The 72,089-nt window shown below is 46.6% G+C and overlaps 2 protein-coding genes across 2 annotated transcripts; one reads left to right on the top strand and one right to left on the bottom strand.

Moving 5' to 3' along the window:
* The first annotated feature begins 18,838 nt into the window (after positions 1 to 18,838).
* On the top strand, positions 18,839 to 48,757 carry LOC126540731 (survival motor neuron protein-like). The gene is made up of 8 exons (XM_050187578.3): positions 18,839 to 19,045; positions 19,156 to 19,230; positions 19,316 to 19,429; positions 20,105 to 20,311; positions 22,849 to 22,941; positions 29,591 to 29,671; positions 38,647 to 38,766; positions 48,510 to 48,757. The coding sequence occupies exons 1-8, from the start codon at positions 19,004 to 19,006 to the stop codon at positions 48,573 to 48,575; spliced, it is 798 nt and encodes a 265-aa protein (XP_050043535.1). The 5' UTR covers positions 18,839 to 19,003; the 3' UTR covers positions 48,576 to 48,757.
* An 18,205-nt stretch (positions 48,758 to 66,962) lies between these two features.
* LOC126540722 (neprilysin-1-like) lies at positions 66,963 to 69,032 on the bottom strand. Its single transcript, XM_050187568.3, has one exon. The coding sequence runs from the start codon at positions 69,007 to 69,009 to the stop codon at positions 67,336 to 67,338; it is 1,674 nt and encodes a 557-aa protein (XP_050043525.2). The 5' UTR covers positions 69,010 to 69,032; the 3' UTR covers positions 66,963 to 67,335.
* Between the last annotated feature and the right edge of the window lie 3,057 nt (positions 69,033 to 72,089).

The raw sequence follows: 72,089 nt of genomic DNA, 5'->3' as shown, positions 1-72,089 counted from the left end.
GAGCTCTGCGAATCCATCGACGGACAAATGCGCAACGGCAAATCCTGGGGTATGCTGAAGCACCTTCTCGATGAAAGCGGCTCGAAGTCCAATCAAAGGCATACGTTGGCCCGGGCCCTTCACGAAGCCACCAGGTCTAACACGGTCGATGAACTCGTCGCAAAACTCATAGAGAAGTACTTGCCTGTCCGTCGCGACGGAGATCCGTCGACCCAACTCCTGGACTACCGAGGCCCTCCACGCCCCGAGCTGGATGAAGACTTCTCCATTGCCGAGGTCAGACAGGCCATCTTCGCGCTCAACCGCAAGTCTGCGCCGGGTCCGGACGGAGTCACCAACAGAATGTTGAGAAACCTCGACGACACGTCGATTGTCTTTCTGACCGACAAGATAAACGAGTCCTGGAAGAGCGGCATTGTACCTGCAGAATGGAAGACGGCCTGCACGGTGCTCATTCCCAAGCCCGGCAAGGCCCCGAACATCGAAAACTTGAGGCCGATTTCTCTGACCTCCTGCGTCGGCAAGGTCATGGAGCGCGTCGTCCTCAACAGGCTTAACGGGTACCTCGAAGACAACGAGGTTTACACGTACAACATGATCGGCTTCCGCGCCGGACTCTCAACTAAGGATGCCATGAAACTAATCAAGCATCAGATTGTGGATGGCCGTTCCAGAGACGTCAAGGCTCTGCTGGGTCTGGACCTCGAGAAGGCTTTCGACAACGTGCTCCACACCTTCATCGTCAAGACCATTTCAGACCTGGGTCTCGGTTCCAGATTCCACAACTACGTCAGCTCTTTTCTGACTGACAGGAAGGCCAAGCTTCGCATTGGAGACTTCCGCTCCGAAGATGTACCCCTCGGAGGGCGGGGCACTCCTCAGGGCGCCGTCATCTCCCCTACATTGTTTAACATCTGTATGATTGGTCTTTCCGAGAGGTTGGCGCGCGTCGAGAACGTCAAGCACACCATTTACGCCGATGACATCACCATATGGTGCTCCCGCGGCTGCGAGGGCAGAGTCGAAGAAGCCATGCAGGAGGCGATTGATGTGATCGAGGAGTATCTCCGCCCCACCGGACTTCGATGCTCCCCCGCCAAGTCGGAGCTGCTACTTTACAGAAAAGAGAAGGGAGGCAGACCCAAAGATTGGAAGCCAGTCTCTGAAAGCAGCATCAGACTTCGCACTTGTGACGGGGGGGTGATACCCAGGGTCGACGTTATTCGGGTCCTGGGCATGTTTGTCGAATACAACGGCGGAAACGGAACTGCTCTCCGCAAGATTATCGCCAAGACGGACAACGCTTTCCGCCTCGTTCGCAGAATCGCAAACCGGCATCGAGGCATGAAGGAAAGCAATCTTCTCAGGCTGATCAATGCCTTCGTACTCTGCCACCTCACGTACACGATTTCTATGCACAACTGGCTCAGAGTGGAGCGAGACAAGCTCAACGTTCTTATCCGCAAAATAGTCAAGAGGGCTCTCGGGCTACCCATCAGGACCCATACCGAGGATCTCTTGAAGCTGGGGGTACATAACACCGCCGAGGAGATTGCCGAAGCCCAAGAACGCGCGCAACTCACTCGCCTGGGCACCACAGCAGCAGGTAAACGCATCCTCGAAGAGCTGGGTTACCACCCTGCGGGATTCCCGATGGTCAGTACCCCGATCCCTAGGTGCATTCGAGACAAGTTCGAAGTCGCCCCTGTGCCCCGAAACGTCCACCCCGTCCACAACGAGGGCAGACGCAAGGCCAGAGCAGCCGCCATCCTCAAACAGATCAAGCGACACGACATTAGCGCAAGCTTCGTCGACGCTGCGGAGTACAGTGACGGGAAGACCTTTGCGGTCGTTGTGGTCGACTCGGGCGGCAACATTTCCAATAGCGCCTCAATTCGCACTTCAGACCCCGGAGTCGCCGAGCAAGTCGCCATCGCCCTCGCCCTGCTAGACGGTCGTGGCTCCGAAATTTATAGTGATTCCAAAACGGCAGTTAGGGCTTTTCAAAAGGGTTGCATCGCCAAGGAAGCTGTTCGTCTTCTTAGCGGCTCGAGTCCACATGCTCTCACAAACCATTCAATTCACTGGTTTCCCGCTCACGTAGGATCGGTCGAGGGTGCTCCCCCGAACCTCAATGAGTCTGCCCACGAGGCTGCGCGTGACCTCACCGACCGCGCTTCCTCTATAAGGAGCACTGACTCCCCTCCTCTCTACGGTCACAGGGACGCTCCCGCTACTCACAATGAGATTATTAAATATTTCTACATGTCCAGAAGGGTCTTTCCACCCCCTCACCCCAAGTTGAATAGGGCGCAAGCCGTTTCACTTAGGCTCCTACAGACCAGCACATATCCGTGTCTGTCCGCTCTCCACGAGGCTTACCCCGACGTGTATCGCGACGACGCCTGCCCGTCCTGCGGCCAGACCTCCACTCTACCTCACATGCTCTGGGAGTGCGGGTCGACATACCCAAAGTTCATCAAGGAGGAGTGGGACTCGCTTTTGCGTAGCCCCGCTCTAGAAAAGCAAATCCTGGCCGTCCGGCGTGCCCGCGACCGGGCCGGTGGGCTAGACCTGCCGGTCCCGACGTGGGACTAGCCGGGTGCGCGACGAGTTCGCGTCCTCGCCGGACCTACAATAAAGTTTATTCACTCACTCACTCACTCAATGAACACGATGGGACCAGAGTGGGCATTCAGCAAGGAGCGTTGCATGAGCTTCAGAGAAGTGAAGAAATCTTCAACAGATAATTTTATATGTTGGCATGAGAAGTGAAGCCGTTGGCAACAGAAGCAGCCGAGCGCAGAGAAATTAGCAAATTGAAAAAAAAATATTAAAAAAACATGGGACGAAAGCGTGCATTGAGCGAGGAGCATTTCGTGCGTTACATATGTGACCGGTATTCCACCAATCGTGGGATACCGGTGGTGGAAATCAAAAGCCATCATGGCAGTACTGAAGGGAACCGGCTATAGTGCACTACTCTAGCCACGGCCTCCTCAAAGGCGAATGCTCCTTGTTTCACTACGATAGCAATTATAGTGGACACTCCAAGCTAATTTTCACCGTGGTCGTCGGCGTTACTGTGGGGCTCCGTATGTATTTAGTGTTATTTATGATATGTGCTCATTCATGCCTTATGTACGGGTTCACATGTTGCACTGTTCCATCACTAAAGTTGCTCACAGCAGGTCTTACTTTCCTGACTAAATTATTCCTCGGAATTTTGAGAACGCCAGCCCGCAAGCAAATTTCTTGAAACATATATAACATCCACAGCGCATGCCTTTTGTCTTAAATCTTCTTCGACTATTATTAAATGTGGTAAACAACTTCAGTACTCAAACATGAAAGTGGTGTGATTTAACTGGCGCGCCTTTTCTGCAGGCAGCGTATACCGGTGCTCGTGCGAGGCCATCACAGGCGCTACAGAGGACACGTTAATAAAGCTTTTAAGGGGGCCACAAATTTTGGCGCACCCGCGTATGTCGGGTCCGAGTTAGTCGGACCCGCGTATAGTTGGATTATTGTCCGAGAAGTTCAAGCGCAACGCTATACCTTGCTGTCACAGTCGGTGCATCGCCCTTGCGTGAAACTCAGCTTATTCTCTACCGGGAAATATATGTATATATATATATATATATATTTCGCCACCCAAGCACGCGACGCTGCGTGCTTGGGTGGCGAAATGGCCTGCGTTTAGTGGCTGTTCCTATGGCGATAGTTCATCGGCCTGGTCATGTACACGGCCGCCTCGGGGCTTCTACGCAAACGGCGTTGCTGGATGACGCCATCAGATTTCACCACTGCAGCCATAAAAACTCGCAGCTGGCCTACACAACGCGGAGATGCAAAACACGACGTGCGAAACAAAAATTACATTACTGGCTAAAAAAAAATGAACGAAGACGCGCAATGAAGACAGAGGACACTTTCGCGTTAAAAACTGACTATGCAGTGTTACGTTTCGCCTACAACGCGCGGTAATGCCGGCGCGGATGCAACGGACGCCGGGGCTTTGTTCAAAGCGGCGGACATTTTGGCCCGTCCGACGCCGCCGCAACGCCTACCCGCCAAGCGTGTCCAGGCGTGTTTCAGTGCCACGTGTCTTCGTGTGTGCGTGTGTGTGTGTGTGCCCTCGCTTGTCAAAGCGCGGCAGCCGGGGAGCGGAGTTCCCCGAATGAGGAGCCTGGACGTCTCTCGGCTCAACTGTTCGCGCCGTCGTGTGGGTGAGGGTTGGCGATGCGTCACTACACTCGGTTCAGCAGGTCTCTCGGCTCGACAGTTCGCGCCGTCGTGGGGTCATGCTCCGCCGTCCCGTGACCTTCATCCCGTGACCTTCATCCCGTGACCTTCTCTTTTGGACCGCGACGCCGAGGGTATAAGAGCAGCTGCCCCCGGACGCCAGGAGAGAGGCTCCGATTTGTACTGTTGAGTTACGTGCTCTCCCGTCTCTCCACTCCGGTCGACCTGACCGGCCGCTCTTTTGCTATGTTAGAATAAACAAGTTGTTCTGTTACCAGTCTTCTCATGCTTTGCCGGGACCTTCAGATGCTTCCAGTGCCCCAGGCCGCCAGGCCAACGCTACCCTTGGGGCTTGCGACCCATTGGCAATAACGGGCGTCAGCACCGAGACCCCAACAACTCGTGCCAGCGGTGCGATACCAACATCTGGTTGCCAGCGGTGAGATCGCGACAACGGAGGCCAGCAGCGAAGAGATGCGGTTGACTGTATGCTGAGCAGCACAACGACCATCCGGGAGCAGTGCAACGAGCCCTGTGTGACGACTGGTTGCCTGCAGCGGAACGACTGCGCTGAAGTCTTAGCTGCGAGGTTTGGTGAGTGCGGGACTTTCTTCTTCTGAGTTTTGCCAGGCTTTTGTTAGTGTTAGAAACAGAGCTGGTAATTGGGGTTGTCGTTGCTGCCGGGTTAGTTGCGGCAAGACAATAGTAGGCAGTAGAGAAAGCAGCATTCAGAGCAGCCATGGATTTGAAGTCGTTGCGCAAACCGAAATTGCTGGAGCTTGCGAGAGAGTTGGGTCTGGATGTCTCAGACAAACTCAGAAAACCAGAACTGCTAAGGGCTATTCTTGAGTTAGAAGCTGAGGATGACGAGCTGTCGGAATGCCTTGAGACCATTGAGGAGAGGGAGGAGCAAAAAGAGAAACAGGAGCGCGAACTTAAAGAACAAAAAGAGAAACAGGAGCGCGAACTTAAAGAACAAAAAGAGAAAGATGAGCGCGAACGTAAAGAGCAACAAGAGAAAGAAAGAGAGCGCGACTGTCAACACGCTTTGGAAATGAAGCGTCTCGAGTTAGAGATGGAACGCGCTCGTAATGGAAGTCAGGCACACGGTGCAGGAGAACGAGTATTGTTCAAAATGACTGACCTGATGCGGCCGTTTAAGCTTGGAGAGGACATTGGTTTGTTCCTGGTTAACTTTGAGCGAACGTGCGAGAAGCAGGGGTTCTCTCGGGAAACGTGGCCACAGCGCTTGCTCACTTTGCTACCCGGCGAGGCGGCCGACGTAGTCGCTCGCTTGGAGAGAGAGGAGGCAGAGGATTTCGACAAAGTGAAATCGAGTCTGCTAAAAAAGTACCGGCTGTCAGCGGAGGCGTTCCGTCGGAAGTTTCGGGAAAATGAGAAAGGCAAAAGTGAGTCATATACAGAGTTTGCCTACAGGCTTATGTCAAACATGCAGGAGTGGCTCAAAGAAGAGAAAGCGTTTGGGGACCACGAGAAAGTTCTGCAGTGTTTCGGGCTAGAACAGTTTTATAGTCGGTTACCTGAGAACGTGCGGTACTGGGTCTTGGATAGGCCAGACGTTAGTACGGTGGCTAGAGCCGCTGAGTTAGCCGAGGAGTTTGTGACGCGTCGGGCTCGCGGAGCTAAGGACGGTCAAAAGGGTGAATTTGGCTCCAAGTTTGAGAGGCCGAAGTTCACACCCATGAGAGCAAAGGGGGATACACGTAGTGCGGATGCGAGTGAAAGCAGTCCGACCGAACGTAAGGAGACGGCGACAACCGAAGCCGAACGCAGAAAGCGGTTCGAGACGAGGCAAGCGCGCGTTTGTTATACGTGCCAGAAGCCGGGTCACTTTTCGGCGCAGTGTCCAGAAACAAAAACACAAGTCGTGTTTTTGTCTATATGCAGCACTGACGAGAACATGAAGCTTCTCGAGCCTTACATGCGAGACCTCCTCGTGAACGGGAAAGAGTGCCGAGTGCTTCGCGATTCCGCAGCTACAATGGATGTAGTTCACCCCTCTTACGTAGAACCCGATATGTTCACGGGCGAGTGCGCATGGATCAAGCAGGCAGTGGAAGCTCATAGCGTGTGTCTGCCGGTAGCAAAAGTGCTTATTGAAGGACCTTTCGGAGCACTTGAGACGGAGGCCGCAGTGTCATCTATGCTGCCCCCCCAGTACCCGTACCTATTTTCGAACAGGTCCGATCACCTCCTGCGCGAGAAGGGGCTTTTGTTTGGTGAGGCTAGCGTTCAGGCCTCAACCAGATCGAAGGTTCGGGAGCTCGCTGCAAAGGCGGTAGTTGCGGGGCCGACGTTGTTGAACGATGAAAAAGGGTCAGAGGCGCAGCAAGCTGGTATTCAGGGCACGCCCGAACGGGATAAAATTGAGCCTGTAGCGTTAAAGGCACCAGATACTGGAGAGGAAATTCCCGATGCGGGAAAGTTAGAAGAGCTTCCGGTCGAGCTTCCGGGACTAGGCTCAGTGACGAACAGGAAAGACACCGATCAAGTCATTAGTGACTTAATAAGTAAGGCATCGCTGTCGCCTGAGCAGAAAACAGAACTACACCAGCTCTTACAAGAGTTTCAAGGTCTGTTCTCTGAGAGGCCTGGTAGGACTTCTGTCCTTACTCATGACATAGAACTTACCTCCCCAGAGCCAGTACGATCCAAGGCGTACCGGGTGTCACCCCGCCAGAGCGATATTATGGAGGCTGAGGTAAAGAAAATGCTACAGCTCGGTGTTATTGAAGCGGGTGAGAGTGATTATACCTCCCCTTTGATTTTAGTTGAGGTACCGGGCAAGGAACCTCGTCCTTGCGTCGACTACCGCAGGCTTAATTCCATCACTAAGGATCAAATTTATCCGATCCCTAACATCGAGGAGCGCCTTGAGAGAGTGAGTAGCGCTCAGTTTATTTCCACCCTAGATCTTGTCAGGGGTTATTGGCAGGTTCCACTTACAGAAGAGGCTAGTAGGTATGCGGCGTTCATTTCACCAATGGGGACATTCCGTCCTAAAGTTTTGAGTTTTGGTTTGAAGAACGCGCCATACTGCTTTTCAAGCCTCATGGATAAAGTGTTGCGGGGACAGCAAGAATTCGCTTTACCGTATCTAGACGACGTAGCGATATTCTCCGCATCCTGGCCTGAGCATATGGCGCACTTGCGGGCAGTGCTAACCCGCCTGCGCGATGCGGGCTTGACAGTCAAGGCTCCCAAGTGCCAGTTAGCACAGGCCGAGGTTGTCTACCTCGGACACGTGATTGGTCGGGGTCGTCGCTGCCCCTCTGAAATAAAGGTGGCCGCTGTGCGAGACTTCCCGCAACCGCGCACGAAGACCGATATTCGGTCGTTCTTAGGTGTCGCCGGCTACTATCAGAGGTACATCCCCAGGTACTCTGATATCGCGGCTCCCTTGACGGATGCTCTAAGAAAGACAGAGCCGCAAACAGTCGTCTGGGATGAGACGAAGGAAAGAGCTTTTAGCGCCCTAAAGAGCGCCCTAACAAGCCAGCCTGTGCTACGATCGCCCGACTACACAAAAGGGTTCGTTGTTCAGTGTGATGCTAGTGAGCGAGGCATGGGCGTTGTACTGTGCCAACGGGAAAATGGAGAAGTAGAACACCCCGTCCTGTATGCTAGTCGTAAGCTGACCAGTCGTGAGCAGGCGTATAGCGCCACCGAGAAAGAGTGTGCGTGTATCGTGTGGGCCGTTCAGAAATTGTCATGTTACCTAGCCGGCTCGAGGTTTATCATTGAAACGGATCACTGCCCTCTCCAATGGCTGCAGACCATCTCTCCCAAAAATGGCCGCCTCCTGCGCTGGAGCCTCGCTTTGCAACAATATTCCTTTGAGGTGCGTTACAAAAAGGGGAGTCTCAACGGTAACGCCGATGGCTTAAGTCGAAGCCCCTAACGTGGGAATCAGCCTCAAAATTGCTTGTTACTGATGTTTTTCTTCCTGAGGCAGGATTTTTAACCTATTGCTTTTGTGTAGTGTTTCAAAGTGATGATGTGCTTTCTAGTGCAATTTTTCGATTTGTGGACGCGTTCTGAGTGCTGCTAAATTACTGTAAGGAACTAGGCAGCAGTAAAAAAGGGGAAAGAGCCTGGCAGGGCTTAGTGAGGGTTGTGCCGTGCTTGCTGACTGAGCGGTTGACTTTTGGCGTGGTTCTAACGCTTGCCGGAAACGAGAACAAAAATGTCAACTCTCCCGAAGTCACTTTGCAGTGTCCTGTGTGCACCTGAACGTGAGAACGAGGCCTTCTCTGTGCGCTGCGCTCAAGAAACGCCCAAGGACGCCCAACTTCGGTTATGAGCATCATCGAGCGACATCCCTCCGGACAACGGATGCAGTCCCCTGACCATCGGGATCTCCTTCCCCCGGCGGGGCGGTCTGTTACGTTTCGCCTACAACGCGCGGTAATGCCGGCGCGGATGCAACGGACGCCGGGGCTTTGTTCAAAACGGCGGACATTTTGGCCCGTCCGACGCCGCCGCAACGCCTACCCGCCAAGCGTGTCCAGGCGTGTTTCAGTGCCACGTGTCTTCGTGTGTGCGTGTGTGTGTGTGTGCCCTCGCTTGTCAAAGCGCGGCAGCCGGGGAGCGGAGTTCCCCGAATGAGGAGCCTGGACGTCTCTCGGCTCAACTGTTCGCGCCGTCGTGTGGGTGAGGGTTGGCGATGCGTCACTACACTCGGTTCAGCAGGTCTCTCGGCTCGACAGTTCGCGCCGTCGTGGGGTCATGCTCCGCCGTCCCGTGACCTTCATCCCGTGACCTTCATCCCGTGACCTTCTCTTTTGGACCGCGACGCCGAGGGTATAAGAGCAGCTGCCCCCGGACGCCAGGAGAGAGGCTCCGATTTGTACTGTTGAGTTACGTGCTCTCCCGTCTCTCCACTCCGGTCGACCTGACCGGCCGCTCTTTTGCTATGTTAGAATAAACAAGTTGTTCTGTTACCAGTCTTCTCATGCTTTGCCGGGACCTTCAGATGCTTCCAGTGCCCCAGGCCGCCAGGCCAACGCTACCCTTGGGGCTTGCGACCCATTGGCAATAACGGGCGTCAGCACCGAGACCCCAACAACTCGTGCCAGCGGTGCGATTCCTACAGCAGGTTTTATCAAGCGTAAGTGCTTTACAGTCTGGGCGTTCAGTTTCTTCCAGACGAGGGAGTGGGAACAGAAACTTTGCACCTACAATACAAATGAATGTAGGATTACATTATCGTAGTCAGTAAGAACTGACATTACCTGCTATTTAACATCCTATACGTAATGTTCCTCGTTTACCTTGCAGGAGTCACTTGAAATGAGCAAGCCTTTCTATGCCTACCCAACGAGAAATTTGTCCTTTCGTCACGTAAGAGGAATGCAGTGGCTCATACCTACGTAAGCAGTGGCTCATATACCCCCTTAAGCAAACAAAAATGCAATGTTTCGTACCCACGTACGTAAGGCAGATGCTACAAGCGCTCAGCAAAGCGAAGCGAACAGTGCATATATTCATTGATATAACCAATACAACGCACAGAAAAGCATACGTTTCAATAAAGAACAAGCTCAAAACAAGCATCCCAACCATCAATAAAGCATTGCGTACCCCTTCAGCAATCGCAGTGGCAGTGGTTGCAAGAGCTTCGCTGGACATCCGTGATAAGGACCGATAAGAATTGATAAGTATCGGATCATGTTCGATTAGGTTGATAACGAACGATGAGGGTTGACAGGGGTTTACGCTGGTCGAATCAAGTTTCATAACACTGATAATGACACCGGACTGCGGGGAGATGAGCAAGTGGCACAATGCTTACGCATACTTAGACAATTCCCAGAGAAGTTTCTGCGTTAATTTTTTTACCCAAATGAAACAGGCGGAAGTTTCATTTATGTGAACATGCAGGAACTCGCCCAGTTCACCCTGTTCAAGTAATGACGTAATATGGCATATAGCATCCTGACCATTTCAGTCACGGCATCCACATCTGTAGACGCGACCTATTTTTGCCATTTCTGTGCAGTGGTAGTCACGAATAGAGCACAAACATTAAGCTTAGGGTAACTTGAACACCCTGCTAACCTAAATTACTCCCATTTTACTTCTGAGTGATATGTATCGTTACAGAGTACCGCTTTGGTGAAGGCACTACCGTGTTCTACGTGACGTTTGACGTGGGGCATGTCGGTAGAAACCTGGAAATGTGTTTTTTTCTTTCTTTAAATATTTGCCGTGAATAAATAAATTGTACATATAATCCAAGCGGGGGATTCAATCCTTTTTATGAAGAAACGTAGCATGACTGGCTTTATAATATTCAACTATTTAGTTACTCTTTAATTATGATGATTAATCAGAAAATGCACAAAGAGTCATTCTACCACCTTGATTTGCTTTCAGTGGAGTCTCAAGCACCTTGACATAAAATTATGTTTCACACAAGCATCAACAGTCGATCATGATTCGTGACTGAAGGGGCTAAAGTCGTTTACTGGGCTATGCAGCACGAAAATGAGGGCACGATGACGACATTTATTTGATTGACATCTGTGTAAAAGGAACGCTGATAATTGCTCCCGCGTTGAAAGCTGCGCTGCCAGTGACTGCGTTTCACTTGGCTTTGAATTAGCACGCATAGCAATACGAGTATGCGAATTAACCCAAAAGCTTGAAATTTTCCAGCTCTTATACTCAGTTATTCTACTCTATCTATGCTAAATCTTATCTCCGCATTTTCATATAGCTTCCCCGTGAGAACGATGTAAAATGTCGTTCAACCGTGAGCAGGGTACGCGGAATCACCAGTGACTCTCGCGTAAGTTGTGTAAAACATAGCAGCTATACAGAAAGCCACGAAGTTGTGCAAGCGTCAGCTTAAACTGGAACAGCTTGGGAAGTCCGTCGGTGCAAAAAAAAAAAAAAAAATAAGTTAGGTCTAGACCTATTCTTCGCAGCAAGAGAGAGAGAGAGATAACAACTTTAGTGAAAATGCCTGCAGAGTCGGTTAGGCTCCCTCCACGCAGGGAGGACAAGCTTTTACCGCGACGCGGCCACTACGTCAGTCTCGTGCATTGTGCTCCTCGAGGTCTTGGTTCCTCGCAACTTCCGCGGGTCCGAGAGGGCCGCCGCCCCCTTTCCTGGGGGTGCTGCCCCCTTCTCCTCGGTTTCGCGTGGTCGCTGCCTCTCTAGAGCTGCCGAGACCTGCTGGACGCAGCAAACAGAAAAAAAAAATAGCTGTATGTTTAAGTCGCGGAGCCATGCTACGAGACGAAACTAGGCAAAATGATAAACATACCAAATTTTCTTCAAAATTTGTTGAAAACACACTTAAGTTGGGACAAAAGTAAAATAACGAATAAAGATGGCGCTACCATCCCTATCATCCACTGCTGTTTTCTTTTATTAATTTCTAGAGCGCCGGCCCCCGCATTGTCAACTGCTCGAAAAATAATGGCCTGCAAGGCATTACCGTGACAAAATTTCGCTCGCTTCGTAGTGCTCCTTCGAAAACACTACGGCACCTTCACTTTGGCCCTTCGGAGATGGAGTCACAAAGTTCGACGGCAGTGGACTCTCGCACACTGACTGCGCCGTCCTCACTGTCGTTCATCATTGGCTCCTTAGTTTTGGCAGGCTCGGTGTCTGTCCCCGCTCCCGAGACGGGGCAAACTGCGACGACGCAGAGACCGGCGAAGCTGGCTTCTCGGTCTCGGTAGACGCCACGATCGACCAGTTCTGCGTGACTTCGGCCATCGCCTCACTGCCGTCCTTCGCACGATAGCGCCCATTTAAAGTCGGCTCCGAGCTCAGAACCGTGGTAGCCGAGACGTCTGGAGTGGCGCCGTTCGGCGACGGCTGGCCCACTTCCGCTGAAACGTTGTCGCGCCCCTTTACTTCCAGAGTCGCGTGTCCTTGCGGCCCGGACACGTCCGGCTCGGCCGGCGTCCCGTTACCCGGGAGAGCGCTGGCCGTCGAAACGGCGGCAGGTTGCAGCGTCCCAGCACGTGCTTGTACAGAAGCGCTGGCGAAAAAGCGAGTCCGCGAGCGCCGCCTTCGGGTTACCCTGACGAGTCTCCACCGGTCGTTCCGGTCGAGGATGTGCGGCGCATCCTGCGTGATGCGCTCCTGTCCCTGCCGTCCCGACGTCGTTCCTTCAGGCGGCGCGGGACGCGTGGGCTGCTGGAAGAGGCTCCGGTAGGCGGCGGGAAACACGATGGCGGCCGCAGCCCTGCCGCTATGGTCGGCCCCCGGGACGGAATAGCTCGGTTCCAACAACCTGTTCTTCTGGGCGAGCACGCAGACAGCCGCGGCCGTTACGAGACCGACGGCGAACGCGCAGACACACACCGCGGAGACCAGAGTGCGGCGACCGCCTTGCAGAAGCTGGTCGGAGAGCTTGCGGGGCAGCAGGGACGTTAGGGAATCGACCGCTTCGGCAGCCATGGTCTTCTTCTTTACAGTGTCGAGCTCGCACTGCGTTAGCACGTGAGGGATGCGCGCGGCCGATCGAGAGACGAATCCTATCGTATCAGAACTGCTGCGGAATCGTCGAAGTCGACGAAGAAGAGAAACGTCGAGAAGCGACAAACTTGAAGCGAAACGATGATGAAGAGGAGCGGTCATGATGAGGCGAATGGGAGGTTGTGTTGACCGGCTTCCGATGCAGAGTCACGTCCCTAAACGCGTACCGTTATTTATTTATTTATAAAATGCTGCGGACAAGAAGTCCAAACAGGGTGAGCGGAACACACAAGATTATTTACACACAAGAATAGGAGGAAACAAGTGTGTAACACCTTTTTCACACACATTCTTTGGTCATAAGGTCATTAAGCAAAATTTAAACAACTTCGATATAATACAACTATAACTAATGCACGAAATAACATTATTTACACAAATGGAATGCAGGTCACGTGCTCTGGCGATATGCTTCAGTTAGTTTATCCCAGTCAGCTATTATTTGTGGAAAAGAAGAGTACCGAAATGTGTCAGTCCTTGCGACTGACACGTTATCGGTCAGGACTCCCGACTTTTAACCTTTGCTTCTTTGTAATGAAGAAGAAACCATTTATCATTTTCTTTTTTCATGCTATGGCCCCACCTCCTTGGGTAAAATTTCACTTGAATTCCCTTTCCGTCAACTTGCATTCTCAATTAATAGTCTAATTGGAGCTGTCCACTTTTGCCGCAGTCACAGGGCAATTTGCAATGCACTCTATGAGTTTACAGAAGAATCAAGCCAGTTATTTTGCTAGCGATTCTATTTCTCCACTGAGATTTTCTCACGTGTTCCTTTAACTACTATTTAAGCACGAGGTCGCAGGATCAGATCCCGGCCATGGCGGCCGCATTTCGATGGGGGCGAAATGCGAGAACACCCTTGTACTTAGTATGGTATGGTATAGTATTCCTTATGCGATGGCGCACACCCACTGTGGGGGATTGTCCAAGATTTGGATGAAATTAGGCAATCTTTATTAAATACTAAAATTGGTAAAGCTAGCTGGAGGAAATGAATAAAAATAAAATGTCTAAGAATTCAAGACAATCTCTTTGTAGCAATTATAAATTCCTCCACGGTTGAGCAAATATCCCTGTGGCACTTTCCAAGAGAAGAGGCTCCTAGAGAAAGGATATTTATAATTGAAAAGCTTAAACCAAGCTTTGTAAATCTTGATTCTAGAATATTTTTTTCTTAAAGAAGTAAAACGGCGGCAGAATATGAAAAAAATAATCTATTGTTTCATCTTCTCCACAGACTGGGCACAGAGGGGAGGGTACCAGACCAGCCCTGTGACGATAGAAGTTTAATTTTGGTATTCGACAACGTAATCGGGTAAAGATGACTTCAGTTTTTCTAGTGTGAAAGGAATTTTTGGGCCAAGGGAATAGGAGGTGTCGATATTCTGAAAAATTAGCTACAGCTGGGTTCAAGAAGTGTTGAATAATTGTATATCTCCTTAATCTAGTAGTCGTCAGGTAAGCTATTGTAGGAAGTAATGGTAATACAGGGCCACTGAGGGCCGCTCTCGCGATACTGTCAGCCATTTTGTTCATGACTAATCCTTTATGTCCAGGCACCCAAAGGAATCTAATTAAATTTATCTGGGCAGGCACTAGAAAATGAAATGTACGTAAAAGGTTAGTGACACCATTTGCTGTGAGCGAGGAACATAAGGATAAAGAATATGTTATTATTACTACCGCCGATATTGACGAATTTAGTTTGCGTAAGGCTAGAACTACAGCTAAAAATTCAGCCAAAAATGCGGAAAGGAAGTCCGGAATCCTGATTGCAAATGACCAGTCTAGAGCGGGAGAGAAAATGCCAATTCCAGATTTTTCTTCACACTGTGAGGCGCCTGTCGCAATGACCGTACATTGACCGCACCGTACCGTACAATGACCGTACATAAACTCAATAAATGGTCCTGTAATAAGCCGTTTAATATATTATAAGAGAGAAGTTTTGCATTATTTTGGTAGATGTCATCATATATAATTTGTAGGTTCTCTCGCACATCACAAATAGGTGGTACCTGAAAGAGACGTATATTTAAGGGATTTATCAATGTTTGTACGAAGACCACCTGTGGTGTATAAAAACGATACCAGTGTACTCCGAAGAAAAGTGCAGGCTGGGAGATGAATATGTATTTCAATCTTGTTATAGGGGATTCATACAATTTTAAGACTGTTTGCACCGTCAGTAAACGAAATCTACGCAATATTGAGGGCAACCTGACTTCTTGGTCTAACACATTTCGGTAATCCGCAACACAGTCGTAGGGCTTCCCGCTCAAGTAGAACAAGGGGACGTAATTTATAAGCTGGAGCACCAGAAAATAAAACACATCCAAATTCTAAAATGGGCCGCACATACATTTTGTATATCATTAAAAGTGGACCTCTCCGCATTCCGGACCGACTGTTGCACAACTTACGTAGAATACCAACTGCTCGCACTCCTTCTTTAACTATATGATCAATATGGCCGAGCCAGCTGAGGGAACCGTCATATACTACACCTAAGTATTTCACCGACTCCACTTGAGGTATAGTCTCGAGGCGATAGGATATCGATGTGTTAACGGGATTGTTAAGAGGGAAAACCAATATCGAGCATTTTCTAACGTTAAGTGAAAGGCGAATTTTGCTTAACCAGGTTTCTATGGGGTTGAGGTAGTTCTGTAGTCGATAATATAGAGAGTGAATATCACTGTCTGATGCGAAGAAAGCAATGTCATCCGCGTATACGTATGTTTGTACATCTTGATGAAGAGGAATGGAACACATCAGAATATTAAATAGTAATGGTGAAGTGACAGCTCCTTGAGAAACACCTCGTGATTGATTATATATACTCGAGGAAACGCCTCTCAGACAGCAGTAAAATGTTCTTCCATTTAAAAATTCACCAATCCAGTTTGAAAAAATAATTTGGAATCTCTAGATTTCGCAATATATCTAATAAAATTAAGTGTTCTACACTGTCGTAGGCTTTGGAAATGTCTAATGTCACAAGAGCACCTATTTGCCTCTGTCGCCGTGCTAATTTTATTCCACTTTCTAAGTCCACGTGAGCATACCAAATTGAATATGATGGTCGGAATCCAATTTGGCAGGGGCTAAGCAAGTCTTTGTTCTGTATAAATTTAATCTTACGGGCACATAGAATTCTTTCAATTAATTTAACCAAATTTGAAGTTAGCGCAATTGGCCTAATGTTGTCTATTGTATATCCTTCCCCATGATTTTAAAGAATAGGGATGATTTTAACAATTTTCCACGCGGACGGAATCCATGGGAACCGAATTGAGTAATTTACAATAGCTAAAAGGTCATCAGAAGCTTCCTTAAATAAAATTCTGATCATAGTAGATGTTACCCCATCCACGCCGGGAGGTGAATGTGGAAGTCGCTCCACGATTTCAGCCAATTCTAACATGGAGATTTCTGTAAAATCATCTGATGCCCTTCGTAAGCGAGAACAACTTGGCAAGACAGAAGAAAATCTAATTTCTAATCCCTTCGCGATTTCTTCTAGTGATTGTTTCATTTCATCGCTACTTAAGATTATAGAGTCAATATTAATTTAACGAGGAAGAAATTTTCTACCGCGGAGAAAACGGAACAATGCACGCTTATTTTTCTGGATGTCCGCTCAACTTCAGGAACTTGTATCAAGCCAGGAACAACTGATTTTATGTTACCTGGTGCACCATGACAACGAAATAATAAAAAAAAAACGAACATGTCCCCATAAGTGCATCACTATGCACGTAGATTACGTGTTCAGTTCGCTCAAGGACAGACGTGTGATACTGTATACAGGGTATACAGAGAGAACGGCGCATGATCACATGATCCCTAACGTGTCCCTTATTTTTCGAAAATAAGTTTGTGTAACGTCCACAGTTTACTCAATTTGGAGGCTTTGGAACCGCGGAAAGCGTTCACATAATACTTTCGAGCATGTGTTTAAGAAATTTTCTGCCGTAGATTCAATTTATTCCACAGGTATTTTACTTCACGCACAATAATTTGCCATTGTTTTCCTCACATCTTGGTGAGATCACATCTTGGTGTTTAGTTATGTCAGGATTGCGGGCCAAATTTTGCGCCTCCTGTAAAACACTGATAACGCTCCGGAGCGTTTGCATAAGTAATTTATTACAAAAGCCGCAGTAAACCCGTCCACACTGAACTTTTCGTATACACCACCCATCACCTGGTTCTTTCACAAGACGCAAAGTGCCTCGCTTAGTTCAGTGAGGACACCGGACGAACATTGTCTAACGCACAGACATGGGAGTGTCCAAGAATTATATGCAACGCTCGTAATTAGGCCAGTAGCGCAAAAATTTTGCAACCCATTGCACTAAAGATGCCCTCCATTATACTCAAGATAAAGGTGTAACTCAAGAGTTCTCTCGACACATTGGGAAACGTAGCTGACAATGGCAGCTTGACACTTGTGAACATTTGCCTAAAATTGTTTTGCCAAAGTCGCATTTGATCTACGCGCATATAACTTCGCATACAGATTTGGCATAAAGGTCCACAAATTTTTGCTAAGGTTGATCTTAGAGGCATATGTAGTACTACACAAGCCACTAAGACCAACCTGCTGCCATGACATAGCTAGTTATGTCATGGAAGCGGGCTAAATTGCGCGCCGCTCGTAAAAACGCACTTTAGCCCTCCGCAGCACTCGAATGCATGCGCAATTCATTTAAAAATGTCGCAATTAACCAACATATTTTCGAACTTTGCGTGCAAATTAGTCATAACATGCCCCTTATTAAACATAAACAAGGTACCACGTCTAGTTAACCGAGGAGCCCGGAGAAACGAATTCCTAACCTCGCATGACACGCGAAAATAAGCAAAAAAAAAAAAAAGAACGAGAGTTCAGTAATTCTTTGTAAGGCTTCTATTTAATCCAGGAACGCGAAAGTTTTGCCACACATTAAGCTGAACACTGCACATTATTATCATCGACATTGAAGTTTGCAATTTGTACAGTTCTTTTGGGAGTTACGAAATATATCGAATAACTTCAGCATATGACGCTCTGGAATCCTTAAATAATCAACTTCCTGCAAAGACTTTAATTAAGCTACAGAGATAAAAAAGATTATCGTTCGTCGCGTACGACATGCTTCCTCCATCGGAACAAAAACACCGTGCCTCACATTTTCATTAAGCAGTACCGGGGAACATTAACTACATATGCTGTGTTCAAAGTAGAAAAATTGGGAAATCGCCAATATTCAGTGAATATTTCCAAAGCGCCTAATTGCCCCACACACTTCGAACTTTCTGTACAACGATTCACTCAAAGTTTGAACTCTGCCATTTATGGTCCTTCCACGGAAGAGGGAAAACGTTTTAAGCGTTCCATATAACGCTTCTAAAAAGGTCAAAAACGAGGGTCTAAAATATTCTTTTAACCCCAGTGGTTATCACTGGCATTTCAAAATTTGCCTGCGCATTGCGCTTAACAGTTCCCGCGGCCGGTTAATAGTTCGTGAAACATTGCTCGATCCGAGCATGAATTAAGCAATGTTATCACGATCTGCGTGCCACAGGGTTATAGCATACGAAAAAAAGAAAGAGCTATTCAATGCCGATGCTATTCTCAGCCCATGGCCTGACACTACAATTTCAAAGCGCGCAACGTTGCATACCCGTAGCTTGGTGCTACCAGCGAATGGAAGAAGGGAAAATGAATGTATTACTCAAGCCTTTATTTTCGCGAAGGGGACGGTTCTCGGTCGCTGTTGGGGATTTGCTGGGAAAGGAATCCAGGCTCCCCCGTCCCCCCCCCCCCCCCAAAAAAAAAAAACTGATTTTTTTTTCGTCTCTTTTTTTCTTTCCCTCATCCATGTAAATATTATAGGTGTTCTCTAGTACGAGTGCTACCTAAGAAGGTTAAAATTTCTTTTTTAACCTCCTTGGCGCTACTTATAGAGTTACTATGGTGATACCACAGGAGTGAGACCATAAAGTTTCAAACAATATTGTAGGAAACACTATGAGTGAGACAACACGAAGCTGTGTTGCATCCAGTCATCGCAATCGACAAGAGCATCAGGCGTTGTGCACTTTTTCTGTCGTATGCATATTGTTTGGTATTCGTAGCTGTGATCGCGCCGGACTGGTGGTTATATTAATTGTCACCTGCTTGTTCGCAGCCAGTTTTTTTTATCTTTCTGACTTCCATTTCCAAATTGTGACTGTTGCACGAGTAATGGCTGGCGGAGACAGTGATGTAGTGTACAAGGTGTCCGAGGTAAGTGTCCGCGAAGGCAGTTTTGTGCACTCATGGTAAAGTTTGCGGCGTGAAATTCGCTTCAGCGCGTGCGTTGCGTACGCTAGCATTCATCCGGTTTTTCATTTTAGGATGATAAAAGCGATGATCTGCTAGACGATGAAGCGTTGATAAAGGCATACAACCGTGCAGTCTCTACGAATGAGGTATGTCTTTCGAATACATGCATTGTCGACATAAGTGCGTAATGTGTCCGCAAGTTTGCTTCTCAATCAATTAATTTCGTTTCAGAATGATATAGGATCTGGCAAACAGGTGACGTCATCTGGAGGTGGTCCCCATAAACAACAAAAGAAGAAAGGAAACAAGAAAAACGATGCTCACCATACCCAGCAGAAAGCACGAGTACGGCACCTTATTACCGACGTTTCACAGCATAAATAGTTGCAGATATGATTGTATTAATTACATTTCAGGTAGCCGTAACGTTGCTCAAGAACGTTTCTGTGCGCTTATTCAATATTTAAGCAAAGTCGTCATCTTACGAATTTTGTTTTGAAAGACTGGCCAAGTGTTTCTACTTTAACATTGGCTTATAAGGTTTCGAGTTGGTTTGAGATACCACCGCTAACAGTCAAAAACAACTTTTAAGGTTTATTTCCTGAGTGTCTGTATTGTCCACTTAACACGCATAACAGTAGGCATGCAATTGGTATGCAATAATGCTTGTTCTTATCCAATATGATTGTGTTGACTGTTACATTAGTCAGAAATTGTTATAAATTACTGTGCCACGAAGTCGTTAATTGAACATTCATTGCTGGATGCTAATCAAATATGCACTCTCACATAACACACACTTTTTCTGGACTGTGTGTCCTTGCTGTTATTTTTGGTGTTGTTTAGGTGTCCTGTTTATTGGTCAGGCACGGAGCAGATGAGGGCAGTATTACTTCACTAAGGCATATATGTCTACATCTTGAGTACTTGAAATTCAGCAAATCTTGGGTGCGTTGAGCACTGTTTCGGTTGTTTTTCTCAGTGCCTTGACAGCAGCTGGTATGGTCACTTACATTCTAGGAATGGAAAGTTGGAGATTTCTGCCGGTGCGTCTACTCAGTTGACGGGCAGTGCTATGAGGCCAAAGTGAAGTCTATGGACCATGACACGTGCATTGTTCGTTATGTTGGGTACGGCAATGAAGAGGAGGTCTACCTCTCAGAATTGCTCCCATCAGAAGGGAAATTTGCACGCCAGCGGCAGACTGAACAAGCCAAACGAGAAAATGTAAGTAAAGTGCCTAATATGTTAATGTCAGGACAGTGTGCCAGGACGGTGCGGCTTTTGCAAGCAGAGTAATACACTTACCTCTCACTTTCGTTATCTGTTTTGCATTGATCAGCGACATAAGAAAATGCTCTGAAATCATCTCTGAAAGCTAGTTCTTTCCATTTTTTGGCCATGCCGAATGGAGCAATATCCTGTAGTCCGTGAATTTTAAGCTGCCAGTCTGTTGTTTCAGTGCTTACATTTGTAAAAAAAATGTGTCACAGTCGGAGTATTAACTCAGGCCAGTTTAGTGTCCTTAGTTTTTGTACTTATTCTTCGTTTAAGACATTTGAAAAGCAGAAATGGCTATTTATGGTCAGGCTGTTCACCGCTTTCAGAGGCGCTGCATTTAGGCACTTGCGGTCCGCTGAACGAGAAAGTGTTCGGACGAGGAAGTGCAAGCCATTGTGTGAGTGTTAGGAAGAAGACGGAGGAGTGATGTTACAGATAGCAGAGTTTCTGGTTGCTTTCAGTGCTTTCCCGGGGCGTTCCCCGAGAGCTTGTAGGACGGTATAGACTTGTGCGTACATTTCTGTTGAACTTGTGATGGTACAAGCATAGCTTTCGGTGCTGGGGAGGCGGCTGCATAGCGCACTGGCCCGTTGAGCATAAGGCAGTCTGAAGGGCAGCCACAGTATCCACGAGCCAAAAAGTCTCGTAATCATCTTCTGCAGCTAATTGGAATGAGGTGGCTTGTTTGTGGTGCCTGCGATTGGTGGCCAAGGGACCCCCTTGAGCTTGTCAGCTAGCTTGGATAATTCTTTCTCGCCTGAGAAGGACCATTTAGATGTTTGGGGGAATTTTTTGAAGAAAAATTTCTCAAAGCAAGACACTGGCAAGTCTGTCTGCTGCCGTGCCAAATAATTGCTGCATATGATGATGCAGATAGTTTGGAGTGCAGTCACTAAAGCCAGCTTCATGAAGAAGGTGTTGCAGCCACTGGCGCTTAGGGGGCATAGCCGTGAAAATTAGTGTTGCCTTCAATGGGCCATATGCATTGTCTGTTAGTGTAGAAAACAGCAAGTCTTAGACTTCACTAGCAAATAATGTGGCAGGCTGCTCACCACAGTGTTGTACTTTGTGAGATCTGCAGGGATGTGCGGTGCAGCAAATTGTGACTCCGACTGGATAAACCATAGTTTGGTGTCCTCCCTCCAAGAGGCAGGCAATTTAACGTCAGTGATGGAAAGTGTTGAAGGGGGAGGATACAGCATCTTGAGGCCATAGCTTCTAGTCCGGTCCACCAATGTTGGAGGGACGCAAGCATGGTTGAAGAAGCCCGGCCCGAGTGACTTGTCCATCCTTCAAACCTCTGCAGCTCAATAGGGCACTCATACCATTCCCTCTCCCACACACTGCGTGATCGCACTTCAGCAGTACTGAAAGACGGGAAATGGCCTCCCGGCTGCATTTGTCTTCTGCAGTGCAGCCTGAGGTCACGATGTTGCTATATTCAAGGTATACCGACATGAGAGAAATAATCAGTCATACCTAACAGGACGGACTGGGAGCCTTTGTGTTATGTTCCAGTCAACAAATTTAAATGACTAAAACATTGCCAGTTGTATGCATTACTGAAGTTGTGCCTGGCTGCGCAGATCACAGCAGTGTGTTTCTATTGGTGGCTGTAACTTGTCTGTCCCTCCTCCATTCCTTATCAGAGAACCAGTTAATTCTTTTTCAGCTGCCCTGCACTGATATGGTGCTGGTGCATCCATACCTGTTTTCATTGGTAGTATTTTGCTGTCTTCGCATGTAATTTTCTCAGCAGCTGAGTCATTTCCTGATGCATAACAAATTCTATGACATTTTGAAGACAATAGTTTGTCATTTTAGTTAGAGTTCAGGTTTGCCTTTAGCATCTTTCTAGGTCAGATGGGATGAAAATATAGGTCCAGCTATTGAAAATTTCAGCCAGCCTTTCTGTGGCATTTTCCCTGGTTCATGCAACTTTTATCAAAAGTTTATTTCCATCCATCAGCCCTCATCTTGACATTTGTAAGCCCATGAAGTCTCACCATTCCTTTTTCGGGTATATTAAGCGTTTCACTGTTGTACCTGGTGATCTGTTCCATTGTTACTGAAAATTTGGCTTTTTGTCCTTTACACAATTTAGTTATGCCAACAGTTTGGGGTGCATGTTGCTGCACTCACTATGCAGTTTATAATTAATATTGTAGGTGGAAACCTTGTTAATGAAGTACTGCAGCTTTTTGTTTACTGCATCCATTATATATTCTTGCTCTGACTCAGATGACAATGCCATATGGACAGTGTTCAGCGATTCAAATGCAGTAATCAGCCTGCATGAGAGCTGGTGCTTTTCGCCCTCAGGATGCATTGTGACTTCATTTGGCCCCCTTGTAACGCTAAGAATTTGTCACATGTTGGACACGTCTCGCATAATATGAATGTTCAGTGCAGTCTGCATTCTTGTATTGCTGCGTAAATTTCTGACAATTCTTTGCTAACATCTTTGAACTATTGCAACACAGGCCCATGGGTCTCCGACACCACCCAGTGAAGACGACCACAGCGCAGCTGCAACTCACGGTCCTCGAATGAGTGATAGTTATTCCCAGTACCATGTGAGTAATATTTTCCTGAAAAATTAATTTCTTTGTTGTTTCCGAGGAACAAACTTGAGGCAACCTTTGAGTAGAGTAGATCTCGGCCTATGGTATAGTGGAACCTTGTTCCTTTGACCTCCAAGGAGGCCAGAAAATTACTCAAATAAAATGTGACTTCGCATAAAAGAGAGCGCCTTTGAAAAGTATTGCACTCGATAATGTGCACGATACATCAGCAGTAGCTGCTTAAAAGTTGAATAAACACAGTTCGAAATATTGAATTTATCAAAAAATAAGTCTTTATTTCACAAATGGCCAGAAAAGCTGGACAGTGTGTCGGTGCACGCATGCCCATATGCGTGCATCCAAACTGGTCAGTCTATCTTTTGACCATTGTCATGGCTGTCGAAAGCAAGTTCCCCAAATGTATCGAATCACCGTTCCCTGCAACTTGAACAGAGGCCGATCACGCTGCGATAGCTGTATGTTCGCCCATTTCTTTGTAGCACTCGCTGTCCGGCAGTTCCCGCACTGAACTGTTTATGGATGAGTGTTGCCTGCAGGCAACATACCAGGAAAAAAAACTTTTCTTGCCAAGTTTCAGTGTTGAGTGAGAACTTTCTGGCTAAATGCCTTTGGCCAACATTGAATGACAGGCAGCAAGTTAGTGCCTGCTGCCTGTTATTCGTTGATTTAGAGCAAGAACACAGAACAAAAAGGAGAAAGTTTGGCATGTGACCTGCTTTCTTTTGACAGCATGTGCAGAGGCAACAGATCGATGCAAGATTTCCGGCTGCACTGGTGTCACACTCATATGTAAAGCAAATTTAATTATGGTTCACATATGATGAGAGTCATCTGTACAAACTGCAAACAAAGCCATGAGTGGCTTGGAGGGAAGCCCACTTCCTGTTTTTGCCTGGTGCTTTTCTCCTATTACTGAAAAATTTTCTACAATATATTCATTCTTTTAATATCTTTTCATTGATTATGTTTATTCTCGATGTGTTTTGTCCCTTTAGATAGAAAATAACCTTTCTTTTTTTTTTTTCCGGGTATATAAATATACCGTCATTAAAAAATTGTTTCCCTCTTCAATGGAGACATGAAGGGTGGAGTTTGGCCTGTTTGAAGCTGCTTGATGACTGCAAACATTAAAAATTCCCAATGGCAGTCAGAGGAATTGCTGAAGGCCATGCTGCAATTAACACATAAAGCAACAAACCTGGGCACTCGGAACTGGCGTGTGCGGTTGTTCTGGCGGAGTTGGCTACAGCTGCATCAACTAAGCGACTAGGCAGACTGTTTTATTCACTTTCAAGGAGACGTTGCAGAGATGTGCTATGCAGCAAATTGTGACTCTGCCTGGATAAACCATAGTTCGAGGTCTACCCTTCAAGGGACAAGCAATTTAACATCGATGATGGAAAGTGTTGAAGGGGGATACAGCAGCTTGAGGCCATAGCACTTGATTCTAGTCCAGGTCACCAATGTATGTCGCTTTTATATTAAACTCAGGGGCCGAATTGAGACAGCGTCATGCAGGCAGAGTAACAAGGAGTTCGAATTCTCGAGTGGCACACTGTAAGGTGCCCGAAGTTTCCTCAAAGCTACATAAATTATCAATTGGTAACTACCGTATGACTGAAGCCTGATACCTTACCATATGTATTTGGAAGTGCCCTCTCGAAAATGAGACATTAACTTGAGCTGCAAATGATAAAAGAAGGTTAAATCACACTGGTGTGCTCCATGGACTGCATTCCTATCAGAAAATGCCTCATCATTTAGCACTAGTCATTTTTTGGCGAAGCAGAACCCCTTAAAAGCTTCTTTACTTCATCAATTATTTGCTTATCTGCTGAAATGCAGCACATTACCCTAGTTTCATGTAGAGGTGGAGCAAGCAGTGTGGGTCTAACATATCACACAAGCTAAAAGGCTTGTACTAGTACACGTCGTTATAGTGGCTAGTGATGCATCAGGCTTTGACCTTTTTTCCAAAAGGCAGTCCGTGAGAGCGAGAAATTTAATTCAAAATAATTGTTGCATGGTTCTTAGAGTTCATATTTGTTACAATATTTCCTTATTCACGTGACTCTGCCAGGACCAATCATAAGTTCAAATTATCTGTTAATTCGAATTAAGAAATTTTGAATTATTAGGATTTCACTGTAAATGGAAACCTTGACATAAGAATATAGCTGGATGTAGTAAACAACGAAGTCTGCAAAAAGAGTCAGTAAACGCCTGTGCCATTTCTGGCATGAGCATTTCCTTAGGTCATGTCAGAAGTGCGGATCTCATGACCTAGAATACGCAGTGATTTTCTGACAAACCTGGTTAGCTGTGAGCACTAGCTATATTCGCTGTTAGTGCCTCCACAGTAAACTTGAATGGAATGCTATCGACTGCAAGGGTTTGAAAAACTCTATGGTACAGTTCTGATTCCTCCATTTACAGCGAAGCCGTGTACCTCTACCCCCCCAATGCACTTCTCGTGCCCATGGTCAAAAACTCGACCAATCACAGCAGGAGGGGCATGCCGTGTGCGCTGCTGGCTTCCTTGCAGCACCACCAGATGGTGCCTGCCTCCACAGCACCGGCGCCGCTGCCGGCCATGTGAGGAAAAGAAAAAAGAAAGAGCCAGAAAGCATGCCATTGCGCATAGCGTTTGCTGCAAGCATTTCCCGGCAAAAGGTTATGGTTGCATAAGCTGCAGTTGCTGGGAAGTGGCAACTGTAGCATACGAAGCAGGGCATGACGGAACTTCACTTACTTATGTAAAATAAGCGACCTAGCAGCTCATTTTATTTGTGTTCTGATGGCACTATGGAAAGACGACGCATAGTCAGGACTCCGAAAGAGCAGTGTGAACGCAATGAGTGCTGACGGGAGCAACAACATCAATATGCACAACGGCGTCATGCTCAGGCTAGATAGGATGTAGCGGTTCCTGCCCAAACTAAGCCATGCACAGTTAGGACTCCTGAAGAGCAGCATGAATAGGATGAGCGGCCAAAGAAACAGCAACATTAATATGCACAACGGCGTCATGTTCAAGCCCGGCTGCACCCAGTTCAAGGCTACGTCACATTGGTCTATCAGATCAGGTGATACTACAGCTTCGCTGGCTAACCACTTTCACAGTGTGCATTGGAGACCATTTATTTATTTTGTGACAAGGTTGTCGCATGGTGCTCCCTCCCGATTGCATCAGACATCGACTAACTTGTTTGATTGTGTGTTGTTCCACCGTATTGCTTTGCTGTGCTTGTCCACTGTTTTACTATGATGGCTGCCATGAAACGGCAGCACCAGCCCTTCTCGTCAAAGCTGAAGATAATCATCAGAGTCGAATGCGGAGAAAAGAAGTCCAATGTTGTCGCAGCCTGCATCATCCAAAGAAGCAAGCTGAGTACGATATTGAGGAACAAGGCTTGCATTGAGGCTAAGGCTGAAAAGAGGCTGCCTGCCTTCAGTGCCCGATAAGAATGCACGGCTGCATGTGAAGATGTCAAGGCAGCAGTTTACAAGTGGTTCCTCAATGTTTGGTCACAAAACATCTGTTTCTGGCCCCACTATCAAATAGAAAGGGAAGGATTTCGCTTTCAATCTTGATGGACCTGACTTTCACGGTGGCTCTAATTGGTTGCAGTGCTTCAAAGAGCATAGCAAAAGCTGTGCGGTGGATGTTAACAATGTCAGCAAGTAGATAGAGTAAAATCAGAATGTCATTGCAACAAGGTATCATCCGCATGATATATTTAATGCTGACAAGACTGCCTTGTTCTGGCAGATGCTGTCTGATGACAAGTCGTTCAGGCAAGTTGTGAGAAAGTCAGTAAAGCTGGAATATTAGTGTTGCTCACCACCAGTGTGGATGAATCGACTGAGCTTCGACTACTTGTGATTGGAAAGAGTGAATCGCCATGATGCTTAAAGATACACTTGCTGTTACGGTGACCTACAGGTTTGACGGAAAGAATGGATGACGAGTGAACTTTTTGGCAAGGGCCTCAAATCTTCGAATGACGTGATAAGCCAAGGTGAAAAGGTCTGCTCACTCATTGATAACTGCTCTGCTCACTGTTGTAACGTCAGCATCAGAAACATTGAACATTGTTTCCTGCCGCTGCACACAGTGCCGGTGCTGGAGCCTTTAGATCAAGGTAGCATGCTTGCACTGAAAGCAAGCTACAGAAAGTGCCTCGTGCGATGGCTCTTGCAATACCTCTGCACTGGCCGAGAGCTTAAAATCAATCCCCTGAGTGCACTTTCAATGTTGAATGCATCATGGAATGACTTCAAACAAGAAACAATTCACAACTGCTTTCATCATTCTAGTCTGAGAATTTCCGGTGAGGCTGGTGCAAACATTTTATCTGACAAGTGGGATGAATCACTCGAGAAACTTGATTTGTGGATCCAGCCATGCGACTTTCCGGGTGGCGTTTGTGATGCGATGGGACTGTAGCAACTGACTTCGTGTTCGTTGACAGCAATGTTGAGACTACCAGAAAGCTCGCTGATGAAGACATCGTTGCCAGTCTCGCTAGTAATCTCACTGGTGCCAGTAACTGTGAAGGCTCAACATGTTGTGGCCCACCCATGTGTTTCAATGCACTTCGTGGACTGAGCGTCGTTCGCCGCTGCTGTGTGTCAGTGGAAGACTGTGGGCTCAGCTGTTCCAAGTCACTCAACAATGTTGAAAAATGTATGCTGAACGGTGCTTTGAAAATTACAAACAAACATGGTCGGAGGCTATTTCTCGCACTAATGTGGCCCGCGGTACATGTAGTATATAGAAATTAAAGAAGTTGTTTATTAGATTAATTTCACAGTGTATGAAATGCATCTTATAAACAACTTCTTATGACTTCGTAAATAACTTATGAGATGCATTTTATACATTGTCAAATTCTTTAGAAGTTCTGTGCCAAATTATACAATATATATGGAGCTAATTCCCATTTTATTACGAGTTTCATACGCTATACTTGGGTTCGACTGTAGCTACAGTTCCTTGTTTTTGGGTGAAACCCAATAATTTTCCATTTTTGCTCCCTGAACAAATTTTATGAAAATTGGGTTACAGTGGACTCTCTTTAACCAGAACCTCAAGAGACCAGGGAAATTGGTTCCGTTTGTCAGGAGTTCCATCTACCGAGAGAAAAAAGCTAAATACGATTGCATGAAGGGTCACTCAAATTCGAAATTTTCACCTTGATGAAAATGCAAATTACATTTATTAAAATTCTGTTTATCGAGATTCCACTCATATCCAATTTCTCTTTGTAATTTGCTCCTTCTTTCCCAAATGATAATAATAAATGCAGTTGTTACGAAACTAATGAACTCTGTCCACCTAGTGTGAGCATGTTGTCAAGATATGTCGCATTGATAATATTATATATATATGGAGCAATGTATATGCCTCCTTTTTGCTTAACACTTGGGGTGTGCGAATAACAAAATTTTCAAATACAAGTCGAATACAAATACTTAGCATCAAATATTGAATAATGATATCCACATGCATTTATTAGCAAGTTGGTTTACTTTAACATGATGTTGCAACATTGCCATTGCATTATCATTATCAAATTCAACTAGTAAGCTGTTATACTAAAAATAATGTGTATTTGGCTCACGTTATCTTTGGAAAATTGAGTAATTTCTGTTAGTTGTCTGTTCTTGCGAACCTGTACCTTATTATACTGCATCGATTTCCTGTAAAATCAGACGCGTTGGACCCTGTACCAACTGTCACTCGCTGCACTTGCTGTCAAGCAATAAGCTGAGGATTGGGGCTGAAACTTGCAAAAGAGTGCGCCCTTGCTGTTGGCAAACCAGTGCCCCTTGCTACTGAGAGGCTGGCTTTTCTGCAAAGCGTCTGCGTTCAGTGGCTAAACATGTTTTACAGGTGAATGAAATTTTACAGGCATGAAATTTTTGCAAAATTCAGCACAAGATCATACACACTTTCTTCGATTAGATAGAAATAAGTGCTAAGAAGCATGTTTTCTCCCGCACAGTCAGCAATATATTCGATTTGTTTCGAATGCTCGTATCCAATCGAATATTCGAAAACTGTTGAATACCTAGTTTTTGAATCAAATTCAAATATTGAAAATGTAATATTCGATAATATTAGAAATTTTCGGATATTCGCATACCCCTACTTAACACCCAAGAAAAGAAATGCTGCATATCTAATATATATTTAGCCCCTGCTGGCCTTAAGTGGACAAAAACTTGTTGCTTTTTAGTACCTGAAATTACATAATTATGTATTTGTGCATGCACTGGAAGGTCATAACAAGCAATACTGTAGCTGAAAAGGATGACAGTATATCAATCACAAGAAAGAAGTTCTTGAGAAGGTGGCTGTTTCCACGACAAAAGCCTGCAGATGTTGCAGGAAAATTAGTTCCGAGCTGGACAAATCACTGAAGTTGTAATGTTTTGAAAGGCTTTGATCTACTGAAAAATGTAGCCAGGACAGATGGAGTAGTGTTTGAGCTGTGCAGTGGATTACAGTGAAAAGCATTGAATAAATGTTTGCCACTATGTTTCTTTTTTAAGACTTGGTTCACTTGATTTGCATCCAAAGCACGGTAATGAAATATCTAAACAAGGTTTATTTACTGTGCTGTCTTTTCAGGACACACCTTTTCATTCATCACACTCACTACCACCAGCTCCGCCACTGGAGCCTCTCCTAGGTAGGCTCCCTCCATTTATGGTGAGTCATGTTCTACAACTAGCTTAATCATACATGGAGGCCTTGCCAATGCCTGGAGTAAGCTGCTTGTCTAGTATAAAGCGTACTCCAAATAACTTCCTCCTCATTTAGTTGCAGTTGGATTTGTTGGTTTGATGTAGATTAACAAAACAGGGTTCAAGGAAATGTGTTCTTGAAACGGCAATTAGTAAATGAGCTCTTCACTTCCTCCAATGACTTTTCAACTGTGTATACAAAGTGTTTTGCTCATGAGATAAAAAAAAAATTTCTTCCACATGAATAAATTATTGTGCACCTTCAAGTTACACTGAAGATAAACATAAAATTAGTGGATGCTGGCAAAGTAGTCCCTAAAAACTGCATTTGTCATTCATTTCATGGTAAAAAAGAAGGCTTACTGCAGGAAATGAAGGCCAAGCTTTCTTTTGCAGAATTTTGCACCTAGACCCCAGTACCGGCAAATAAGTTGTAGCCTACGGGTGTCAGAAGTACCGTATATACTACTCAATTCTAATGTGCACCTTTTTTCCCTGGTAAAGTTCACTAAACTGTGATATGTGCTGCAATAGGTAATGTCCAAATCTCAGCCCGCCAATCTTGAATCCTGCCTTCCAATCTCGGATTGCCGTGATTACTGATGCCCCCCCTACACACACACAGTAGCTCACATGCAAAAATTTCGTTCTGAGTGAGAGTTTATCGCTATTTCTCTCTATTACCATGAAAATTTGATGATGGAACAACCATTGCACTGTATTGCATTCTTAAAGGGACACTAAAGGCAAATACTCAGTCAAGCAGAAGTGATGGATTAGTGCCCGAGAATTTCTAATACGTCAATATTATTCTGATCCGAGCCTCAATAATTGAGAAATTTAGCTAAATGCAGGACATGATTAGAGACTCCCCTGGGACATACAAGCACTTTGCCCGGTGACAAAAGCACTCCTCCATTAAATTCTGTCACTAGTACTCGACTACTAGTTGCAAAAAACATCCTTGTATTGTACTATAAGATGAAATAAAATGCTACTTGTCCAGTTCTATTTCATTTCTAGAAAAAAAATTCATTGAAGTTACCCCTGACGACACCGGCGATCGAAAGCTTTCGTTTTTGCTCGACTCCGCGCCGCCCACGCTTTCGCGTTTCACTAGTTTCGTTATTGTGTAGGACTGCTCTGGTTTTGCTGGCTCGCAAAACCCACGCAAACTGCATGTAGCAGAAATTCAACTTCCATGTGATGCCGCGGGTGCCCGAACGGTTTACGCCACTTGACCAAAAAGCCGCTGCCGTGGCGAATCCACCGCTCTGTCTTGACGCGGTACCGCCGTCTGCCAGGCGCTGTTTTACTAACCAATGGCAGCAAAGGGTGGTGGTGATAGCGTATGCAACATCACCACTCCCCCAGTTGGGCAGCGGGAAATTTGACTTTCGAAAAAGGCATTCGGACCCTTCAGATGCAATTTTCTCGTAAACTAAGTCTTTTCTTGGCACGAAACAAGCATTACGAGGTTTTCGGAATGGTATATAAACAGCCCATGTCGACTTAGTATTTGCCTTTAATGTCCCCTTAAGTATACGAAAATAGAGTTGGCCCTTACAATCAAGCAAACTGCATTCTCTACGTCTGGCCATCATGCATTGTGTGCACGTTATGATCGAGGATGCGCTAGAATTGAGTATATACGGTACTTTTCATATTTAGCCATTGTTATGCAGGAGAAGTTGACTGTTAGAGCTGTTCTAAGAAAGAAAAAAGGGGAAACACTTGATCTCTATCAAATTCAATATTGGTCTCCTTTACTGATTTTGCTGATAAAGAATTAACTAGACCCAAGTAGATGCTAACAACACTCATGACATCACAGCAGCAGCCCTCTCTTTTTTTTATTTTTGGCTTAGCAACGTTCCTTTCACACACTCAGAGAAGGCATTTTGCTATTGCACCAGCATAGTCAAGTAATGTAGACATACTTAATATTCATATTTACTGTCTTTTTAAAATATCTACCACTCATTTTTGCATCTACATTGCAATTACTTATTGACCTATGCGACTTCATGCCATTCATATCTTGTCACAGGGCTACAGAAAAATGAGAATAACTAAGCGTCCAGGGCAAGTTCTTTGCAAGACCACTGTGCAAAAATGCTTTAGCATAAAGAACTTCAACAGTCTAAATGTCAATGGCAGGTGCAACTTGCCGACAGAATCTTAGCATCAAGTGTAAAGAGCTGCACTTGCTTATGAGCTCATTTGGCAGTCGCCTTATGCAAGATTGTCACTGAGGTGTGAGCACACAGGCCCTTCTTTGCTTAAGCTATTCTCCTTTCTTCCCTTTTTTTTGGTTTAAACCGAGAGTACTGAACCCTATTTATGTGTAATTCAAACGTCTTGCTTTTTGTTATTCACATGCGTTACAACATATTTAATGTTTTATTACCTTTCACACTTAAAGGGATACTGAATAAAAATTTGAAAAACTGAAGAACACATCAGAATTTCACTCAGAAGATGCGAATATTCAGATACAGAATGTTTGTAGCACATATTTTTTAACAGATGGCTGTAGTCTCAAGAGTTTTATGATTATGCACCAGCCGCAAGCTAGTCCGTGTGGGGTGGCACACTGATAGCGGTGACTTCACGCCTACCCGTGGCAGCAGCATACAGATACAGACAGCGAGCTCTTAGCATAGCTTAGCTGATGTTTGCACACCTTGTGCTGTGCTGTGTAAATGCATCGAGAAAGGAAGAGGAATAATGGAAAATGGAGAGGGGTTAACTAAGTACGATATTCGGTTTGCTATCCTGCACTGGGTAAATGGGAGTCTAAAAGAGGAAAAGAGTACACTATCAGGGCGAGTGCAGGCAAAAGCGAAATGTGCAAAGTATCGCTGAAGCATAATCACTTGCACTTGTGAGGTCATAAATATGCAAAATGCTAAGGAAAGCGAGGCACAAGTGACTACTGTGACTCTGACGTACTGTAGGAGACACAAGGTACGATCTGGCATCCGCTTGTACTAGCACTCACAGTGATTTCAAACAAGTTGCAACGGGATGCGGCATCGAATTGTATGCCGAACGAATGACAAACTGCCTGGATATCGTTATACAACGGTGGGTGATCGGACGGCCACAGCCAAGCAGAATTCCGAATATGTGTGATGTTGCCCGACACATAGTCGGTGCCTTCAGTGTGCCTGTTCCTCATCGGTCCAGTCACCCCGGCCTAGGCATTCGCATCCATTGCCACTCGTAGCCGCACAAAAACTGGCTACAGTTTGTTTCTGACATGAAATGTTAATTATTAGAATAAGATTATGTCAAAATAGCTCCTGTTCTGCAACTACTGACGAGATCAGGAGCCATAGTGCGAGAGCATTTCGCATGCAGCACACACCGACCTTCTCAGCGAGAAGAGTATCTCTTGGTTTGCACATTTGCTCTTCTTATCAGGGTTGTCGAGAAAACCAATTTTTTTTTGTTTACGGATCACCTACTTGTACAAACGTTAATTGTGTAGGCAAAAATAAGTGCTCTATAATGAGGTGGAGCTAGCTCGCAAGCACCATCGGCTGCGGTGTCCGGCGAGCTCTGCCTACCGACCTCACCAGCGGCTTCCAGCAGAATTGTCAGTTGATGGCGTGCAGTGTTTGTCGCTTGTGCAGGAATGCTTTTATTGACAATGTTAGTGTAAAACAAAGCAGCGTCCTCCAAAGATGTCTGTTTTGTGCCTGTTGACGAGCTTTTGTGTTTTGTGCCTCTTGACGAGCACAAGGTGCAGAGTCTGGGGGGAGTGCACGCCACGGGGCTTCACACTGTTTCCACAGAAGTCGACATTGGCTCGTTGCTCTCCCTGACGGTCACCTTGTCAGGGTCAGGAGACTGTCCATGACGGTCATTACCACTTCCACAGAGGTTGTCGCCTCAAAGGGGGCATCTTTGTTTGCCCGTCAAAGTTGGCGTTGGGCCCCGTCACCATCTCAGCGGGTGCCGGTGAAGGCGCTGCCTCACAGGAAGCACCCAAAAAACGCGCGTTGCCATTTTTGGACGCAACACCACAAAGAAACAAAGCATTGCGCATCGTTCTTTGCAATTCATACTGTTCTTGATAAGTCGGGGGGCAGATTACACGAGCAGGTGGTCGATGGGGAATCAGTGAGTGCAGCAGTGTGGCCTCGGAGATCACTTCGATCTCCAGGAACAATCGCGGAGGCCACATCAGCAGTATCCGGTAGTATTAATGTTACATCCTGTGTATTGCGGCACAGCTGCTAGGTGCGCTTGTTTATGAGAAAATTGTCAAGTTCGTAATTTTATGTTGATTTCATTCCAAAAACAGTGCTGTGTTTTCCACTTTTAATGCCTGAGCTTTCGTTTGGGTTAAATATCTTGATGGCAAAATCTCTATTCAGTATCTCTTTAAATTAGACTGTCGCACAAGCCTGTAAAGACATGCCTAATAGCAGCCATTTCTTAGTTAGCCTTAGCTTCACTACAGTAGCTCCACCTTCAAACCTGCAATGGGTAGACAATGTGGCTGTCATTACCAAAGCCCCGTGATGTTAACTAAAAACTATCTGCCTGTTGTATTAGTATTATACTACCAACACAATAATGCAGATTACATATTTATGTGTAGAAGTACGCACCTATGTACTAAAGAGGCCCTGAAACACTTTGTGAACATAGTAAGATGTTTCTCAACATGTAAATATTATTTCATTGCATGCAGCAAGGAATTTACAACCTCGTGCCAGAAACAGTGAATAACCACTTGCGCTCGCCTCTGCGCTGTCATTCTGCAGTGTCACCACGAGCACCGGGATCTGCCAGTAGCTGTTGGCTGATTTCATGATTGTAAGAATATCCTCAGTAATATTATTAGTATTGCTAATTGTGAGTCAGATAAAATTAACATATATATGTCTGCGATCTCAAAAAGACAGAAAGATCATTTCATCTTTGCATTGCCATTCTACACATGAGAGTTGTGCGTGGCTGCATATGCTACGTGAGGCCTCCGAGTTAGCTGTGGCCTAGTGTAGCCCCAGGGGGCTGTGGTCAGACCCCCTTGCTGCCAAGAAACTCAACTTTCGGGCCGGGCCTCCTTGGCTTCTTCCCTCTGTAGTTTCCAGTGCACTAGTGAAGATGGAAAGAAGTGAGAAAGCCACTTATCGGTGCGATAACTACGTCAAACTCCGCTAACAACTTGAAGGATTAAAAGATTTTTGCATCAGAAGATTCATGAGGCAACATCCTTTAATAAGGAGGTCATTCTTTCACTAGAAAAGTGTTTTCAGAGTTCCGTTAAGGTGCGCAACATGGCTATGTCACTTGGTTATACAAAGTACCACTTCAGAAATTTTAAATCTGATTTGGATGTCTACCGAAAACATGCTCTAATGAAAACGCCATGGAAAGTACTAAGTTTTAAATGGACAATCTTGAGTTTGCACTTATTGGTCCCTATTGTTGGCAATTCATGCAAAGGCTTTCTCAGTGTACTGCGTAATACGTGGTGTTGCGGCCACTTTTACAGTTGTACAAACATGCACTCTGGACTTGCAAGTTGGTCATGCTTACTGGTCACAGCAGCATGGTCTTTAAAGGGACACTATAGAGAGAGAGAGAATCAACTTTTATACTGAGGCCTTAGTAGAGGTTGGTGCGCGCTGGCACCATATGGGGTGGAACCTTCTTCTTAGGTCCCATATGCGTCCAGCAGTTCCTGGCCCCTAGCCACCAGCGCAAGCTGGGTCGGTAGGTCGGGGCTTGACAACAAGGTCTCCCATCGCTCGTGGGGTGGGTTGGGGCTGGGGAGTGTGGGGGGTAGGGATGGTGGGGGGTTCTTGAGCTTAGTGCACTCTGCAAGGATGTGTGCTAGAGTGCCTTTCGATCGTCTGCAAAACGGGCATGAAGTGTCATGCTCTGCTGGGAACATGTTGTGCAAGAGCACGGGATGCGCTAGCGAGCCTGCTTGCGTGCGTCTGAACTCAGCCGAATGCAGCAAACGATTGTGTGACACTATAGAGGCAAATAATTTCATATGTGCTACTAAATTAGCCTCCTTCAATACCAAAAAAAGGCCACACTTGCTGTGAGGGAAGCTTGGTAAGACAGAAGAGGCGTAAATACAAAAGATAGGAGGCGGCATTGCCTTAAAGTCCCACATCATCCTGCCATGACATCAGGGATTTTGACAGTGTAGGCTCTGGCCCAGTTAATTTTTTATTGGTAGAGATCAAGTACATTACATACAGTGGACTCTCCTTAAACGGGACCTCAAAGGACCAGGGATATTGGTTCCGTTTATCAGAAGTTCCATACATTGCAAAGAGCATCGCATGAGTACAAAACCAACCAACCAACCATGAGGATGGTGTTCCATTTAAGCAGCAGTTTCGTTTAATAGGAAGCTTTAGCTCGGGTGCTCCTATATAAATACATGTAAAAGCAGAATTCGTTTTTCTCGGCAACCACTGCACCAAATTTGACGAGGTTTGTTGCTTTAAGACAAACTTAAAATCTAGTGACTGTTCATTTCGAATTTTTAAGTTAGGTCGTCAATTTTTTATTAAAAATTGGCAAAAATAGAAAATTTTCAAAAAACGAAACTATCAAGTTTACAACTCTGTAACTCAACCACTAAAAATGATAATACAATTCTGTGAATTGCATCTAGTAGTACATCTAAAGCGGACAAAATTGATATGTTACACATGAATATAAAAAAAATTAATCACAGGGAAATACAACTTTTGCAAAACCGTTGTAACCAACGTAACAAATTCACGTAAGATGTAAAATGACATATTGAATTTGTCCGCTTTGAATGATCTAATGGATGCCGTTTACAGAACCGCGATATCAGTTCTTGATGCAGAGCTATGAATTTGTAAACTTCGTGCTTCTATTTTTTTCAAACGGTGAAATATTTGAAAATCGTTTTAAGAAAATTCTAGCCCTAAATCGAAATTCCGCTTCCAACAGTCACTAGAATTTAACTTTCTCTTTCAAATGCCACAATATTCATCAAAATCGGTCCAGGGGTTATCTCATGAAAACGTTTTTGCGTTTTACATGTATTTGAATAGGCCGCGTCGGAGTTGGGCCCGAGCTAAAGCTTCCTCTTAAGCAATTTCCGTTTGTTGAGACTCCACTGTATTCTAAATGAGTCAAAGGCTGAACTTGTGAAGTTTCAAGAAATCTTACTTGGCCACAACAGCCCGAATATGAAAGAAATACTTTAATATCTGTGGCGCTGCACTGATATAGCGGAGCTGGGGTTCTGTCGCGAAATTCATATCTTCTTTCCTAATATCAACCTAATACTGCAAAATTAACGGGAACATAGTTTCAATGCATACCTTATCAGTCTAAACTGATTTAAGTGTTTCTCTTTAGTGTTCCTTTAAGGTGGCAGAACACATGTTCTGGAACTAAAGTTCCTATTACTGGAATTTCACCGCCATAAGAAGGACACATTTATGTAAAATACAGATTTGACCATTAAAGACTGTCTTCAGCGTGGAAATACTCTTGAATATCTACTCACACATATGCACAAGCACATTTCTTTATTAGGAAACTGCAGTTTTGCCTTCAAAGCAGCATCGAAACATATTTTTCAAGCATCTGATGTATTGTTGCATTACAGAATGAACAATAGCGCATGCTTGTGCAACCAAGCTTTGTGCAGTTAGTTCTTTCATCCATCATGTAACATAATCATTTATTAATTTTGTCATAGGTCATCAGCACATGGCACACACTTTCACCTTACTAGGTGTCACCAGTATTATTGTCCTCACCTACTCTGTCCCATTGTCTCTTTTAGATGATGCATCGTGGCTGACCTCTTCATAGATGCTACTTGGCAGTCCACATGTAACTGAATAGTAAACTGATACATTTTACCTTGCAGGACCATGCCTTCAATTTGAAAAGACTTATGAGAGAACTCACCAGATGAAAAATCCCATAAGAAATAATCGTTGCAACCCGTTCATTCTAGCGAAGCAAGGCTTCAGAAGCTGGAAGCAAAGCGCTGACACTCATAGGCAGTTGAAATCACTGAGAATTTGTGCAGTGTTACTCACTTTAGGTGCAGTGTATGGCCATTACACCACTATGGCAAAATAATTGCAGCTAGAACAGTCCATTCACACATCACGGTCATGGTTACGACAGTTTGTTACCTAAATTCAGAAATGCAGTATTCATAATATAAGCAATGCACTCATCTGCAAGAAACAAAAGAACAGCCAGGCTACAAGCATGCTCATGTGACGGACGAGACTTGCACCGGGAATAACTGGGCTGCAAGTTGTAAATTTATCATCACTTAGCATCACTGCAATGCTAGAGCTCAGATACACAATATAATCTAACCTTAAGTTCATTTCTACAGCTTCATGATGGAAAGATACATGTTGTGTGCAGCTATCTTGACTGCTGCTCTCTACAGGGTATTTGCCATCCATTGCAAAAGGGATGTCACACGTTTCAGCATGTCTTCAGCAGCCCTAACTAGCAAACAAAACGAATATCTCTGTGTTTGAGCAAAATGACACTCTTGTTACAATTTCCATAAGGTCTCTCTTTTGTAGACATGACAATTCTCTTTAGGCTGTTGTGTTTACCTTACACTTTTGTAGAGTGTATAATATTGCAGACACAAAATGACATTCTGAGTGACTCAAGATGACTGCTACTAGCCTCATCAAGGTGAGGATCCTGAATGGCATCAAAGAAAGTGAGGGTGGGGGGCTCAACAAAAATAGTGAACAAGGAGGGAGGGGGACTGTGAGCATCTGCCTGTGGCCTCATCCTCGAACAATAATTTACAAAGACTTTGAAGTTTGTTTCAAGATATGTGAACTGCCTTGTAATATTGATCTAGGGAAGTACTTGGTCATGTCGTACCTTCACACATCTTTATCTTTGTCTTTCACTCACCTTCAGAAGCAATCCATTCCACCGCCGCCTCCCATTGCTCATGGTGACCTCCCGAACAACGAGGAAGCACTGGCCTCCATGCTTATGTCATGGTATATGACCGGCTACCATACTGGCTACTATCAGGTAAGCAGACTTCAGGTTTTAACTCTTTGAGGGTCGATTTTTTTCGCCATATGCGACCGCCCAGGGTCGATTTTTTTTGTTGCAGATTCCAATTCTTCCTATGGACTTATTTTGAAAAAATTTTACTGTAATTTTTCTAGGGTGACCATAAAGTTAGAAAAAAATATTTTGCGTTGGTATATATGCACTCTTCATTCATGAATAACAACAATAAAAAAGGAAATAAACTTATCAGAATTAAAAATTTCATGCATTTTTATGCACATAGTTCAAGGCTTTGAAAATCCGCACACGAGAATATTTCGCAATTCTCAAATGTTCCTGCTCTTACACTAATACGTACGTCCATAGCGTAATCGAACTGCGTAGGTGCGCGCACTCAAGGGAACTGTTTGGTTGTGTGCCCATCAAAAAAAAGAAAAGCAACACGTGTGACAAACTTCCGCTAATCTTCATCTTATCGCCAACCAGCTAGGGCAATTAGTTTTGTCGAGTCCCCCCCCAAAAAAAGAAAAAAGAAACGGAAACGCATGCACGGCGGCATCCTTCCTATGCGCACCCCTATGAGCACTAAACAAGCGAGAAACAAGCGGTCGCCCTTTGAGCGATTAGTAACGAGATAGCCATCACTTTTGCAAGCGCAGAAAGCTGAAACCGCCCGCGAAACAAAATCCAAATGGCCGCCCACATGCACGCACGCCAATGCGCGAGCGGTAGTATATAGAAGCGCGGGAGCAAACTAGTGCTAAAACAAACCATGCAACGAAAACCGAGAGAGGGAGGTGGGCAAAAAAATTCCCTGTATCCCCACATAGTGGCAGCACATGACAGAAAAGAAAAAGTTTGGAAATTGGTGCACTTTTTAAACGTACAGACGGCGCCATAAATATACGGCATCGACCATTTTCGGACTTGTTCGCGGCGCCGTATATTTACATCATTGACTGTTAAAGGGTTAAGAGGCCGACATGCCAAAGCTTTATTGATTTGTTTCTTGCACTGCCAAATCACCAGTTATGAATGACCGTACAAGATCTATGCACATGTGACTGTATGTTCTTTTTTTCTGTGTGGTTTCTGAATATTGTTTTGTTGTGGTGACTGTGTGTAACACAACAGCAAGACTGTGAATGATGAAAGTAACTTTTTATTGGGCGAAAGTGTGCCCACAAAAGCAAGTTAACTCAAAGCACAGTGGTAGCGACGAACATGGTAGGCGATCACCGAACTCTCGTCTGGCGATCAAGCGCGCCGGCTTTTATACATGAGTCATCGAAGTTTCCAGAGTAATCGCTGGTCCCTGTGTGTCTTCCAGAAAGTACTACATAATTCGTCTCACATGTACGATGAGATTATACATGCTTCGGTGACAACAGACAATGCATAAGACCATAGATAACATTCCAGTGGGTTACAATCTTGCAGGCACGTCTTGTGCGGTCACTGGAGAAAGATAAACAAGCACACATGTCAGTATGCTTGAACTTCGTTAGGATGAAGTAGCGTCCTGTGAGAAAGTACCTTTGTCATATGCCATATTCATTATAAGATTGAACAATGATATTGTCTAAAATATTTGGTGGTCACGTCTGTGTAAAAGAAATGCAAGCATCATGTTTTTGACAGGCCAGTGGAGTGTCTCCTGCAGATTTTGACTGCCCATTGGTAGTGCGTCATGCCCATGTGTGGCCTAGAAGCAATGATGCACCCTATGTCTGTGAAGTTTCGAGACTGATTTACTTTCTTCTCTAGAAATGATTCCCCAAAACAAATGTTGGTGCGTATGTGTAGCGCCATCTTTTCGGGCTAACCTGAGCTATGCATGGTAATTGCTGCGGCAGCCGCTAGATGGCACTACATGTAGAAAAAGACATTGTCTCTAGTCTGCACATTCAACTGTGAGTGAATGTGGAGAGATGAACGTCCACCTCGAACAGCGTGTAAACATAAAATTCTGTGTGAAGCTTGGCAAGACAGCCACACAGACGCATGAGCTCCTTCGTGACGCTTACGGCAACGAGACATTATCGCGGGCGCGAGTTTTGGAGCGGCACAAGAGGTTCGTTTTGGGGAGAACGTTGGTGGAAGACGACACTAGGCAGGGGTGCCCTGCAACCTGACGGAATGAAAACAATGTGGCTCAGATCAGGGAGATCGTACAGCAAAATTGCACCATTACAGTCCGCATGCTATCGGATGCTCTCGACATTAGTAAGACAACATGGCACCAAATTTTGCGTGAGAACTTGGGGAAAAGAAAGCTGAATGCCAGACTTGCGCCGCTCTCACTCCCTCACACAGGACCAGAAGGACACGCAGGCATCAGTAAGCGCTGATTTGCTCTCTGAGGCAGAGAAAGATGCTGCATTCGTCGACAGCATCATTGCTGAAGACGAAACATGGTGTTTTTAATACGATCCTCAAACAAAGAGGCAGAGCGCCGAATGGCGATCCACAAGCTCTCTGGCGTCGAGAAAGGTGCGGCGACAGAAGACCAAACAAAGACGATGCTGATAGTTTTTTTCGATGCCAGAGGTGTCATACACGAGTTCGTCCCACAGGGGCAGACGGTGAATCACGAGTTTTATATCCGCGTGCTCCTACGCATACGTGATGCGCTGCGACGCCGTCGCCCTGACTTATGGGCATCTGGACAATGGAGCGTTCTCCACAAGCACAGCATTACTGTACTTCACCATCCGCCATACTCGCCTGACCTCTCCCCATGCGATTTCTCCCTGTTTCCTTGTGTAAAGAGAGCCCTAAAAGGTCGCTGGATGGGGAGCGTAGAGGCCATTCAGGATGCCATGGCAAAGGAGCTGACAGCTCTGCCAAAAGAAGCGTTTTCCAACTGTTTCCAAGACCTCAAGAAGCATTGGAAGCTGTGTATAGACTGCAAGGGAGGCTATTTCAAAGGGGTGCTGCACAAATAATTTTAATGTTAAACGCATTATTTTTAATGGACTGCCTTGGAACTTTACGGACAAAGGTTGTAAATTGCATACGTGCACTTTTCATCATCACTAGACAGTTTTAGCAGAGCGTTACTGTATATGTTATACGGTGTATGGTATATGAAATAAATAGCCGATTTAGCCACTTGTTTCTTGCTATGACAAATGAGAGCAAGTATCACGAGCGAATTAGAATCGAAGTGTGCAGCCGGTGTGGCCATGTTGTTATGCAAACGCAGTATATGGCGGGAGTGTTCTGGGAAACTTATACTGGAGCCTGCTAAACTCCGCACATCTGCACTCGTAGCAGCCGGTATGTGGTAATGCTCACAGTGTATGGTAACACTCTGCTAAAACTCTCGACTGATGCACAGCCATGTGATAGGTACAACCACATGGGACCCCATGTGGAAACAGCTAGCATTTTTTCTAGCTGCTTGTGATGAATTGCTTCCCGCATTTTCTGCGCACACAAGTGTACGCTTCTGACTATCTCGCGAACGTGTGCGCTGCGTCACTACAGACATTCGCACCTCGCGCTGGACCGCTCTTTTCCTACAGATATCCAACTCCATCCTGCAGCAGTATCTCCAGAGGCGCGCATTCGCCATGCTGCAGTAGTAATGCCTCGTTTCTGTACCTTCGAAGTTTTGGCACAACAGTTCGCCACCGTCTCCTTCTCGTGAGGCCATTGGCACGTGGCTTTAGCGCTCAATGTACTGTCCTTAATTAAATTGGGAAATTTGCAGGCGCAAGTTAAAATCAGTTGGCGCAGGAGAGGGGTAATTGGAGAACGCGGGGAGAGGCCTTCGTCCTGCAGTGGACATAAATAGGCTAATGATGGTGATGTGATGAATTTGCTTACGTTTCAGACAAAATTTTGCATGGCGGCTGCTTTGTAATTATTTACCACATCAAAACAGTGCTTCTTACATGCTGAAAAATTTTTTGGCAGTTGGTTTTTGTCACTTGGTGCAGCTTTGTTCGCAAAACTCAGCGGTTATTTCAGAGGCCTATGCAGATATAATCTGCTTAAAGAACAATTTCAAGCTTCTCGCAATGGTGCGCCAAGCGACACCTTGCCTGTTACAGAGAGATTTTGAGACGACCACACAAGTAGTTCAACCAACACTGCCGGCTCAATGCTAAGGGCATTGCTTAGCCTAACCTGCTTCACTTCAAAGCGGTAGTGTGCATTGCTTCAAAAATAACTGCCAGTGATTCCAAATTGCATTGTCTTGAGAATGTGATCCTTCTCATTGCATCAATTCGCATGTTAAAGGAAGATAGACAGTGGCAATTCACGGCATGCAGGCTACAAAGGGCAGCAGTCGAGCTATCTCACATGTAATGCAGTGTGGCGGCCGAACACAAGCTCCGAGAGTATCACAGCTCTCGCTCGTGCTATTCATTTGGCAGTAATCGTCGCTTGTCACGAAAGAATAAACTAACACATTTATTCTATCAACCATGGCTTTGTGAGAAAAACTCGTAACCGCTGTTTGTGCCATTGGCGGCAGTTGGACAGGCTGCTAGCACGCAGGGGAGTGGCAGCGATGGTGGAGATATCACTTAAACCCAATTTTTCTCTGACAGGACATTATTGCCGCTGTGGGAATAAATCTGTTAAATTGCTATTTGTCGAAGGGTAGCACCCAGAAAATGATGGTCAGTGCACTATGCTGCTTTGTGTTTTTATGAGTACCGTGTAAATATTTTTAAAAAATTGATTTTACTTTGGAATGTTGAACTGTTTTTGCAATTGTCTTCAGCTCCTAATAATCAAACAGTAGATGACAATACATGCCAAGCTTCATCTTTTCACAACATGCCGCAGACCTAATTTTGAGTACACTCGAACCTCGTTATAACAAAACGGGATATAATGAAATAATGGCTTTAGCAAAGTAAATGAAATTCTCCTTGAAATCCCCATAGAGATCCATGTATTTCAAAGCTTGTTTTGATGAAGTGAGATTGTCCCACCAATGGACATAACAAACTAGATTCGTTTCCGAAACTAAAAGATACCGGACCATTGCATGCCAAGTACATCATGGGGTTTGGCTCTCATCTTTGACGGCAGTTCAAGACTCCTGCGTTCTCACCTCGAATATGTTGTCGAGCAACACTGGTCTTTCTCACCACAGCGCGTAGCTGCACACCTGTGCACAAGCACCTGCTCACTATCGCACTTCTCCACTGACCTTTCTCTCTTGCGCATGCCTGGCTGCGTGAGCTGTGCGACGCTGCATGGCTACGTGCGGTGGTGTGAAAGATTAGTGCACTCACTTCTCTCTCACTACGGCGTGCCGCACCGGCAGCTGCAGCTGGGCCTAGCCTCAGAGATCTCCGCAATGCAATATTAGGGGTCACACCCAGGCCATGCATTCACTTCACTCTCTCCCTGCAGCTCAGCGCATAGGCTGACTGCTGGGCGTGGCCTCCGAGATTGCATTGGCATCGGTGCAGTCTTGGAGCCCAAAACAGGCCCAGCCAAGCCAGCGTGGTGAAGTTCACAAACCTCCTTGATCACGCAGCGGAGCACTGTGTTGTGTGCCACGTGCTTCTCAACCACAATGAGCCAAGTTAAAGCAGGCACGAACGACCACCACAATTGAACAGAAGGCAGCTATCTAAAGAATGTAGTGTCAGGTGCCAAGTTATGTGTTGTACGTCGAAGGTTCTTTTGATGTTTTATTCTGATTTCATTGCATGCGGGGCTTTGTAGAAGCTCCACGGGTGCAAGGTCGTATTCTTATTTCCATGTTTACAATTGTGCATCCCATTGGGCATGTATTGCAGTAAATTGCAATTACGGATATAACAATGTAACGGATATAACAAGGTAATCTAGGCTCCCCCTTCAACTTCATTATAACGAGGTTCAAGTGCAGTAGAATGTACTTCGAATATAATGGACCTTCCTCACTGGATTATTGTGGTTTGTTGTAACGAGCATCAAGTCTACTGGAGGTCTACTGAAGCATTAGTACCAAGTGTGGCAACTGCAGTTGTCTGTAGCGTGGACAGGAGATAGCCTTGTGAGTCGCATTGTAGCCTGAAGTAAATTTACAGCAGTTGATCTTAAAGGCCAACTGCAATGAGATTTCACTTGGGCTAAATTTACTATAAATGTCGTGCAGAGACTCCCAAAGTAGTCTTGGTAAAGCCGCAGGGCTGGTAATTGCCTAATTTTGTTATTAGTAGTATTAAATAGCGCCTATGCAGACGACACGTGTACCTGGTGGCAAAGCAGTAGCGACACGGTAGCGATGCAGGTATGGCGAATATTGAAGAACCGTACGTAATTGTTGATCTCTCAGTTGCGCCTAGGCAGCCCGGTGCATTGCTCGCTCATCATTTGCGAGATGATAGGCGTCTCCCTCAGCGTGCATTCTCGCTTTCGCACTCGTGATTTGAGCTGTTGCAAGAATGCCGATGCATTGCATGGCCGTCAGGTGCTCAAATACATACTCGAACATAAGCAATGGTTGTGCAGTACACAACGTTGAGTAGAGGAATGCTGAACACATCTTTCCAGTCCCAGCTTTCAGAGCAAAAGCATGCACAGCGGCACAGCAGGCAAGTGAGACACGGACCAGCCAGTGTGCTCAAAACATCTAAACTGCAGTTTACAAAGCTTCACAAGCTACATTTCGACAGCACAGTAACTTACCCATCAAGATCTGCTTGGCAAACACTTTCTCGGCTTGACTATAAGTACTGCATGCCGCATTGGCACACAAAAACCAAACGGTAACATTCAGAGTTGTATTCAAGGACGACATTATCGAGCGATCATTTCAGGTAGTGCATCATCTTCAAGATATTTTGTGTGTCTGTACATCGGACACGTCGAAGTAGACGAATGATATACTTTCTGACACAGCTCCAGAAACAAGCAGGAACAGCATACTGCGTTTGTCACAAAGGAGAACGTGGCGCAGCAGCGATGGTGTAGATGCGGCGGCAAGCCATGCAGGAATGCACTGCTGGCAGAGTGAAATATGCGAAGCTTTATCACGGCCACAATCTGGCCTGTCTGGCCGTCAGTTTACGCACACTTAGCACCGAGCCCCTCTAGCCCAGCCATGCCAAGACTCGGCTACTTATCATCCTTTACTACAGATGGCGGTAGTTGTCTGATCAATTGACGAGTCCGGCGCTTCCAGCGTGCCAGGCAATGGCTGGTGAAGTTGGATACACCATGCCGGAGATGCTAAGATCGTTAAAATTTTATCCTGTGCTTTAAGTGTGACCTGCAGCAGCGCCGCTATCAGTTTTGCTGCAGTGCTAGCAGACAAGTGCACGACGAACGAGCGCCTCTTTGTTGGTCGGAGACGCAAATGCAACATGCTTGCTGCAACGAGCCTCAACAGCATGCTGCTAGTCAGCCGAGCTACCGTGCGATGCACCCTGTTTCAGCTGCTCCGATGTGCAACAGGACGTATTCTATTCCTGTTCTACAGTGAAACCTCGTTAAACCGTAGTTGGCCGGAGCTCAGAAAAAGTACGTACTAAACGGTAGTACTGTTTAACCAAAATAGCATGAGATCGCCCACAAACCTGTCAAAAACAGAACTCAGAGAGAGTGCGATGAAAAGGGGAAAAAAACATGCACTATTTATTCACTTTGCGCGACAAAAGTTTTATTTTCGTTTGATGCTGCAGTGGCTTAGCACGAGGACAGCGGCCTCAAACTTACTGAAGCTGTGTGCCAGCTTTTCAGCCAGCCTCCTCTTCTCACCAAACACCCGCGTGGCAGATTCCTCGTTGGCGTTACGTATTCTCCGTGCACGCGCGCAGTAGTGCTGCAGAAGTCCCAGGGCGCCTTTTTCATTGCTGGGTGCCGCAGTTTGGGATACTTTTCGTTTGGAATAGAGTTATGTTATTGGGCCCATGTTCTCGTCGCGACGATTGCAAGGCTGACATAACGCGCAGCTTCTGCCACTGTCAGGCTTGAATCGCCCGTGGTGTCGCTTTCCGTGTCGTCCTCATCACTGTCGCTAGTCGACACTTCGGCAACAACAGAGGCAACGATGGCGAAAAGTCGAACCTCATAGCCGACACCTCTTCGCAGTCGCAGCAGCTCTGCTGAGCACCTTCTTCGCATTCCAAATGCCACACACCGTAGTCAACAGCAGATCCCTGTCGCGTGCCAGCGCCGACTTCGTGTCACATGCGATAGCACGGACAATGTCTAATTTTTCTTCTATGCTGAGCCCCCGGCGTCTTTTTTTATCTGACCTTCGGCATGACGCAATTCCTCGCTAGCACGACGCCACAATGCTCTCTGGCACGGCGTCGAAATAATGATGTTGATGTGGCTTCACGCGCAAATGCACAGGGCACTTGGAGGTCGTTGTTCCGACCTCTGAGGCTTGTTGTTCTGCCGAGCCGCCCGATGGGGATTACGCACCACCGTGTTTGCGTGACGAGAAGTGGAAACGCTACGTTTTAAACGATGCATACGCAATAAACTGGTACGGTTTATGCTGATACAAAACACATTATGTTCAATGGCCGCTGAGTTGGGGATTTGACTTTACTACTTTTAGAACGAAAGTACTGTTTAAGCGGGCATGGTTTAACGAGGTTTTACTGTAGTCTAATTTTTGCTGATTTAGCTCAGCTGTGGCACACGTGGATCGCGTCTGTGTTGAGCCGGACTCTACCACACCTTTAGCTTGGCCACCCCAATGGACTCATCTTCAAGCAGAAGCAGGACTCATTGAGGCCCTGTAGTTGAACATAGACAATAAGATAGCGAAAAACGTTTGGACTGGGTGGATAGCTGGCATTAAAAGAACATTGTGGGTGCATAACAGTGTTGTCACAGTGCACAAATGAGCGAACAAAGTATACTAACTCTGTGGCTAGCAGACGTGCGGGACCAGTTCACTGATACACCAGAATGGAAACAAGTAAGGAATGCCATAGCTTCCTCTCAAGGAGACCTTGGGAAAGCGAACAGCATGGGTGCCGGTTCTCCCCATTCTTCACTGTATGTCACTGCTGGCGCTTTTCTTTTCCAGTTTCAGTATGAAAATTATCAATTTTCGCGAGCTCTTTGTAACACATTGACTTGTATTTCAAGCGTATGATTTTGCACAGGGGCCTGCATGTCTAAATTATCTGAAATTGGGCTTCTTGTTGAAAAGTTCATTGCAGTTGGCCTTTAAAGCATTAACATTGTTTTGCACTGTGCATCTGGTAACGTTGGAGGCATGATAATGTGACGCATCATGGTGAATGTGATGTGAACTTCTAGTAGTAGATATAGTGTATGCATTTTCACTGGAACATTAGGGATGGAAAAAATACCTGTTAAGTTAAACATTCTGACAGATGAGAACCAAGTTTAACATAGTCAGCTGTGCTTACAAACTGTTTGGCAGGAATTGCAACATTCAGTATTACTATAACCTGGTACAGCTGTAGGATTGTTCAGGCTGTTCACTTATCTAAAATTATGGCATAGACTGTTCTGCACTGAAATGGTAACATGCACGGACCATATGATTGGTTCCTTAAGATTCCTTAATTTAGAAATAGAACTTATACATTGCCTTTACATTGAACTTCAGAGGCAGTGCTAATGAGTGGACACAAAAGCTGCAGCTTTTGTGTCCACACATTAAGCACTGCCTCTGAAGTTCACGTGAGACATACTTATCAAGAGTAGCAATTTTAGCTTCAAACAAGCCAATAGTATATAATGTCATGTTCTTAGCATTCTCATATACTAATCAATTGATTCATTTCTCTTTTCTTTTTTCTTTTCAGGGCTTGCAAGAAGCAAAGTCAAGCAAAAGGGAATGTTGCTGCTGCAGATTCAGTAGTCACAAGTGATTAGCCAGGCTGTATGTAAACGCTGAAAGCAGAGCACGCCATCCTTTGTTTGTTCTTGTGATTTAATATTTACCTGGCAGCAAGCATTCGAGAAGTCCCAGCTTCACAGTCTTCCGTGAACCTTTTTGCATTTTTTATTGCAAGCAGTCTGAACACATGCTTAATTATATTGAACTGCACCACTTCTCTAGTCATATTTTCCCTTAGGCTGAACTCTTTCTTGCACTTGGTTGTGTTGGGTTCAAGTTTTCTGTAATCTTTGCTTTATCGCATTAATCCATAGCAGGTGAGTAAAGCTTAAGACTATAGAAAAAAACAGGATTTGCCTCATCTTCAATTCATGTTGAGGCCTTTGAAATGTTGAAAGCAGTTGGTCTTACATACTATCATATAAAATTAGTTCGGCCAAGTGTTGTGATGACTCGCACACAACTCTTGTTCACTATTGTAATTTCAACACGTCTGCGAGTCACTGTGACCTACTTTCAGTGAGTTAAAATATTCGGGCTCGTTCTTTAAAGCTGTTGAAAAGAGTCTCCAGGGCAGAAATGCTGAGGGAATGCAAGCAGGCAGCTAAACTACCAGGTGCCGAAAACCACTACCACTCAGCGGGGGAAGGAAAAGCCATAACAATAGACTTTTGTGATCACCATTCTGCGTGTTACCACAGTGGTGAAATCAAGGGCTTCTACTTGGAACTTTTTCATGGGTCCACACACTTGCACATGCAACGGTGAAAATATAAGGTGGAACCCTTTTGGAAACATGTCGTTGGTGTACAAGTTGGTATAACTAAGACCTACTTACAGGAAAGAAATGGCAACCAGTGCAGAAATGTGTAGGCCTTTGTTTCAAATTCAGGCTGCTATGACCACTTGAATACAAATGGCGTCTTGCCTCTGAGCACAAGTTAGCGGGCTAGTTGTTTGAACATTCTTCGGGCTCCAGCGAGAAAGGCACAGACAGGCATATAACGACCTAAAAACACACACTGAGGCGTGTGTTTTTACACTCTTTTGTCCCTTAAAAAAGTAGACTACGGACTTCGTTCAATACTCGATGACTCTGACATATGCGGAAACAGTTATTGCTCTCTTTTTTTCTTATCACACACACATACACACAATGAAATAAGATGTGATTAAGAAAAACTTGTTGGCCTAGTTGGGACTTGCTCTGAGACATAATTGCTGTGTGTCTTTGTGTGTACCTACCAAGGTAGTCCAGTGGCTATGACATCGCACTGCTGAGCCCGAGGTTCTGCTCCCCTGGCTGCAGTGGCTGCATCTGATGGGGAGAAATGCCAAAACCCTGATGTACAGTGCATTGAGTGCACATTAAGAAAAAAAACTCAGGTGGTCATAATTAATCCAGAGCCCCTCAGCATGGCGTGCCTCATAATCAGGTGGTGGTATAGAGAACATTCAGTTAGGAAGAACTCCTGAACATTTTTTAAGAATTTTATTTGTATTTGTAGAGGCAATTAAGTCTCGCAATGTCTGATTGCTTTGTCAATATCTTTGGGTGTAGTGAGCGAAATAGCAAGAAGCAATCCTTGCGAGCATGTTATTGTGGCCTTAATACCTGGCACACACCCATATACCCATGAGGGGGATTGGCCAGATTGGAGATAATGAAAACTGCACACAACAAAGGACTAAAAGGAAAGGGCTTATTCTAAAAAAAATATCCTGTTTACTGTCTTCCTCTTTCTTGCCTTTGTTGCTCCTTCATAGAGCTGCTCTGTGCATTTCGTGTTTACACTGGTTAATATTTTACATAAAAGAAAGGCACCTATTCAGGCATTAAATGGCGCTAGTACAAACTTTGGTCGTGATTTTCATTGTATTGCATACACAATAACAATCATTACTATATACTGTATTTATTCTGCCGAGTAACCTACAAAATTCAGCAGATGTTTCATAGAACATGTTAGATGACTTATTTGAAGCTGTTTCAAGGGGAAAACAAAAGAAACATTTAATTTTAAAATTTTATTCCATGAATCCTTTTGGGATGGCACAAAATGGACATGCAAAGAACAGGATTTGTTTTGAAGCAGTAGTTCAGAGGCTATTTGAAACCACCATACACCGACAGTCTGTACTGAGCAGGCTATACACCTTCATCATACGGTGGACCCTCTTTAAATGGAACCTCGAGGGACCAGGGAAATTAGTTCCGTTTATCAGGGGTTCCATTTACTTAGAGACAAAGCTGAATGCAATTGCATGAATACTAAACCAACCAACCATGAGGATGGTGTTCCGTTTAAGAGGCAGTTCCGTTTAAGCGATTTCCGTTTATCGAGATTCCACTGTAGTAGGTGGAAGTGCACTACTGTCTGTGTTTCTGTCGGCTGACAAGTAGTGTGGATAGCTTGGCAAGTTGTTGAATAATTCTGCGTATTAAAGGGGCCCTGAACCACCCCTCGAGATTGGCAAGAACAAATGTTCAGCATATGGCATATACTGCTGTGAACATCTCGGGCAAATTCTGCACTTGTGCGCAATGCAAGGGGCTCACAAGTGGAGCGTGAAGTCACCTTCTCAAATGCTCTCTTTTCAACAGAACGCCCTGTACTCACTCTTTTGTGGACACTTTATTTCATCATTCCCTTAGACGGCTGCTATTGGTTGAGAGCCGACACCAACCAATCAAGAAGGGTGTGTGGATCAGTGCACATCTTCCTACTGTTATTGTGGATATTAATTGACACAGTTAACTAAACAGGTTGAAATATAGCTCAAGTAAGCGAAAAACACTGTTTTAAATTTTTATGTTAATGACACACTTCCGGGCGAAACCAACTGTTTCTATCTGCTGACACTCAGAAATGGCTCAGCGGTGCCCAGAGCATAGATACTGCGGCTGCCGTGGGATGCTGCCACTAGTCCACTGGCTGAGTCCACTGTGGCTCACTGAGGACAGCTGTGTTTGGCTTACGTTTAGTGCATTGTAGGCACCAAAATTGAAAGTTGTGGTGTCCGTGTTAACGTCCAAAATGAAATTTGGACTGCGCATGACGGTGACAATTAGAAGGCGGGGCATTGTGGGCATGCCCCAATGTGCCGTAGCCTTCGCAGTGCGAGGCATTGAAGAAGGAAAGGGAGCACAGTGGAGGCTGTGTTTGACTGCCAACTCCGCTTCTGCTGAACGCATTGAAGTACTTTTTGTGGCAAAGTATTTCCGAAATAGCCTTTTTTCACTTCAAATGCCTTTTTCCACTTGGATAAAAAGTGATTTAGGGCCCCTTTAATGAGAATGTAGAGTAAAGAAATTATGTATTTACTTCTGTAAGACTCGCACCCCCAAATTTTTCAATTTTCACTTGTAGCGTTATCTGCAAGCCCTCATGCTTGCTAATTTTCGCAAGCTGCTACTAGATCGCACTAGTCCTGCTGACCATGGCATTATCATCGTTACCATGTCTCGCACTCAGCACCAAACTGTAACTTCGGTCAGAGATGCCGACGAAGTGGCGCTGATTAGGCTTAGACGGTGGGTGTGGTTGGTGGCAAGTCATTCCAAGAAGTTTGTCCTTAATATGACTGTACCACGTTGCCCATATCGGCGATTGAGCATGAAATCACAGGCCGGACTGGCAGCCATGTTTGTGGAGTGGAGTATGGGTCCGCGGGCAATCAGTCTGCAACTACCAAGCTTGTCAAGTTTCTCGAATTACCTAATGTACCAATCAAACTATTTTTACCGGATCAACCTGTTTGTCATAACTCGGTTCAGCTGTAACCAAGTCAAGTCTAGAATGCAATGTACGCTTGTTTGTTGATAAGACACTAAATATAATTCCAATCAAATGCTGTCCAAATCTCATGACATCACTAAAAGTTAATGCAGGATCTAAAATCTATAATGATTCGCGATCGGGTTCGCTACACCGAACCGGTTCAGCATAGTAAACATTATCTTGTCCCACGGCGACACGCCGCACTGTGCTATCTGCACATCATGCATGCTAATGTTTCATCAGGAGGTAGAAGAAATAGACTCCCTGGCACATGGGAAACGGCAATCGATGTTTATACCAAGAATACCAATGAAGTTTAATGTTACACAGCTACAGCTGGCGTACACATAAAGACGGTCATCTCAGGGAAGACGATGCACCACAGGCAGCGCACTCTTTTGAGGCAGAAGCTGTACGCCCGTAGTGTCTGCAATCTGATAGTTTGGAGGAATGCGAGCCATATGTGGGTTTCAGCTGATGCCCCAACTGCAGTAGCTCGCACTTTTTTAATTTTCTAGCCTGGGACGCACTAAGTCTAATGCGGTGAGTTAGAAACGCTCCTGTTATATTGGCATGGAGAAAATCATTCCTAAGTTGGGTTTCTACTGATTGGCCGTGACCGGGCTGGCTCCTCGGCTGTGAGTGCCTCTGGCTAGGAATCCCAGGGCTAATCTCGTATGCTCGTATACAATGCCTGAGAAAGTGAGTGGGGCGGAGGGATGGTCATTGCAGTAGCTGGAGAGGAAGCTTCAGCTCAGTGCCAGTTCGGTTTCCCTATTCAAATAAATGTAACAGGCAGAAATACTTTTATGTGACAACCACTGGGCCGATTTGAATGAAGTTTCTGGTGTTTGAGAGAGAAAATGAACGTAGGAAGCAGAACTGTGATAATGGACCTGGAATGTCTCACGAAAATTCCCAAGATCTGGTAAGTTAAAAAAAAAGTGTGAGGTTAGGTGAAGTTTACTTTGTTTCTATTACAGAAACGGGAGCAAAAGCAAAAGCCTACTAAGGCCTGACAAAGCCATTAGTAGCCTTCTGCTCTTGCTATATACGCTATATATGCTTTCTTTCTATATGGGCTCCTTTTGGCATTCAGCACTAGGGTACATTGTTAGAACTCATTGTGAAATCACATTGGTCTCATCATCTTGCATCATATCAATGTAACAGCGCAACGTGTAAATAGCATGTTGTAACATTTCCTGCAAACAAATGTAATATGCTGTTGCGTCCAAGTCTGAAAGAAATGGCCGCTGCACAGTCGTCGTCCTCTTCCTGTTGTGCCTTTGTGCGGAAAAATGGCGGCAAGCAACGATTCATGTTTCCTACCAAGTATGTGACTCCTACTCACTTTAGGGGATTGGCCTAGAAATGGATAGATTATTACAATTTATATAATGAACAGCTTTTGGAATATTTATGGTATCTTTTTCGCACTTGGAATTTACAGCTTACACGAATTTCTACAATGTTTACGAGGTCTTTTGCAAAAGTTCTACTCGCAAGTTTGTGCTAGATTTGAAAGCCATGTATAATGGATCGAATTTGTCTTTAGATGTATTTTTAGGTGCAGATTACAGAATTGGGATATAATTTTTTTTTATTACTCTGATACAGAATCGTTAACTTGACACTGAAATATTTTAAATTTCCAAGAATTTTTCTTCAAGAATTGTTCACATAAATTGAAACAAGCCTTATCAAAGTCAATGCAGTGTTTGCCAAGAAAAACTATTTCTCCGCTAACATGTCTTTAGATGAGAGCTCGTGAGCTTGGGCACCTCAATATGTGGTTTTGGGTCCCACCTGTGGGAAGTTCTTTTCGTTCACTTTCGTATCCCTTTTTGATTTCAAAATTTCAATTAAACGCAGCAATTAATTATCCCTGCATGTTGTATGGCCAGATAGTTTGTTTTTTCATATATTTGTGATGTCGTCATCGCATATATTCTTACCGAAGGGAACTAAGCATGTTGGTGCATGTCTACGAGAATACTTGGGAACAGCACGAGAAGATGGGGCAAGATTAGACAACACGAGCAAGTGCAACTCTGTTCGCATTGTCTAATCTTGCCAAGTTTTATTGTGCTCTTCTCAAGTATTCTCATAGAAATGTACTTGCCCTTACTCTAGTTCTCCATCTCCCACCATGTTCTTGCTCCTAGCGTTTTTCTGTCCCCGGTCTCTTTCCTTATGCGGAGTAGCATGTAGGCAGTTACATACATGCTGGTAGAATGTGATTTTCATTAAGCAGCCCCCTCCCCCTATTTTCTCTCTCTCTCGCCTGCCACCGCCTCTGATCGCAGACGCTGCGACCAGAGGCGCAATCTGCTTTGGGGGCACGGCTCGTAGCTTTGCGTGCGCCGTGTTCTCGCCGCTCAGTTTGCGTTGAAGCGATAGACAGCACGAAGGTCACTTCGCTCGCTGCTGATGCCGCGATTCCTCACGCCAGCGTTTTGACAGCGAGTGTCCGCGGTCATCGAGTGGGAAGTGTTCATATTTGCCTGCGCGCGCTGACACCGTGCTAGGTAATTGATAGTAAGCGAATGTTTACAGCGGGGCAATCTACTCCAGCGGCTGCTGCGTATGGCGCGACCGCGCTAGCCATGTCCTGAACACGATCTGCAATGCGCACAGTGCATGTAGGCGTCTAGGCGCACCGAGAGCCGATAGCGTCGTGTGCGCTATAGCACCCATACGCTTGCACTCACCCGCGTTCACGAAATGAAACGTCCCTTTAACTTTTTACTTTATTTTCTTCACACATCTCATCACATTATCACATCTACCAATCATCTTGACGTAATAGTTCTACGGAGACCCGCAAGGTGGAGAGAAGTAATTAATAAAGGAAAAATGAGATATCCACCCGATCGTAGTATTTGCTACAAAGGAAACCCGTAAGAGTTCTCGAAAGAAAAGCCTCATAATTGAAGAAAAAAAAAAACTTCGATATGAGGCTTCTCTTTCGAGGAACCCGTATGGGTTCCCTTTGTAGCAATTGCTACGATTGTGTGGATGTCTCATTTTCTCTTTATTAACTACCAATCAGCTATTCTATTATTTTTTATACTCCGCGGTCCAAAAGAAGGCTTCTTTGCACGCATTCAAGTAATACGGGAAAGTGAGCTTATAAGGAGACATGACAAGAATGGTCTTCTCTTTTATTATTACTTCTTCATTTGCCATTTCTATTTTATCGATTCTAAAGCTACCCGTCATATACATTTACGCTATTATAACGATTAAATGTTTTTAACTTCTCCAATTATGCATTTGCAGATAAAGGGTGTGACTTTCTTGTCACAGACAAATATTGCTGGGGTACTCCCCAAGGAATGCTTACACATTAAGATGGTGGAATCTCGACTGTTATCTCTATGTAAACCTTCGCGCAACTTTTCTCTTTCCGCATCGAACCTTGATCCTTTCTTAGCACAATTTTTGTAAGTGGTTCCAGTCCTGACTCATTGTGGACGCGCTTGTCGATCGGGTGACGCCAGCTTTGGACACGTGTCGGTATATATAGGAGGGTGGCCCTCAGTTCCATCCATCGGGAGCTGTTTCTAAAGAAACCTACAAGATTGGAAGGCGATTCAATCTCCAATTAAAGTCTATCAAGGTCAATGTCTTGCTGAGAGAGTGGGATAAGAATGGGGCGGAATCACTGCGCACGGCATTTTATCGCGTCACCCCGCTCGTGAAGGGGGTAAGAAAAGCGTTAGACGGCTTCCTTTCTTTTTTTTTTTTTTTTTTGCTGCACTATCTGTGAGATCGGCTCACATTTTGACGTATGATGACGTATTAAGTCATTGTAAATAATTCCTGGTGTTTGAAATGCGAAAACTACAATGTGATTGTAACAAGAGTCCGGCGCCTTGAACGGGTTCTCAGCGGTACACGACACACCCAAATGTCAGCCGTTCCAAAAACTAATTGTTCCCCTGACCCACTGCTACTCTGTCCTTCTGCTTGCCCTTCCCTTCATCTTCTTTCACTTGCGGCGTTCAATAGTTACCGTTAAGCCCGCTGCCCCCTCTCCCCTCGAATTTACACAGGAGTAAGACGAGTTCAGCACAGGTTTCACGAAGGACTTAAAGGTTCATTTGACTGGCATGAGTAGGAAAATTGCGTTTGCGACAGTTGTGATCAAGTTCGGGAATCGCGGCTAAACGAAATGTCACACGACCCAGAGCTTCCACAACACAGGGGTAACAATCTTTCGCAGCGCCGAGGTAAACGCAGTGCCCGTCGAACCATGACTAAATCGCCCCGTTGGAAAGAACTGCGCTTGAGGGTGCAGTATTGCTGGCCGATCTCGGAGGCGAGCCTGGCGCAGGGCCTCCCTGGAGTCCACTTTTGCGGGGCATTCTTGCAGAGACGTGTCGAAGTTAAGAACGTGTTCTTGCGGTAACGTTGGCGTCCTCACATAGAGCAGCTGAAACGGTGTGGCGCGAGTGACTGTTGGTACCTGTTTACAGCGAAAACCGTAACGATGACGTAGTCACTCCAGTCGTCGTGGGTGGGACAGACGTAGGAAGAAACATCTTCTATGGTGCGGTCGGTGCACTCGACCTGGCAATTTGTTTGTGGATGTTGAGGGGACGCTGCAGCGTGTTATATCCCATGTTTAGACAAGAAAGGTTTAAAGGCAAGCGACATAATTGCCGCGCCACCGTCGGAAATCAGCAACTTCGGTGTGCCATGCCGGAATATGAGGCACTCGTTAATAAGGACATGGCATGAGCGTCTGCAGAAACGGGGGCAGCTCGAACTTCTACACACTTAGTGAGGTAGTCCGTGGCCATAATGAGAAATTTCTTGCCATGCTTGCTGCTTGGAAACGGGCCCATGTTATCAATGCCCGGGATAATGAGCGGTTCGTTAGGAGGGGCGATTGGTTGTAAGGGCACATGTGAGTTTGTGACGACGTTACGAACTTGACAAATGGTGCAGAATGACACAGGTAGACATCGGCGCGCATGCCATACCACCAAAACCTTTACTTAACGCGAGCCAGAGTATTCTGCTGACCCTGGTGGCCAGCACAGAGGGCGTCGCGACACATGAAAAGTATAGATGGTCGCATGGCCACAGGCACCACAGGTAGGTACGATTGACTTCCTGTACGTCGATGATGTAGGATGCCATCTCGGACTGTATAACCTCATGAAAGACTCTCAAGGCAGCGCTTAAGTGTACTGGTATCACCGTAGAGGTACCGGACAATGTCGCAGATTTTGGTATTCTTTGATTGTGCAGCTAGGAGATCGAGTACTGGAAATACCGGCGCAGAGCAGTTAGTAACGACAGGGTTGCGTGAAAAGTAGTCGGCGTCTTGGTGACAAGAACCACTACGATGAACGACCGTGAAGCTGTAGTCTTGAAGTTTGGAGCCCACTGGGCAAGTTTGGCATTTCCATTTTTCTTTCTTTTTTTTCTTCTTTTTTTTTTGGAGCCAGCGCGGTGCAAGGTTGTCAGTAATAATAGTAAAATGCTTGCCGTAGACGTAAGGCCGAAACTTCTCAGTGGCCCAGATTAACGCGAGGCACTCAAGTTCTGAAACGTGGAACTCCGGTTCACTGAGGCGGCAACTGGCATGGGCAATGGGCTTCTCGTTCCCTTCGGAGTCTTATTGTAAAGAACCGCTCCAAAGCTAAGACCATTGGCGTCAGTGTGGATGATGCCCGTCATCTTGATAGTGTGCAAGTGTCGTTGGAGTCGTCAGGGGCGCCCAATGTAGTGGAAGGCTGACTCCTGGTCAGGGCCCCAGTGCCACTCCTGATTTTTCTTCAGAAGTTCATTGAGGGCTGTAGCGCGAGCGGCGAAGCCAGGGATGAAACGGCGGAAGTAGGAAGCGAAGCCCAGAAAACTTTTAATTTGTTTGGCCGTTGTAGGAGGCGGAATGCTTGCTTAAGCTTATAGCTTTGAAGGGTCAGAGCTGATGCCGTGGACACTCACAACATGACTCAAGTAGGTAACTTCTCAATAGCCGAAGAAACACTTTGAAGGCTTCGAGCGGAGCCCACCGTCATCTAGGGCGCACAATACGAGCTCCAAACAGCTATGGTGTTCGTAAAACGGGGGAGCGTAACATGATGCCATATAAGTACACGAATGCCATCGGCCACTTCAAGTGTTCAAGGATCCGGTCCATTAGTCGGGACGTTGCACGTGCATTAGAGCCCAAAAGGAAGGCGGTTAAAACGGTACAGGCCATCCGGTGGGATAAAAGTCTTCTCTGCATCGTCCTCGTCGAGCCCGACCTGCCAGTAGAGGTCGAGTGTAGGGGAAAATCTGGTCCCTTGAAGCCGATCTAAGGCGTCGTCGAAGCGGGGATGAGTGTATACATCCGGCTTGGTAATGTTGTTTAGGCGGCGATAGTCTACGCAAAATCGCGCAGTGCCGTCCGTCTTTCTCGCGAAAACTTCTGGGGACGACCAAGAACTGAACGAGCGAGATATGATGCCACGCTGTAACATATCTTCTACCTGAGTTGTAATTTCAGCGCGTTTAGAAGCAGAAATTCGACGAGGGTTGTGCCGAACGGGTGCACTGGAGCCAGTGTTGATTTTATGACGAACAAGAGTAGGACAGCCAAGTTCGCTCGGTGATAATGCTCGGTGGGCACCTCCATAGCGGGACTCGATTGCCCAGACGAGACTTGCGTAGTTGGAACGGTTGGACGCCGGCAGAAACTCTAGAAATTCAACGGCAGCAGAACAAAGCTGAGCCACGAACATTTGAGCTTCGTGGTGAGGTGACCAGGAGTGTTAAGAAGCAACAGACTCAAACTGCATACGAGAAGCAGGCCATTACGTGGTACCGTCAAAGGTAGGTGAACCTGGGAAGTGTCCCTGACATTGTTGCGTGACGGAACTGGGAAAGGGAGATTGAGGTGCCGAGAAAGGTGGAACTTGATCAGCGGAAGCAGGCAACACGAGGCTTGAAACACCTGGGGTGAGGTCGGTGATGCGACTCTCCGCGGAAGACATACGCTGGACTAAACATTTCTCAACGGAGAGCAGTCGCTGGTCAAGGCGTGCTTCAAAAGAGTCCAGGATAGCCGCTAGGTCGGGCGCAGGCTGACAGTGAATGGAATCCGAATCGGCAGGGTGAATGTTTGATGGTATCGTACGTACCAAAATCTGAAGCCTTAGATGGTGGCGACGGTTGCGTAGTGGTGGTGTCGAAAGGGCGTGATCCAGTTGAGCGCCCGATGACGGTGCCGGCATGGATTATGGCACCGATCGATGTGAGCGAAGGCATCGTATTGGGGGACGTCTTGCTGCGGGTTAACATGACCGCTGCCACCAAAATGTAATGACAGTCCGGCGCCTTGAACGGGTTCGAAGCGGTACACGACACAGCCAAATGTCAGCAGTTCCAAAAACCAACTATTCCCGTGATCCACTGCTACCTTTTTTTCTTGTTCCCTGGTGAAATGGCGAAACCCACTCTGGGGGATCGTCCATGGATCGGGCGGGGAAGGAACTGTTATCATTTCTTTTTTTTACAAATTAGAGTGAAAAAAATATTTATATTGCAGATGGGATTTGAAGTGGCCACTGTTACAGATATGAATAATTAATTATCTAAGTATTACATAAAGAATTTTGTAAGCATAACAATTATTAAGAATTCTAGCATGCAATTCTTTTTGCCTCTTGCAGAAAGATGCAGAGGGCTTCACAAATGTTCCTTTGGCTGTAACCTAGTACAGTAGCCCCAAATGAAAGAATTACAGGGAGCGTCAAATTCAAGCCAAGCTTTTGGAAGGGTTCTTCTGAAAATCTTTTCCGTTGGATAATGAAACGGCGGCATGTGAAAAAGAAGCGTTGCAGAGATTCACTCTCATTGCATAAAGGGCACAAAGGCGATATAGACGGACCAGACCTGCGGAGGTAAAAGTTCAGCGGGGGGACTCGGCACCGTAGTCTTGTAATCGTTACTTCAATTTTCCCAGAGGAGCACCATCTGTTGTTCCAAGGAAAACTGAGATGCGGGAAACATGTCAACGATGATTGCGCGAAGTTAAAAATTAAATTACAGGGTTTTACGTGCCAAAACCACTTTATGAGGCACGCCGTAGTGAAGGTCCCCGGAAATTTCGACCACCTGGGGTTCTTTAACGTGCACCTAAATCTAAGTACACGGGTGTTTTCGCCCCCATCGAAATGCGGCCGCCGTGGCCGGGATTCGATCCCGCAACCTCGTACTCAGCAGCCCAACACCATAGACACTGAGCAATCACGGCGGGTTTGCGCGAAGTTACTTGTAGCGGTATATTTTCTTAATCGCGCCGCAATGATGAAGGCTGGCGCAAGTAAAATGGGGATTATGGGATCATCGTGGGATGCTACTGCGAGTGCATCTGCATATACGTTTAATTAAGGCTTGACCTCTGTGGTCTGGCACCCACACTAGACGAGCGAGACGTAAGTGTCTTGGGAGAATAGAATGTGGTTAGTGAAGGGCAGACAGACAGGCAATCAGTTAAGATTACGGCTGATTGCAGAGATGATGGTAATTTGTGTAAAGCTAAGGCAATTGCCAATAATTACGCCTGAAAGATAGGTGTGAAGTCAGGTAGCCGAATGGAAAAATACCAATTTAGATGTGATGCTACAGTACGCACACCTGCCTTTTCTTTACAGACGGAAGCGTCAGTTGCTATTACGGTGTTTGTACCCAGGTGTGCAAGGTGGTCTTCCAAAATAGTATTCAGATATTGATAGGGAAGATGTTTAGCATTATTTGGCAAAAATATCATCAAATTCAACTTAGTGACTTGAACCGAATAATTTAGTAAGGCCAACTCTCATATAGGTGAATTCTTAGGTCCAATTAGTTTTCGCACGAAAACAACTTGAGGGCAACGTGAGCGATAGCATCGATAGTTAAAAAATGAGACCGATTAATAAATGAAAATATATTGTGATCTCCTCTGTGGTGATGCATATATATTTAGAGAAGTTTGTGCTGTTAGGGTATAAAATCACATGAGAAGAGAAGGCAGGCGTGTTTCTTGATATATCATTAGCGACAAATTTAGGAAGCCTAAGACATAGACGTACTGCCTCTCGTTCTAACAGAATAAGAGGCCAAATTTTGTATGCAGGTCCACCAGGAAACAAAACGCAGCCGAACTCTATTATCGGGCGATCATACATGCGATATATCAATGAGGGCATGCCGACGTAACCCTGATCGATTTCTGCAATTGTTATTCTTTCTGTTTGCCCTTATCTTCCTCTTCTTGCGGCGTTCTTCGTTACCGTTACAATATATATAACAACATCACGGCGACCATTGGCCCCAGTAGTGCACACCCAGTAGCACATATCGGCCTAGATACTCACTCAGATAGCACAATCGTCGGGATCGGCCAACGAAAAAGGCTGGAAACAACCGATACGGGAAAGTTGTAACCCGTACGAACGAAATTATTTTTAAAAAGCTACCGCACCGCGCCAGTGATGCCATATTTTTTTAAAGCTTGTCGCCAAAGCGAGAACATAATGTTGCTAAATTTTGCTGCAGGGTTGGTACAGCTTTCTATAGAAATTTTCAACAAATGTTAAGTAACGTAGGCTTTTTTTTTTTTTAAACTCAAATGTAAGCTATTCTGGATGGATGGATGGATGCAAAACTTTAACAAGGTCCTGAGGTACGCGACTCAGCGCGCTGCGGGCCGCTCCCACGTTGGGACAGTCAGGCCTTGCCCGACGTCTGGCGTAAATAATTTATCGAAACGTTTCACCTTTGTCAATAGGGTCCACGTGGTGGGGAATAATCAGTGAATATGCCAACAGCGTGTATAGTGGGCTACTTAACTATTACACTTACACAACAACGGACCACGACAGCTGAAATTCGCCCTTTATCTTCAGGTGGTGAGACTGCAAATGCAGCACTAATTCAACAGAAGACGAGCACGCAAAGGCACATGGTTCCACAGTAACCCTGCAAACATTCTAGTTCTCGGTGCTACTGCTAGTTTTCGGCGCTCCGGCAACAAAATCTAGTTTGTGCGACAAGCACTCGGTCGAAAGTTAAAACATGGCGACGACAATTACGCGACCTTTATGCCGATCAAATAGTGCGCTGTCGTCCCTTGATCTCCCCGAAAGCTCCTCGCAGTACCGATTTGCCCTAATGCCAAATGAAACGGGAGGAATGTGTTCACACCCGCGTGAAAGAGCCCATCCGATTCAATGTCTACGCCTTTCGAAAGTGGACATGTGTCTTGATTTTTACTTTTTGCATTTTGGATCTCGCCGTAAAATTGATTGCAATAGGTTCATGTAAATTTATTTACGGTTATACTCTTGCCCTGTAATCCTGTAATCGAACGTATCTAGTGAAAGTGCAGAACAGGGAGCGTTCAAAACTGTTCAAATCAGTTTCGTAAAGAATTCTAAAAATTCTAATAATAAAGAAAACATGCATGTTGTGAGTCTACTATGAATTCTTTGAAAGCCACTATGCACTGTGAAGCACAGTGCGAGAACTATCGACGTGAAGGGAACGATTACTTTATTATAGTCGCCCAGCCTGCGCATCCTACAGCCTGGCCGCTGAAATGTAGCTTTTTAATAATAAAATTCGTTTTAGAAGGCCATTTTCGAAGCAAGATTCACAACTTCGAATTTGCTGAAATGTCACCAATTGCCTTGCGCATCGCTAAATAGGTTGCCAGTTTCTAAATAGAGAAAGATTGTTGTTAAACATACAAGAAAATCAGTAAGTCTAGCGACAAAATCCCTAAAATGCCAACACTGCTCCGGACGCCCTACACCTTCCTTTGGCATTGTTTTCGACCAGAGAGCTCGATCGTTCTTAGGTATCGCAATCGCTGGCGGCATATCAAAATGCCGTCGCCCAAACAAAATTTTCGTGCCAGGGGCGGCCTGCCAAGGCCGCCCTGAACGCTCCTGGGACTCGCCATGTCGGCGCAAAATTCGAGTCACTCACACCGACGGCAGTCTTCCGCAGCGCCGGACTACTCGGTCGAGGTCGACCACGCCGCCGCTGATGGAAGCAGCGCGGTGTCGCCGCAGGCCACACCGCAGCCTGCCACGTTGCCCCGTGCGGTGCCCGTCGGACCCGCCGAGAAGTCCCACTCGACGCTGAACTTTCACCAGCAGCAAGGCTCAAGCCTGACCACCGAGCTGCTCAGGGAAGACTTCGGTCATCTCTCCAGCGACAAAGGACGTCACAACAGAGGCAAGAAGAGTGAGCGAAGGTGTTCAAAGGCTCACAAAAAACACAAGAACAGTGTTGTTGCTCGTAACGAGCAAGCCCACTACGATCGCTATCACGGGAGCGCAAATCCGTCGTTGGACCGTGATGGGATACCCAGGACAACGGTGGCAGACGTTCCCGCAGTCCAGGAACGAAGTGGGCAAGCCACGTCGAATGTGTGTTCGAGTCGCGCTCCGCCGGCTAGTTGGAGAAATCACGCCGACGCTACAGCGCCGTGTTACAGTCAATGGATCGAGGACCGCGTGCCCCTGCCCGTGGTCGACGGTGGAAAAGAAATGGCCAACGTTTTCACCGACGAAGCTAAGATGTCCGGTAAATCGTCAAGGAAGAGACACAAACATGATTCGAGGCGCAAGCACTTCACGAAGCACAAGCACAGGCATCGAGAGCCGCACCAGATCGCACAACCTCTGGACGCGGACTCGGAATCTATGAGACCTTACGACGCTTTCGAACAGGAACAAGTGCGTACCAGTGACTCGCAACAAGTTAGTGCTATAGATAGACCGACGACAAGTAGTACGCACCACCACAAAGAATCAATCACAGAAGTTCCGCTCATGTCAGCAGATGCCATATTCAAGCAAGGCGAGGCTCTGTTTCCTGACCTAGATGACAAGCCTGCGCTGAGGAAAGAAGAGAGGGAGCGGAGAAACCGAATGTTAAGTCAACGGTCAAGCATGATTTCCAGGGACTTTTTCTTGTGGGGCCACGACGAAACTATAGAGGATCTTCTGCACAGAGGAACGGCGCACTTAGATCAGCTAGCGAAAGTTTCACCAGATTTTTCTCATTTAGTTCTGTCTAGAAAGTACTATCTGCGTTCTTCGCGCGAGCGTTCCGGCAAGTCGCCTCACGACTCCTCGTCGCTTTCGAGCCGCAGTGAGCGCCACGCATCACCGGGCACGCCTTACGGCCTGTCTCCTGGAGCAGAAAGCCTTAGCGACTCTAAAGCACGAAGTCCAGATGATGCTGGGCGGGGTTTGCTTCCGCTTGCATTTCGCCATCGTACCATTAGTACCGTTATGTTGAGAGACGCTTCAGCTGCTTTAGCTCCGTTGGATTCCGTTGCTTCAGCCAAGCCAAGCGCCGGTGAGACGGGACTAGGCCTAGCGGATTCTGGTCTGCCCGAGGTTCCTGCAAGAGTTGTTGCAGAAAGATCGAAAGGAGAACACAGAACGGCTGACGCGGATGCAGCTAAAGAAGCTGATGCCGTAGGCGCAATGACCCGGGATGGACGTTTAGGCGCTGAAAAAAACCTTGATAGTTATTTGTCACCGCCCCCAGTTTATGCGGCCGTTTCAGGACGAAAACAGCGTGAGGATACCTTTTCCTTTGTGCCTGACTGGTCTGATCGCAAAGTGAGTGAACAAAGTGACGTGTCCCTTGCGTTGCCTCATACCCTGCTCGATTCACATGGTGGTAAAGTTGTTCCTGCTTCGACTTATCCCATCTTCGTACCTGCGGATTCTAAGAATGTACCGGTCGGCGACGGAGGGACACACGCAAACGCCGACTCTGACGCTTCGAGCAACGGTCAGCATGTTCTCATCCCTAACAGTGCCACACATCTGTCTTCAAAGACAGTGCCGGAAGACGTCATTAGCATCTGTACTCATGATGTTGTTGTCCCTCGTCAGAGTGGAAACAGTACCGGCGCGGGTACTCAAGCCTTTATTGAACGGCCAGACGTGGAGCCGGCGAATGTTTCTTACAACGCAACGTCACAGCTTGAAGCTTGCGGCTGTATCGGTTTTCCGTGCTCTAAACACGCCCCCTTGTTCGCAGAGGCCGAGTGCGGGCATAAAACCGCTCACCGAAGCGCCTCCTCAGAAGAGGAGCAGGCTATTTTTCCAGAACGTACAGGACCCATCTTATCGAATAAGGAGACAAACACTCTTCTCGGCGAATGCGCAGACTCAACCACTTCAGTCGATGTGTTCAAGAAAGTTGAACATGATAGCGAAAAACTGCCGTTGAAAAGTACGAAGGAAACCCACACGAGAAAGCACGTGCGCGATTCCCAAAGTGCGTGTCCTCGAGCATCGCCATCGGGACGTACTTACGACCCGGCGGGTTGCGTGGTGACCAATTACGAAGTTGGGCTCACGGAACGATTACTCGAGCCCGCTGGTGATCTCGTGGGCTACACAGATCAAAAGCTTATGATACTAGAGCTGCCTGAGCAACGGCCCGAGCACGAAATAGTGGAGAAAAGTGGAAGCAAAGTTCGCTCTACTTTGGCAGCCTCGCAGGAATGTACAAATGGTGCAACTGACGCACTTGAAACGGAGATCAAATTAATGATGGGTCTGCCGACGAACGAAGCAGCTGTCAAAGCAGACATTTCAATGGAAGACTTTCGGGCCCTATCAGAAGGTCAGGAAGGTATGCCGGTGGATCAAGAGGCACCGAGTCGCAATGAACGTGGAAGGCGTAAAAAAGCCAAGAGTTCCGAGAAACGTGGAACGCGCCAAGAAACGGAGGCGATCGAATTCCACGTTCGTGCGCCTCTCCTAAAGACATCTCCGGAGTACACTGCCGGCAGACAAGAGGTAACCGAAACCACGCACGAGGCTCCCGTATCCCCACCTCCAAATAAACAATGCAAAGCTCCCGTTCGATCGCCTGGTTCCACAAACGTGCCTCTTCTCTCGTTGGGGGCGCTGGCCGAAGCCCATCACGTAACGACTCCAGAGCGCCCTGAGGAAGCGGTAAAACGCGCCTCCCTCACTATTCGCACGGTACCGCTGCAGGAAAAAGATGAAGCGGGAGAAGCGGCATCGAAACCTGGCTTTCGAGACGCGAGGACCGAGGTCGCCAGAGCGTCCCGCAGCCCGAGTTTGGCGTGGCGCAAGAAGGGTCGCTCGTACCTCAGGCAATCGTTGGACCAGTCACGAGACCGTACGACGTCACCGGCTACCCCTTCGACGTCCTTGTCGCCAGCCGCCGCCATGATTCCGGGAGAATGCAGGGGCAGCCTGGATACCGCAACTCTGTACGCTGTGAAACCGCGGGGCACGATGTCCAGGCCCCATTTGTGGCATGAACTATCTGCGGTCATGTCTCGTCCCGTCTTCGTCGGAATATCGACGCCCAAACTGAACGGACTCGTAATGTTAATGGACGAAGACGAAATTCCCGAGCAGCTGAACCACGTATTACCGGTGGGAAGTCAGGTGCACCTCCGAGAACTTGACATTTCCGCGGGGAAAAATGGAGTCCTCCGCAACTAAAGAGAAACGCGGCTCGCCAAGAGCGTTATACAGACTGTGCACCAATGAATAGCTAATTTGGTGCAGACTACGCACTTACATGTGTCAGGTCGGTGCGCTAGGACTACGTGGACACGATTAACAAATTGCTCGTGCAACATGACGTACGATTTATTCAAGCACTACTTTGTTACAGATGCGTTCTTTATTTATGGCAGTTTCATTTTCTCCGGACCGTACTGTTCGCAGATGATTTCTTAAAATTTTAGATTGGTTGACTCGTTCGCGTTATGTCGAACTTCGCTTCCAAATAACTCGTCAAAAGTAATAAATGTCCCTTTATAACGCCGTGTTTAACGTCAGTTTTTACCTGCAATAAATTCTAAAATTCGTGTAGAATCCTTCTGCGATGGTCTCTTGATCGATCGAGCAGTCTGTTTCACTTCTGTAGCTTCTACGTGGTAAGCGAAACGCAGCATTGCACGGCGAACGAACAGTGCCGACGGCGTCCGCGCGCGCCGTCCTACCAAGCTGTGCACCTACGCGCCGGATTCATGGCCGCTCCGGGCTCGCACTCAAACGCGGTCGCAAACTCGGGCATGTTGAGGAGCGGCACGTTGCAGCGCAGCTTGTCCGCAGGGTGCGTGGCCAACTGCCGCGTCGCCGAGGAAGGCCGCTCGATGCCGCAGAACTTGTAGCAATAAGCGACGAAGAAGAGCTGCTCTTCCTCGAACGCCTCCAGCCCGCGCAGCTGCACGACGTTGAGGGCTCGCTCTGCCGCGAGCACGTACGCTTCGTACGCACAGCGGGCGCCACCGTTGTCGGCGGTGTTCTCTTCGAGCGTTACCGAGCCTGCGTTCTCCGAGGTGGCGAGGCTTCGCATCTGCTCGACGAAGCAGGCGCTCGCCTCGCGATACGCGGCGTTGGTTGCGTTGCTCCACCAGTCCTCGAAGCTGCCCACCTCGTCGTACAGGCGGCCGCTCACGTCGAAACCGTGGATAATCTCGTGCGCCACGATGGCGCCCAAGCTGCCGTACGTGACCGACAAGGGCGCGCCCTGAGCGAAGAAGGGCAGCGCCAGCAGCGCCGCGTTCACGTTGACGACGTTTAGGCTGTACACGTACATGGCGTTGACCCTGGAGTGCACCGTGGCCGAATCGCTGCGGCCGATGACGCCGTACACGGACAGCTCGTCGCTCTCGTGGTTGAGCTCAACCAGCCGTATGACCAAGTCCAGGAAGCTGCTCCCGCCGCGCGCGTCCGACAAGAGCGACTCGTACGCTTTGTCGAGGGCGGTGGTCTTCTCGAAGCTCGGTATGCTGAAGGCAATGTTTTGGGCCTTCTGGACAGATATGTTCTTTGTGGCCGCATCCATCCACTCGGCCCGGCGAACGCGGCGATAAAAGACGTTCTTGATGTCCGACACGAGCTGCGTTAGCCGCTCGATGTCTGCGCGCTTGGCCAGCGACTGGGAGACGAACGAGTTCCAGGTGTCAAGCATCAGGTCGGCGAGCCACTGCTGACACGTCCGCATCACTTCATCGGCGGGGACGTCCTTCTCGGCGTGCAGAACAATATCCTGGACGTGGCGGATGTCGTAGATCGCCTGGCCGTACCTGAGCAGCACTCGAAAGGCCAGGTATGCCTTGATGTCTTCCGGATATTCGTGGCCGAGAAAGTACGTCAGCAGCCGCCCAATGTACGCAGGGTGCCGCACGATTACCGACTTCTGCGCCGTCAGTGCCGCCTGAGGCGGAAGGTTTTTGTTCAACGCAGACATCCACTTTTGCCACGGAAAGTCGGCGCACAGGTTTCCCAGATCCTTCACCATGTACGTGAGGAGAACGTGGTCTTGGTCCCTCAAGCGCGCGATGTCCTGCTCCACGGCCACGAGGCGCCGCGCGAAGTCGTTGTACTCGCTTCTTCTGCCGAACAGGAAAGCGAGGCTCACAATAAGCTTCTCGTAGAGCGACTTCTTCGCGTCCGTCAGTCTGCCCGGTATAAGCGGCGCCGCAAAGCCCAGCACGATGGCTCCTTTCTCCTTGCTAAGCGATCTGACGGAGTACGAGAAGAGCACGTTCACGTCCCACCTCATGGATAACGTGACCAACAGCTCCAGGAGGTCGGTGGCGTTGCCGCCTTGCGGAGCTTCCTCGTCGGGCCACGCCAAGTTCATATGCTTGAGGAACTTGCGCATCGAGACGACTCCGTTGCCCTCGGGCGTCAGAGACTTGGCGCACGCGGCGTACACGGTGGCCAGCTTGGCGAACACATTTCTGCCGGTGCGGTTCCTGAGGCTCTGGCGAAATGTCTTCCAGAGCGCATCGTGGAGACGGGCGCGCACGCTCTGCTCGACCTCGTCGAAGACGCTTCGACGCGACTCCGAGGGTCGCAGCGAATGCGACCGACGCCAGCCGTCGCAGACGTACGCGTAGAAGTCGTCACACGGGTCCAGGTCTCCGTTGACGGAGCCGTTGATGAGCCTCGAGAGCGCCTGGCAGCTGCTCGAGGCGCACACGACTTCGTCCATGACGTAGACGCGGCGCGAGAACACTCCCGGCAGGTAGGCGGCCGTGCAGAACGAAGCCGACACGAAGAGCACGAGCGCGGTGCCGTAGTAGAAGGGCTTCGCGCCTCGCCGTCGTCGGTGGTCGTGTTCCACTATGGAGACCTCGGCCTCTTCCTCCATGAAACGAGATGCTCCGGGCAGCCGGGATGAACGTGAGAACGGCCTCGGTGCGGTAGTGTCCTGTGTGGCTCGAGTCGCTGCTCGGGCTTCTACCGCCGCTTGCGGTAGGTCCAGCTTTATCCAGAAGTCCAGCTCCTCTACGAGGGGTGCGGGCTGCGAGAAAGAATACGCGACACCTTTGTCGTCGTCGTCTTTCGCTTCTTTATGAGGCGATGGCTCGCGCGAGAAGCAGGCGCCCGCTGGATGCAAGACGGTGCCTGCCGCTAGTATCGTAATTTGAATATGTGTATAGGTAATTAATGAGAAGAGCCAAGCGATAGGTCGCCAAGATGGAATAGACTCTTATTTTGGTGGTATGAGCAAAATCCAAAACGAAACGTCTGTCGCGGAAGCTTTTTAGGCTAACACGTGAGAAGGCGGTATAAAGAATGGGTAAAAGCTGAAGATACTCATGAAAAGCAGCGACTCCGTTAGAATACGGAAAATGACAGATAAATTAACCAGAACGATGAAATTACAGCACGCTTTCACGACGACTAGTGTATCCCCTTAAGTCGGGGTATGAAAGCAAGCGCACGTTCTCTTTTTTTCTTTTTCGGGTTAATGGCAGCGAGGAAGCGCAGAATGTAAGCGGTGCCCTCTACTAAGATAAACTGGTGGGTTATCTCGCCTACCTGCGCAGAACAATACCAGGCGCTATCGTTTTAGGAACATGCAATAAAACGTGTTTGTTTCAAAACTAATTAGTTCTTCAATGTTTATTTAAGATTGAGAGTACATTATTTAGGAAGATTTTGATACTTGCTATTCTTCAGCACCGCAGAAGGATGACATTCGGCCTTCTGAAAATTCCGGAGCTCAGGAACGGTTTGCTCAAACTTTATCGACAGATCGTTCTTTTCACGAAAAAAAAATTGAAGCACAGTGTACAGAAATTATATGTTTGTAACTATGAGGACGAGCGAAAAATTAGGTATTTGTTGTTAAAACTAGAACATTGTTCCGTGGAGTCTGCACCATGTTTTCATAAAAATATGCGGCAGAAATATTTGCCAAGTCTGCTGCCACTCGTATACGACATCGACTCTTGAAGAACCGCGCATCACAATCTTGAAAACTGGTTTAATAAGAGAAACCAAGTAGAAGCCACCTAGAGTGCATCAGATGCCACAAGCGTGCTGTTTGTGGCAACAAGGAGAATTAAAACACCCCCCCCCCCCATGATCACCAAGCCGTACACTACTTCACAGTTCATTCCATCAGTTGAAGCCTACGGCAACAACTCCAGGTCTTTGGACAGCTCGGGAGGATAAAATTCGAGAGTACTTTTTTTTTCTGCGGTATTTTTCTGGGCATGCTTTCAGAGTCTTTCTCACTGGGGAATGCTGCCAATCAATTGCGCGCAAAATTAAGAGAAGAACGACTACAGCAGCTTGCTTGTACTTGGAGACAACCGAATTACTAGACGAATACTAGACGAATTACTAGACGAATACCGAATTACTCTAGACGAGAAAAGTTTCATGGTTGCAAAGCAGAGCATTTTGTGTAACACGAGATCGTATACGTATTTTCCCAGTTGACGGTCGTATATGAGGAATGCATTCTGCTATCCATTCAATACGCTGCAGAAGAATAATACGACATCTGTTTTCCACGTGTGTTATTTTACGATTACTTAAGATGTAAACGCGGTAAAAGTTACTTGCGCAATGTGTTTCTGACCGTAACTTACGTTTGGTTGATTCATCAGCCGCTTCGGAAGGCTGGGCAATATTTTGTTGGCAACTTGTGTTCTTGTTTTTTTTATAATTGTGGACGCCCAGACGAATTTTAGCCGTCGCATTGGTTTTTTTGTAATAAGTCCAAAGGCGAAAAGTGTTATCGCGCACCGTGTGCTGTGGGTGTGCGTGCAAGCGTGCGAGGGTGAGCTTAGAAGAGTGTAGGCTTGGTGCGCGCCTATTGTTGAAGGTCACGTGATCAAGCGCGTTCTAAAGATGGAAGGGTAGTGGGCAGGTGAGTGCGAGTGTCCTCTAGCCCAACCGTGGCTGCGCATAGATTTCCGCGCGGCGGAGTGCATACGCGAACCCACACGCCGTACCTTGGAGGTAATCTGCGGCTGCTGCAAACTCTAAGGGTGAGCCCGACATGGCTTGTGGTTTCATTTGCTCTGTCTTCCCGCACGCCTAGGGTTGTAAGTCGTGTAACCTCAAGCTTCCGAGAAACGGTAAAGTGAGAGACAGCACGATGCGTTCGCTCCGCGTTGCCGGCGCTCTTCATCCCGCCAGCTTTGTGACACCGAGTGTCCGTAGTCACCGGGTGATGTTTCTTCATGTTTGCCTGTGCGCGCATGGCATCATGCTCGTTAATTAAATTAACAGAGGAATGTTTACTGATATTTATACGGCTCATTAAAACTACAAATCTTGCTTCGTGTGGTTGTCGAATATATTGATATCGCTATACATATATATTTCGTGTGTGAGGTGAAACCGCGACTCTTCTTTTTTCTCACGTCTTCTATCCTTCATAAAGACGACGTGCTAAAACAAAGCCAGTGGCTTGTTCCTTCTTTTTTACTGTGGGGT

Source organism: Dermacentor andersoni, chromosome 2 (genome assembly GCF_023375885.2).
Source record: "Dermacentor andersoni chromosome 2, qqDerAnde1_hic_scaffold, whole genome shotgun sequence".
NCBI classification, from domain to species: Eukaryota; Metazoa; Arthropoda; class Arachnida; order Ixodida; family Ixodidae; genus Dermacentor; species Dermacentor andersoni.
The sequence above is the reverse complement of the archived record's forward strand: the minus strand, read 5'-3'. Positions and strand labels throughout refer to the sequence as shown.

Bases quoted from the DNA above. Each gene is read 5' to 3' on its own strand.
- LOC126540722 (XM_050187568.3), bottom strand. From the start codon at position 69,009: ATGCGCAAGTTCCTCAAGCATATGAACTTGGCGTGGCCCGACGAGGAA.
- LOC126540731 (XM_050187578.3), top strand. From the start codon at position 19,004: ATGGCTGGCGGAGACAGTGATGTAGTGTACAAGGTGTCCGAG. The intron at 19,231-19,315 runs GTATGTCTTTCG...ATTTCGTTTCAG, and splicing joins GTGCAGTCTCTACGAATGAG to AATGATATAGGATCTGGCAA. The intron at 22,942-29,590 runs GTGAGTAATATT...CTGTCTTTTCAG, and splicing joins ATAGTTATTCCCAGTACCAT to GACACACCTTTTCATTCATC.